The sequence below is a fragment of the Arachis ipaensis genome, chromosome B8 (genome assembly GCF_059453495.1).
Source record: "Arachis ipaensis isolate K30076 ecotype BB chromosome B8, ASM5945349v1, whole genome shotgun sequence".
NCBI lineage: Eukaryota > Viridiplantae > Streptophyta > Magnoliopsida > Fabales > Fabaceae > Arachis > Arachis ipaensis.
The window spans coordinates 20,112,209-20,184,297 of NC_142443.1; the positions used below are offsets into that span (position 1 = coordinate 20,112,209).

The 72,089-nt window shown below is 36.5% G+C and overlaps 2 protein-coding genes and 1 non-coding gene across 4 annotated transcripts; 1 reads left to right on the forward strand and 2 right to left on the reverse strand.

Annotated features, from left to right (window-relative positions):
• Positions 1-14,606: 14,606 nt before the first annotated feature.
• LOC110265250 (zinc finger BED domain-containing protein RICESLEEPER 2-like) lies at positions 14,607-15,381 on the reverse strand. The gene is made up of 2 exons (XM_021108153.2): positions 14,754-15,381; positions 14,607-14,668 (listed from the first exon to the last, which is right to left on the reverse strand). The coding sequence occupies exons 1-2, from the start codon at positions 15,379-15,381 to the stop codon at positions 14,607-14,609; spliced, it is 690 nt and encodes a 229-aa protein (XP_020963812.1).
• Positions 15,382-27,327: 11,946 nt separating this feature from the next.
• On the forward strand, positions 27,328-31,038 carry LOC107610647 (G-type lectin S-receptor-like serine/threonine-protein kinase At4g27290). Of its 2 annotated transcripts, XM_088497608.1 has the most exons (8): positions 27,328-28,695; positions 28,802-28,930; positions 29,018-29,148; positions 29,235-29,445; positions 29,746-29,983; positions 30,104-30,254; positions 30,338-30,643; positions 30,833-31,038. In XM_088497608.1, exons 1-7 carry the CDS (start codon positions 27,423-27,425, stop codon positions 30,641-30,643), a joined length of 2,439 nt encoding a protein of 812 aa, XP_088353734.1. In that variant the 5' UTR covers positions 27,328-27,422; the 3' UTR covers positions 30,833-31,038. The 2 variants fall into 2 exon arrangements, with proteins under 2 accessions (XP_088353734.1, XP_016168157.2); XM_016312671.3 differs by lacking the exon at positions 30,833-31,038 and having other exon boundaries at positions 30,338-30,774.
• A 27,052-nt stretch (positions 31,039-58,090) lies between these two features.
• LOC148547385 (small nucleolar RNA R71) lies at positions 58,091-58,198 on the reverse strand. Its single transcript, XR_015897394.1, has one exon. It is a non-coding gene; the product is annotated as a small nucleolar RNA R71 (small nucleolar RNA).
• Positions 58,199-72,089: the final 13,891 nt, after the last annotated feature.

The following is a 72,089-nucleotide window of genomic DNA, read 5'->3' on the forward strand; positions in this document are numbered from 1 at the left end:
GGACCGAAAAGGGTGGCAGTGTCTGAGTTTTAGAGGAGATGTTGCCAAAATTTTATAAAATTGGAAGTTTTATTTGAAGTAATTAATTAAAAAGATTTGGTTTTAGACATTATATGTTTTAAGATTGATTTATCTATCAGAGAAAGAATTGTGTTTTGAATTGGGATTATTAATGGACAGAATGGAAAGAAGGATGATGAGGATTTTCTTTGAAATATGGTTTTTGAATGAATTTGGAAATGAGATTTAGATTGATGAATGATTATGATGTTGAGAATGTTGAGAATGTTAAGATATGATCTTTGAATTATTTATATGGCTTATGAATTTGAATTATCTGAGATACGAGGTTCCCTGGATAAAGTACCATGGCTAGCCACCACGTGTACCAGGTTAAAAACTCGATACTCTGTTGACCCTACGACGTAAGTGTGACCGGGCACTATATAAATTCCCGGGAATGTAACCCCCCATTGAGCAATATTGATTATTTGAGAAAAAACTATGCATAGACTCTTGGGGATGCACGTCAGCGGACAGTCTAAGTTCAATTCAAACTTATCGGGTTGGCTGGATAACCGACAGATGAGCCTCATCAGCCATAGGACAGGCATGCATCATATGCATTTGTATGTTTTGTTTGGGTTTGAACTGGTTTTGGTTTGCTTAATTGCTAAACTGTTTTTAACTGCTACTTGAACTATTTGCTGTAACTGCTACCTAAACCTGTGCTTTCCTTGTCTGTCTTGCCTGTGTTTGTCTTGGCGTGCTACATTTGAGAATAAACTTTGGTGCTGAATTAATGATTGTGTTGTTTACTTGTGTGGTTGATTTCTGATTGAGATTTTCTTATAAGAAAGGAAAGGTTTCTGATTTCTGAAAGATTAAACATTGTTTCTTTGAAAAGATTTTGAACGATTACTTGTTGGTTTTTAAAAGATTCATAAGGCAATGATAATCACTGAGCTTGAAAACAGTTTTCTTATTAAATATCTTCTTATGACAACTTTGAAACTCCGTGGTGAGACCATGTGGTTAGGTTTTCACCCCCCTACAGCTTTACCTTTTTAGGAACCGGATGAAGCATTATGAAGAGTTATATTGTGTTTGGTTTATATGTTGTTGTATTAATTAGATTATTTTCTTCCCTCGTCTTTGTTATTACAAGTTTGTAAGAGGGATAGGAGTTGTATGTTTTATATGTATATTATATTATGAGATATTATGTAAGAAGTCTTGTATATGAATCTATGCCTGCTTGTATTTCTCATAAGATAAAGTATTTATTTCCAGTTTTCAAAGAAATCAGTGATATGGTGTCGAGTCACAGGCTCCTATTTTATTATTTAGTATATAAAGTAGTCGTAATACTTCTAGCTATCAGAGTGGCGCAGCCGGAAGCGTTACATTCTGGTAGTGAGGGTATTACACAAGGGAAGTTAAACGGATTGCTCGAATTGTTGATTATGATGAAGGCGAGATACATGATGTCAGGGGGAATAATGAGGGATTCGAAAATATATTTCAAAATGAAAACAATATTTTAAACAGAGAGAATCCTCATATAATTCCCCGTGGTCAAAATACAGATGATGTTCTAGCCCGATTACGTGCTAATCATAGTGGTGAACGTTATCAAGTCACAAGGATTGTGGAAGATGTACTCAATCAAGTCGGTTTAAACGTTGGGTTTATGAACCGACCCCATTTTGTGTCTGCTTTCCCTCAAGTTTTTCAAATGGCTGAAGTGTCAAGAGGGGTGAAGAGTCCAAAAATAATTACAAAATTTGCAGGGAAAGTTGGAGAATCGACTACTGAACATGTCGCTCGATATTTGGTTGAGATTGGGAACCTAGCCAATGATGAGAATTTGAAAATAAAGTTTTTTCCTTCTTCGTTAATGAAGAATACGTTTACTTGGTTCTCAAATCTCAGGCCAAATTCGATAACGACGTGGAATCAGTTAGAAACTGCATTTCATGCTCAATTTTACCAAGGGAAGCTGAATATAGTAGTTACTGATCTAGTTGCTTTAAAATGAGAAGATGGTGAAACAATTGATGATTATATGATACGTTTCAAAAATGCTAGAAGTAGATGTTATGTGTCATTACCTGAGAGTGAAGTGGTGAAAATAGCAGTTATGGGGTTAGGATTCTATATGCGTCAAAAACTACTTAATGTGTATATACCTGACTCAGCCTATTTGGCTTAAAGGGTTCGTCAGGTCAAACTTATGAAAAAGAAAAAAGAGAAATATAAGAATGAACAAAGGTTAAAGAGTAAACCTTTTACTCGAAAAGAGAAAGTTGCTTATATGGCAATGGAATCCTCGGAAGAGGAGTTCGATTTTGAGGTGGAGGTTGATTTGGCTGAACTTAAGAAGGGTCGTCCATATGTTTGTTCTTTACTCAAAAAGCTCCCTAGTAATGAAAAGTCGAATGATTTAAAACTAAAGAGTGGAAAGAAATATAGTTTTGATATCTCGAAATCTGATCAGATTTTCGATGTGTTGCTTAAAGATGAACTGTTAGTTTTGCCTGAGGGTAGAACTTTACTTTCGGTGAAAGATTTAAAAGGGAAGCCTTATTGTAAATTTCACCAGGCAACTAATCATTCAACTAACAGTTGTGTTCGTTTCAAGGACCTAATACAGGAGGCCATTATGGAATGACGTTTGAAATTTGATGATGGGAAGAAAGAGATGAAAGTTGATGCTGATCCTTTCGATGCTGAGGCCAATTTTGCTGAACCATATTTTGGAGTAAATATGGTTGAAATGTCTTATGATTTTGACATGGCTCTAGGAGATTTCGAGTCACAAGTCCGATCTGTATACCCTGGAGTAGGGGATGGATTATTGGAGTTCCTTATACAGCAAAAACTTAAAGATCGAGACGTATCTCTGTATCCTCGATGCAATAATGCTATGTTCGATGCTGAAGCTACAACAATTTTTGAGAAAGAGAGGATGAAGAAAAAATTGGCTCATAGAGAGGAACATGCTTGTCAAAAGTAACCAATTAGATGAGTGGAAGGACAAAGTTCCAAGGCTCCTCAGTAGAATGTTGTCGCACCGATGAGCCATTCACAGGCTATAGGAGTTCAATAGATTCGAAATTGTCAAGAATTTCAGAGTTGAGATGCCCAATACCGACGGAACCCACAGTGGGGACATCGGGGACCTCCTCGAGATCAATATCCTTACCACTGTGGTCGAGCCAGAGGGTACTCAAGGGGTAGAGGAAGACGAGATCAACTGCAAAATAAGAAAACTCATTCTGGTAAAGGCAAGGGGGCAACGCCCTCGGTACACTCTCGAATAGTCTTTCCCTGATGGAGAAACATGCCCAAAGGGTATTCCTTCCCCTGCGAAGTTGGATAAAGGCAAGGCGATAGCTAATACTCCAGGTGCTGACAAAGAAAAGGATGTTGATTTAGATGAAGAGTATTTCGAAGAGGGAGATGATGAAATGGTTAGAACTATTTCAATTATTCCAACTGAATACTTGGGTGAGTATGAAGGCAACCCTGAAGAAGATTATGATATGGATGTTGAAGAAGATTTTTCTTTCATCCGATATGAGGATGAACCAGGGTATTTTCTGAGGCCTTCTAAAAAACAAAAATCTCATCTTCACCTACTTTATATCACTACCACTTTGAGTGAAATTAAAGTAAATAAAGTTTTAATTGATGGTGGAGCAGCAATAAGTCTTTTACCGGAGAGGATGCTGATGAAAGTTGGTAAGCATCCTGATGATTTAGTTCCCACCAACATTGCTGTAACAGACTTTAGTGGTGCTTCTACTCCTGCGAAAGGTCTGGTTACCTTGGGGGTGAAGGTGGGGTCTTTGGAGCGAAACACTATTTTTGTGGTGGTGCCTTCGAGGGCAAGCTATAATGCTTTACTGGGCCGGGACTGGATTCATGGAGTTGGAGCTGTACCATCTACTGTGCATCAGAATGTCCTCCTTTCGACAAAAGATGGAAAGCCTAAAATTGTTAAGGATGATTCGAATTTGTATGTCGAACAGCTACATGTCAATTTTAGGATATATAGTCCAAAATTGAAGCCTTTAAATGTTGACAGGGTGTTAAATTCTTACAACTGTGAGGGCTGCTATTTGTCTTCAGAAAGCCTGACGGTGAAACTGCGCTATCCACACCTCTCTGTGGCCCCAACTGGTTGGGATTGTTCGTCTTAGAATGGATTCGAGACGTTGTTCGATGGAGCATGCTCAAGATGTCTCGGATTACTTGGTAATTTTAAATGATTATATAAGTAATTTCCCTTCGGTAGAGAATAAAGGTGGTTCTTCTGATGAAGTTGAATCATTTAGGAACATAATTTCTTCTTTTAGCAGCAAAAATTCGATATCTTCAATCAAATTTAGTCATGGTTTAAGTTTTTCTTCATTATGTAATTCAAATGATATTATTAGTCACACTGCTGATGAAATAGCAGAAGTTCATTGTATTGAAAATGAAGCTGTTGTTAACCCAGCATATGATCAAGTTCATTCTATTCCTAATGAATCTGTTGATTTTTCTTCCGAGTGCATCTATGATTTAGAGCCTTTGGATTTTGAAAAACAGTCGGTAAAAGATGAAGATCACCTAAAAGGGTTTGAATCTCAAGATCCCTTAGAAGAAATTAATCTGGGATCTGTTGATGATTTTCGAATCACTTATATTTGTAAAGATCTTGCGGAAACTTTTCCATCTTTTACATGAATTTAAATATGATTTTGCTTGGTATTATCATGAGATTCCTGGTATCGATCGTTCTTTCGTAGAGCATCGATTAGCATTGAATCCAAATGCTCGACCTGTGAAGCAAACTCCTCGATGTTTTGCTCCAGAAATCAATCAAAAGATTAAGGAAGAAATAGAACGGTTAATTAAAGAAAAATTTATTCAAACCACACGTTATGTTGAATGGGTTTCGAATATTGTTCCTGTAATGAAGAAAAATGAAAAATTAAGGGTGTGTATTGATTTTAGAGACCTGAATAGTGCCACCCCAAAGGATGAGTATTTCATGCCAATAGCAGATATGTTGGTCAATTCTGCAGCAAAAAACGAAATTTTAAGTTTTATGAACAGTTATTCAGGATATAACCAAATCTTCATTGCAGAAGATGACGTGTTCAAAACTGCTTTCCGTTGTCCCGGGGCATTAGGCACTTATGAGTGGGTGGTTATGCCTTTTGGTTTGAAAAACGCTGGTGTAACTTACCAACGTGCAATGAATGCCATATTCCATGAGTATATCGGGAGATTTATGGAGGTATATATTGATGATGTTATTGTCAAGTCAAATTCAGTGAATCAACACATTGATCACTTAAGAAAGATGTTTGTTACTATGCAAAAAAATGGATTGAAAATGAATCCTTTAAAATGTACCTTTGGTGTATCGGCAGAAAACTTTCTAGGTTTTGTTGTCACAAAAAGGGGATTACAATCGATAAGAGTAAGGCTGATGCAATATTAGTATTGTCTTCTCCTAAATGGAACAAAGAAGTGCAATCATTCCTAGGAAAAGTAAATTATCTTCGAAGGTTTATTTCGAATCTTTCTGGTCGAACTCGAGTATTTGCACCTTTAGTAAAACTAAAGAATGATTCGCAGTTCGAATGGACACATGAGCATCAACAGGCATTCGAGTCGATAAAGACTTATTTATCTAAGACTCCAATAATGGCAAATGTCCGTCCACATGAGCCCTTGAAACTGTACATTAAAGCATCTACAAACATAATTGGGTGTATGTTAGCCCAAGATGATGAGAATGGATATGAACGGGCAATTTATTACCTTAGTCGAGTTTTGACTGATATCGAGGTAAGGTATTCCTCAATAGAAAGATTGTGTTTATCTCTATACTATGCATGTATGAAATTAAAGTGTTACATGGTAGCTAAACTTGTAAAAGTTGTTGCACAAACTGATCTTGTCAAATACATGTTGAGTTTTCCAATATTACGGGGTCGTTTGGGAAAATGAATGCTAGCTTTGACAGAGTTTGATTTGCAGTATGTCCCAGCAAAAGCTGTGAAAGGCCAAGTTATTACAGATTTTGGGTGTGTTTGGGAAATTTGTTGGAAGGGAAGAAGCACGTTTAGACTTCTTGAAAGCTTCAACTTTTGGTTTGGCAAAATTTTTTTTCATAAACGCAGAAGTGATTTTGCTACCAAAACCACGTTTACAGGAAGCAACTATTTTTAGCTTCTGCATTTTTTTAACGGGCTTTTAGCCATGGATACTAACCGTTTATTTACCTTTTACCAACTTTATCCTTTATGTATGTTATTGTATTATCTTTAGAATTCTTGTTATTTCTATTTATATGAGCTCTATTTTTTATTATTTATTATTTTTATTTTTTTCAACTGTTTGTTTGATATTATATACTTTTATAATTATGATTTTTGTGCATTATGTTTGTTATTATCTTTTTATAATATAATTTATTGATTCTATTAGGTAAAGTAAATTAAACAAAAAATTAACGATAAATAATAATAATAGTAAAAATTTATAGCATACAAAAAAAGAATACTAAAAATACTAAAAATATATCATATAAAATGATCATAAAGAACTTTCAGATATGTTTCAATTACTACAAAGTAAATATTTAATTTTTTTGATTATTTTTAGTACTCTCTTTTATAATTGTAATTCTCATATACTATGTTTTAGTGTAATTGCTTATAATATAGATTATGATTTCATTAAAAAAGATAAATTAAATAAAAAATTAATCATAGATAATAATAAAATCATAAACGTTGGATTCCAAATTAATATTAAAAATAAGATTATTAAGAGTGCTAGAATAAGAGTACGATGTAAAAAAAATACTAAAGTAACATTCTTACGTTAATACTTAAAAAATGTAACATATTTGATTAAATATTCTTTTACATATGTATATCTAAAATTTATATTTTTTATTTTTATTTAAAAAAATATTTTGTCTATTTTTATATGTTATTTTTATTTTAGTAAGTAAATATTAATTTGATTATAAAATTAACTAATAAGATCTATTTAAATATCTAAATTAAAATGATAGGATAATATAAAAAAAAAATTTTAAGTTGATGTCTATTTTAGTAATTTTTTATCTAAAAGTGATTTTGAATGGTATAAGCCAAACTAACATTTTCTACTATAATCCATTTTGATAAAAAAATTACCAAACATAAATCACTTTAATACAAACTTACTTTTTATCAAAATTAAGTTTGCAAAATCAATTCTATGCAAATTTCCGTTTGTAAACTGTAATCCAAACACACACTTTATAGTTGATAACTTGAACAATCCGAATGGCTAGGGGGCAAATATACTCGACGTTAAAGTTGATTATTGGAAGTTATATTTTGATGGAGTGAAGCACAAAGATGGTCCAGGGATAGGAATTCTCATTGTGTCACCAAAAGGAATCCCATCAAAATTTTTGTTCGAGCTAAAGTATCCTTACTCGGATAATATGGTAGAATATGAGGCTTTGATTTTAGGTCTAAAAATTTTAATTGGGAAAGGTGCTTTGGAGGTCCAGATCCTAGGGGATTCTCAATTGGTCTTGAAACAATTATCAAAGGAGTTTAAGTGTAACAATGAGAGGTTGAAAAAATATTTGGCAACAGTTTGGGAGTTGTTAACTTCTTTTCGAAAAGTTTCACTGGTCTATATCCCAAGGATCCAGAATGGAATTGCTAACGAGTTGACTCAAATTGCTTCGAGGTACAGGATAGGCCCAGAAACATTATAAAAGTTGACAAATATCCGCCAAATATTGGTACCTATGGATGAAAGAGATGTTCTAAGTGTGGATGATTGGGAAGATAATGATTGGAGAAAACCCATTGCTAAGTATTTAAAGAATCCTAGCACTAAAGTTGATAGAAAGATAAAATTGTGAGCAATGAATTTTGTCTTGATGGCTGATGAGTTGTATAAGAAAGGAATCGATGGGAGTCTTTCGAGATGTCTAAGTCAAGATGATAAAGACATTGCTTTAGGAGAAGTCTATAAAGGCATGTGGTGCTCATCAGGCTGGGATGAAAATGAAATGGGTACTATATCGAAATCATGTCTATTGGCCCTCCCTGATCAAGGATTGTATCGAACACAAAGGCGTGTCAAGAATGTCAAAGGCATGGGTCGATACAACAGATCCCAGCGTCTGAGTTGCATTCGATTATTAAGCCATGGCCATTTAGAGGTTGGGCTCTGGATTTAATTGGATTGATTCACCCCCTTCATTGAAACATCATAAATTTATTCTGGTAGCAATAGATTATTTTACAAAGTGGGTCGAAGCAATTCCTTTGATCGAAGCTGGGCAAAATAAAATAATAGATTTTATTAAGGACCATATAATCCATCAATTTGGAATTTCTCAAACGTTGAGTACTGACCAAGGGACTATGTTTACTGGCCAGCGAATCAAGAATTTTATAGCTTCAAGGAATATTAATATGGTTACTTCAACTCCTTATTATGCACAAGCCAATGGCCAAGTTGAGACAGCAAATAAAATCCTGATTAGTTTGATCAAAAAATAACTCGGAAGTAGACCCCGAACTTGGCATGAAACTTTAAGCCAAGTACTGTGGGCTTATCGAAATTCACCAAGGGGATCAACAAGTACCTCACCTTATAAATTAGTATATGGCCATGATGCAGTGCTTCCATTAGAAATCAATCTTAATACTTTAAGAGTGTCAAAGCAAGACGATTTTCCAGTCGATGATTATTGGAATGCAATGTTCGGTGAGCTGAACGAGTTAGACTCGGAGCGAATTTTGGCGCTCGAAAACTTGATTCGGCAAAAAGAAAATGTTGTCCAAAATTACAATCGTCGAGTAAAAGGAAAATGTTTCAGTATAGGTGAGTTGGTTTTGAAAGTTATTTTGCCAATGGAAAAGAAATTGAGAATTCTTGGCAAATGATCCCATACTTGGAAAGGTCCTTTCCAAGTAACTGGATTATTTTCCAGAAACGCATATCGAGTCAAAGATATCGAATCTAAAAATGTAATTAATTCCATAAACGGGAAGTATTTAAAGCCATATCATTGTTTGTTAACTTAGAATTGAGATGCATAAGTCTGGGGATGAAAACAAAAGGAAACCATTACAAGCATTGAACCTTAAGGAGGAGAAAGGTAAGGCGCCAAAAGCTTTGCTAAGTCTGAACGTAATTTAATCCTTTCACTATCCATCGCCGAAAGTGCTTCGATTTGCTCATATTCTTTGTATTGGGCCTTGCCAAGTTGCTTCTCACATTCTTCTTTTTTTCCCTCAATGGAATGGATTTCTTGTACGAGCTTCTGGTTCTTGTGTTGGATAGTAGCTAGAGGTGTTGCTATATCAGCTTTTCTCTTTCGAATTTTGGCAATTTTCTCATTGATTTGAGCCAATTTTGTTTCAAGATGTCTTTTTTCTTTGTCATAATAAGCTTGAGCGAAAAAGGCTTGAGAGATTCTTAAGTCAAACTTTTCACGGGAAGCTTTTATAGACTGGAAAGCTGCAATGTAGCTATTTGATTCAGACCGAATTTTAGCTACTTTATCTTTAACCTCTTGTAGCTTATCTTGAGCAGATACACACCTATTAGCAACTTTTATGAATTGGCTAATGATAGCAGAATGTTGGGATGGAACCTGAAGTTCAAGAGATGAACCTAGGATATCAGACAGAATTGAGTTCAGGGTTGCATTATTTGTCCATTCAGAAGGTGGATGGTCCAGAAGCTTGAGAAGGGCCAAAAGTTGTTCTCGAGCATCAATACTTGGCTTAGGTGGGAAATTAGATGTAGAGGGACCTATAAGTGCAGTGGTAGAAATGGGCACCTTATCCTCCTGAACAACTTGATTCAGGATGGTAACTAGTGTAATCAAGTCAGCATCTTTAGATTCAGAGACTATGCCAGATATCCAGATCCTAAACTAGGAGGAGTTAGAAGATCAGCATCCTTGGGTGGATTGAAAATTCTTTGTGGTGAAGGGATGGTTATTAGAGCTTGAGATGGAGAATCTGAATCGGGGGCAATAGTTTCAGAGACTCGAGAAGAAGAGTCAGAATCAGGAGCCACCTGAAATCCAGTAGAGATTTCAACTTGGTTTAGTGGAGAAGAATGTTCGATACTTAAGATCTGTGTTGGAGAATGGTGAGCATGTTCTTCTGTTAAATCAACTATTTGGGTCTCAATTGAGATTGGAGGAGCTACCTGGAGAGGTTCAGCAGATGCAATAGTTTGAATTGATGAATGAGATGCTTGCTGCCCTAAATCTTGTTGATGTTGTTGAAATGGTTGGTCAAGCGTAAGAGATGAAGTGATCGATTGAGCAGTAGTGATAGGCTGAAATACAACATACATTAGTCGAGGTTTACTCTGATTGGAGTAATATATTCGAAGACAATATAATATTACCGGAATAGGTCTTATTCTTCAAACCAACTGAGAGCCTGAATCCGAATCAATTGTATCATCCGACTTTGAGGATGTAGCAAAGAGATTTTGAATGGATGGTTCATTATCATCAGAAGAGCTCTCGCTTGATGGTTGCAACTGTAACTAAAGAAAGATTGAAATCAAGAGGAATGCAAGCAAATGTGGTTTTTGAAGAATTTTGGTCAAAATGTATATATATAAATAAAGTACAGTTATCCTTCTAGAAGTCTTCGAAGGAGTCCGTCGACCTTTCTTCGGTAGTTGTCGTGAAGAGGCTGTGGCCTCAGCTTTCCTTTTCAGAGGCCTCTTGGGAGAGCCCTCAGCAGTAGGAACCGCTCGAATAACAGAACTCTTGATTTCTTTTATGTTACGACTGTACTTAGAATAATAAGTAGCCCACAAGTCAAAGCAAGATTTTGTAATGAATGAGCTACGATCATAAACAAGATAATTATAGCCCTCTCTTTGTTGTTGATTCTTCGAGAGACAGACATCAAGCTCTTCCTTCGAAGCCAAAGTGACATGGTAAAAGGGTTTGCTGTTCTTGGGGAGTGGAGTTGGGATAGCCTGGGAGAAGCCTAGTTGTCTGGCTGTATAGTGAGCAGCGTACAGAGTGGCTTTGAAACGTTCCTTTTTATGTTGAGGTAGCCCTGTTGGATTCACTTGCACAGCTAGTAGAGTTGCCCAACTCCTATTGGCAAGTTCATTCTCCTTGGTGTCATTGGGGAAAAGAAGACGTTCGAGCCAGGCAGGACCACAATTTCGACACAAAAAAGGGGCGAAATTGAGGTCCTCGTTATGGAAATTTTTACAAGAGTGAAAAAGGAAAAAAATAGCCCAAAATCGGTTCTCATCTGATTGAGCTTCTGGAAAATTTGGTTTGAAATTAGCTAATCGAAAGCCCTCGATATGTTGTTTGTCTGAAACGCCACCTCCGGGCTTTATCATATATTTTTTGAAAGTGGCATTAAGCCAGAGTTGGAGAAGCCAGAGAAGACCTCCCGTGCTAATCAAGTAATTGCTTCGAAGACAGTTGACAAACTGGACAAGCTCTTCGAAAATATGCCCTAGAAGTAACTTGGCCAAATTGAGGTTGTTCCCTTCATGAAGGAGGGCAGTAAGTGGAAGGAAAAGCTTCTGCATTTGAACACTTCGAGAGTAAAAGATTATTGCATTCAACCAATAGAATAAAAGGCCACATGTTCATCATCTATAACAGGGTCATTTTCTGCGCCCATATGGTGAGCAATGAAGTCACTGTAGGAAGTCATAGAAGCAATGCTGTACTGCCGTTTAGGTTGCATATCAGAAGTAAAATCTGGAGGGCTAATTGAGAGCCCTGTAATGGCAGCTACATCGAGGAGTGACATACCAATCATCCCACAAGGAAGGTAGAAATTGTTGGTAATCCTATTCTAGAAATGGGTTACGGCCCCAATCATCCAAGGATGTGTTGAAGGAGAAAAGTGAGAAAGCCGTAGAAGATCTTGAATCCCAAGAGCCCCCCAGGTAGTGTTCTTCACTAGTGCAAAACGCTCATGCCAGGCCATAAAGTCAGTTCCACGAGGGGTGAGTTTAGGGTTATTCCTAAAGGGTTTTTGATTGGTAAAAAAGGAGATATCAAGATCTTGATTAATCAACAAGTCTTCCCCTTGAGCGTTTGGGAAGTAAGGAAGTCGCTTGTTCGCCCTTTCTAAACTCTCGATGGGACCAACAAAACAATGGGTGTCATCACCCACAGTGAAGGGGATAAGGATTCTGGGGTCATCAAGTTGGAGTAATGGGTCATCAATGATTTCATCATTGGCCTGGTTCAGCATGTGTAAGGCTGGAGGAGCCGGTGGTGGCACCATAGGATGCTTGCCCTTGTCCTGAGCAACAACGTGAGATGAAGTAGCAACCATTGATGAGAAAAGAAAAATGAAGGGTGAAAAATAGAGGCAACTCAAGAAGGAAGAATGCAAAAGATATTGAGAGAATAAGAATTCGAGAAAGTTAAGCAAAGATGGAAGTTTTGAATTTAAAGGGGGTTTTGGCTTAGCCATTATGCAGAAAGAATTCAAAGAGAAAAGATGTAACTTTGCGAAGAAGGCGAAGTGGTGGAGAGAGAGATTGTGAATCGTGGCAGACGTGTCAAACGGGTCAAAATTAATGGAGAAGGTAAATGGCAATTATGATCAGTTAAAGTGATTAAAGACTGGATTAGGATTAAGTATTTCATCTTCCAAGAAATGACTTCGAAAGCAAACACATTAATCTTAGGGGGCAATTTGTTAGTCAAAATAATTATTTTTGAAAGGTTAAGCTGATTCGAAATGTTGGTAAAGTGTCGGAAGGAAAGCAGAGGCCAAAAAGATACACGTACAAGCGTTAAGTGGAAGTTATTTGACACGGATTCGATTTCGATACTTTAATAAATCGAGTAGTTACTCGAATGAGGAATTGAGCATTTTCTCAAATGAAGAATCAAGCGGTTACACGAATGGGGAAGTTGAAGGCTTTCTCTAAATTAAAAATTTGTTGGTAACGCTTATGGGTAAAAGAGCGGGAACGGTTACCCAGAAATCCGCACACAAGGAAGCATCGTGCAATTAATGGTCGGTTATGGAAGTGAGTTATAAATATTAGTGAGTCTTAGGAAATCAAGGTTGGAACTTTTTTCCAAACATACACTCAAGCACACTCACATCCCAGCAAATTTATGAGTCTGCCTTCGAGTTCGATTTCTGTAGGGTTCCTTCCATTGTCTTCACTTTTCAACTTTACAATTTCTGCAAGTTTTATCTTTTCCTGTTCAATTTATCTTCAGAGCATATTTTAATTTCATTGTTAAATTTACATTTCAGTACCCTTATTTTTTCATGTCAAAAGTCCTTTGACCCAGTTGAAGGCATTTTAATCGCTTTATTTAAAATTCAATCCAAGCCATTTCAATTTCAGCCAGTTTTACTTTTCAAAATCTTTATCTTACGCTTTTTTTAGCTTTTGCACCTTCTAAAATCATTTCATTTCTTAATGCTCGTCTAATGCAAGGACCTTTGATGCACTTATAGAAAAACTAGTACCTGCAAAAGAGGAGTAGGTTTCGCTCCCAGACCATTAGAATCGAACCACCATCGATTTGTTAAAAATCGACAAAACATATGATGATTATTTTTTTCTTCCTGTGATTTATTTGCAGTGAGGAGAATGTATATTTACTTTGCAAGAAGTTGTACACTGATGGAATAGCCAATGCTGAAGGATATGATATTTTTGCTGTTTTCATTTCCAATGAAAAGAAGCAGGCATGTACCATGTCATATACATTATTATTTATTCTTAGTCTTAGGGGAGATTTGTAATTTGCTTGCTAGTTTTCTTGTTCAAGGTGATTCACCTTACCTAGTAACTTTAATTTTTTTCCACACAAATGAAAAGTGGAGGAAATATCCGACTCCACTCGACCCTCTCATTCGTTCCAATAAAGCCAAAGGATAAAAGGTAAATTTAACTAACTACTACTCTCACCTTCACTCTGGCTCATTCCTCTGCATTTTTGTCTTCATGCATTTTTTTTTATTCAATTCATTTCACGTGCTTAAATGATAATGGGGGATGAGGATTATGGATAAAGTTTTGAATTTTGTGCTAATGGGTAATTGAGTCAATTGCAAATTTGAAGAAATGTGAGCTGAAAAGTGAAGAAGATAGAAGTAAAGGAGACTACTTTCAGCTTTAGGTTCTAATTTTTTCTTTATATATGTGTGTGTTAGTTGTTTCTAGGGGTGGAAATGGGGCGGGTAGGGGTGGGATTTTTCCCTATCCGACCCCGCCTCGCCGTCCTGTTACTCATATACTACCCGCCCCATCACTACCCGCAGGTAGTAAATTACAGAACCTGAACCTGCCCCTGTGGGTACCCGCCCCACCCTACCCGCCCTTATAAAAATTAAATATTTTAATTTTTACCTATTCATATATAAATTAAGACAACTTAAAATTCATAGATAAATTAAAATACAAACATAAAATTCATACAATGTTATTAGCTTAAATAACTTGAAATTAAAAAAATAGTATTAGATCACTACAAATTTAACATCATAATAAAGAAATTACAATATTAGATATAAAAGAATCTTCAACCCTTATTCTTGATCATTTTCAACATCTTCATCATCATTAAAAGTTTGCAAATCAAGATTTAAACCTGAAAATCAAAAGAGATAACAATTAGCAAATTAATTGGTACTATTCAAAAAATTAGCATAAATGAAGATTAAACAATATATCACCTTTACTTCCCAAAGGTGCCCACAACCAACTTTGGCCACACATCAAAGCTTCAATTATGTCTTGTTTGAGCTTTGCACGATGAGGAAAAATTACACGACCACTTGTACTAAAAGCATATTCAGAGGCAACAGTGGATACCGGAATAGCATATATATCCTTAGCTATTTTTGCAAGAACTTTAAATTTCATCTGATTGTTCTTCCACCATTTCAAAACATTAAAGTTATGATCATTTGGAGGATGAATTTCCTCCTCAAGATAATGATCAAACTCAATATTTATATATGAACTCCTTGTCATTTTTCTTCTTTTAAGATACACCATATAATCATCACCCCTAAATAAACTTGTATTTCCACCTTCATTAACTTCTTTTGTACCAACACCAACACCGACATGTGACACATCAGAACTCATTTTTTGAGTGTATTCATTGACCAACTCATTACACAACTGATGAATTCTATCAACTTTCTTGGAGCATTCTGTTGGATCTGGATATATTTTTTCAAATTGAAACTCAACCCCAACCATCTTGTACCTAGGGTCTAAAATAACAGCAACATCCATAATGCCATGAATTTCATCCCAATACTTTTCAAATTTCTTGTTCATGTTAGATGCCATATTAGCAATTAACGGATTAGTAGAAATTTTTCATTCATCCAATGACACTTTTATTTTACAAACCAGAGTAAAATAAAGATTATTAGTTAGAAATTTAGACTCAAAAAACAGTTGAGTAACATCATAAAACAACTTCAATCTATCACATATTTACTTTGCAAGTTCCCACTCCTCATTACTTGGCACAGTTTTATATTGGGGTTCCTTTTGCCTTAACCTAGGAAAGACAGCTTTATACAACAAAGCAGTTTCTAACATTAAATAAGTTGAGTTCCATCTAGTTGCGCAATCAAGAACTAATTTCCTAGTAAATGAGATCGCTGTTTTAGCACACCAACTCACAAAAGTTTCATTCCTTTTCTGTGTTGCAGTCTAATACAATACTCTACTACGAATCTTTTCTATACTTTTCTTAACAATACTTAAGCCATCCTTCATAATCAAATTCAATATATGAGCACAACAACACATATGTAACAATTTACCCCCCAACATCAAGCATGAAGAATCTAAATGCCCCAACAGTCCATCTATCATAGCATCATTAGTAGAACAGTTATCCAATGTAACAGTGGACAATTTTCTATCAATGTTACATTCTAACAATATTTTCATCAACGTTTCAGTGAGAACTTCACTTGCATGGGGACAAGGAACATAACAAAAGCTGAAAAGATTAACAAACATGCATGCATTTTTAGATTAACGAAACTCAACATATGAAAACAACACAATGTATAAAAGTTTATAAAAATTCTTAAGGTACCTCAATAGGCGCATATGCAACTTCCACGAACTATCAATATAGTGAGCCGTGACAACTATGTATCCTTTTTCTTGGTTAAAAGTCCACATGTCACTAGTTATTGCAACTCTACTATCATTTTCATCTAGTTGAAGAGTTAACTTCCGCTTCTCATCCCCATACATCTTCAAGATGTCTTTTCTGACGGTGTTTCGACTAGGCATTTTAAATGTTGGTTGCATTGAAGCAAAAGCTCGCCTCAATCCATGGTGGTCCACACAACTCATATGATACTCATGCAAAATAATCATTTCAGCGATACATTTCCTTGTAAATGAAGGATCAAACACAAAGCCATCTTCATTCACCTTTTGCTTTTGTGATTATTTTGACAATGATTCAACAATTGATGATTGCCTAGAGTTTGCCACTTTTATTCTTTTACAATATCGATCCACATGATTTCTCAATGACTTGGTACCATTCCTCGGATTTACACTAAGCACACTCTTGCAAAACTTGCATTTCGCCTTCTATTCACCTTCAACTTTCAAACGATCAAAATACTCCTAATAAGCACTCTTAACATGAGTCTTATTGTCACCTTCATTAAGAGTTGATCCTTCTGAAGTTGAGACATTATCCGTTGCTTGTGGAGTTTCTGAAGTTAGATTAGCATTATTTTGAACTTCAATTTCATTATCATTAGGAGCAACACTGTTGCTTTGTGTGTCTTCTCTAGCATTACTAGCCATGAAGTAATTTGAAAACACCTATATCAATAAAATTAAAATTAATGAGGGTATAAAATTAGCATAAATTATATCATAAATACATAAAAATCAGAATACACAATTGCAAAATCAGAATAAAATCAAAATTAAAAATGCATAAAAATGATAATTCAAAGCATAAATGCACAAAATAATAAATACATCTACTGATTTTTTAATATTTCTTTGTTCCTAATATAATAAGCTCACACACTAACCTCCTGTTACTGGTGTAATTATACTAGGCAAAATTTCCATTGCACAAGTATATTCTAAACCATTAAATTTCCATTGCACAAGCATATATTGAAATGTGATTGGAGGAGAAATTGGAATGTGATTTGATGATCATCCAAATTACCTGATGATGCATGACTTCGTCAATTCATAGAATCAACAATTCCATATTAACAATATTTTAAACAAAACAAATTATATCTAGAAGAATGTCAATTATTATGTAATTATCAAAACACAAAAGAAGAAAACAAGCTTTATTTTGGTATTGAAAGAATTAATTAATTTACTAAACCATACAAGAATTTTGGGAACCTTAAAAACAAAATTAATTTAAGTGTTGACACTCCTTGTTGAAAGTCCCTATTCAAGCAAATTAAAATTTTGTTTATCTTATTTCTACGAGTACAGAGTGCTTATAATGTTATAAATCAATACTTAATATGTGTAAATCAATATATGCTTGTGCAATGGAAATTTAATGGTTTAGAATATCTTTCAAAGAAAAAATGCACAAAAATCAGAAGTTTTAGGCAAAATTTAGCCAAATTTATTCAACCAAAAACTGCAAAATACCAAAACATATAAAAAAATAGTTTTAGGCTTATTATGCCTTATGCCAAGCTGCAAAATAAGACTGAGAAAATAGCCTCTGTGAGCTTTAAAAATGTCCATATATAAACTCTTTTCTACATGATTAACACTATTACACTAAGCGTATTGCTCTGGTCTTTATTCTTAACAAAAGAAACAGAATAGTTTGTGATTCTCTCCATAATTAGAAAACCATGAGCATATTTCCTTTCATAAACCAAATCATTCTGCTCCTTCAAGGGTCTATTCAGTACTCAATGACAATTGTAAAATCAGAATAAAATCAAAATTCAGAATAAATAAGAATGATAAATCAAAACCAAATATGCACTTCTTCTTGTTCTTATGCATATAACCAATCAACAAAGAAGCCAAAACAGCTTCAATTTTTCAAGCTTTATTCCAACTAAGTCTGATAAATTGAACCAACAAACATATTGTTCCCTAAATCAAGCTGTTTCAACCCACCAAACTTAGTAACAAACTCAGAAAACTTCCCAAAGAATCTGTTATCACCCAAATCAAGAAACTGAAGACTCTTACAAGAAGAAGAGTTAGGCAATGCAGGTTCTGAAACATTCTCATAGAAGGAGTTTCCATAAACCCTAAGAGAAACAAGTCTATCACATAATTTCCAAATTAAAGCAGGAATCTGCCCAGTCAAAAGATTTCATGCATTGAATTTTAAATGATCTTTTGAGCATCAAAATTAATTTTAGTTTTTGCTTAACTATTTTAACATAAAACATAAATCATAAAAATTAACTTAAAAAGAAAAACTGAAGAAGCACAGAAGCAGTAAGTAGTAAGCGAGGAGTGCTTAGTGCTTACCAGTCACCAGAGAGATGACGAGGGATGAAGGAGGGACAACAAAGACCAGAGACCACAGATTGGAGAGGCGAGTCGGCGAGGACAGTGACGGCGAGAAGCGGGAGCGACGCCGACGTGGGGATCTGGTGAGGATCTGAGCCCTAATTCCTAGGGTTGGTGAGCGACGGCGGCTGTGACAACGCTGACCGGCTTACAGCGACGGAACAAACTGTGACAGCAAGTCGGCAACTGACTGGTGGTCTGGTGTAGCTGAACCGAGGCTATGGTCCTTGGAGAAGAGATGAAAAAGTGACAAAGTGAGTTTGCCTAGGGTTGGGAACTAAAAGGGAGTGACAGTAAGAACTAACCCTAATTTCTAAAATTTTATTTATATATATATATATATGCACTCCAGGGCGGGTAGGGTGCGGGTTTAGCCTGAACCCGACCCCGCCCCGCCCCGTTCATCAACCCTCCACGATTCAGACTCGCCCCGCTCTAGGTCGGGTTTAAACCCGCCCCGACCGGGTAGGGGCGGGGTGGGTACCCGCGGGTACGGGTACTACTGCCATCCCTAGTTGTTTCAGATACAATTAGCATAGAAATTAAACTGTCATTTCTTACAATAATAGTAATTTTGAAGGTGAAAATGGTGCTGGGGCATGCAGGTTAAAATCTGAAATGGGAAGGTAATAGAAGTGGTGGCTTCAGAGAAAGGATTTTATACTGTTGGAAAATGATCTCTGCAAAGTCACACTTTGGTTGATCTTCTGCAACAGCTAAGTCGAGGTTTCGTTAATGTATGTATTTTTCATGCTGCACTATTTTTTTGTGTTGGTTGTTTTCTGGTTACTAATCATGAACTTGTTGCTGTAATGGAACATATTCATGTTTTAAGTTTTTACATTTTCTATATTCTGTGTTGGTTGTTCTGTAAATTTTAAACAAGCACAATTTTGAAATTCAAGTTTTCTTTTGAAATCCTTTTAAATAATTTTCTGATTGGTGCAGGCATATGAATCTTTAATGAAAGCTTTCTCTAAACATAACAAGGTAATATTTATACCAATTGATTTTATTTTTACTTTTAAATAAAAAAGTGTTTTTCTTTTTCTTTTTCTAACAATTTTATCTCGTTCAGTTTGGCAATCTTCCATATAGATTCTGAGCAAATACTTGGCTTGTCCCTCCATTTGTTGCCGAGTCACTTTCAAACTTTCCTGCCCTTCCTGATGAGGACAAAAGCTGGGGTGGTAATGGTGGTGGCCAAGGTAGAAATGGTGAATATGAGCTTAGACAATGGGCTTTAGATTTTGTAGTATTGGCTTCTCTTCCTGCAAAACTGAAGAGGAGAGAGTGGTCAGAGATAAAAAAGCTTTCCTGCTGCACAGTTGATTTGTTGATACCTCGATATTCATAGCCATCAAGGCAATACAACATGTCATGGAATCCAATATAAAGAACGAATCAAATTCTCCAATTTCAATTCTACATGAAGAGCGCGTAGAAGACTTGTCAGTTGTTGTCAAATGCGATATTCGCAACGGAAATAGAAAGTATGATTCTATATCTAATGAATCCAGTTTGCATAAGGAGGATGTTCAGAAGAATTTGCTCAAAGGTTTGACTGCAGATGAAAGTGTAATTGTTCATGTAAGTTGTAATCCTATCTAAGAAATTTGCAAAAGAATCAGAATGAACTTTGCTTACTTTCAGTTTTGCACTAAACTTGTACAATGATTATTGATTAATGAAAGAGTCTATAAAAATTTTATTTTGTGAATATTTGAATTTAATAAAATATTTTATGTTGAGTAATTAATTTTAGTATAGTTATATTGTGTATAATATAAAATAAAAAATAGTATAATATAACTAAAAAAATATTACTAAAGATTTTTTGTAATATTTTTTAAGTGTTACAAAAAATATCTACGGTAATATTTTTCTAAGTGTTACAAAAAATATCTATGATAACATTTTTCTAAATGTTACATAAAATATCTATTATAATATTTTTTAAGTGTTACAAAAAATATCTATAGTAACATTTTTTAAGTGTTATAAAAACTATCTTTTGTAACATTTTTACTAAATATTATTAAATCTTTGAAAAAATGTTAGTAAAATTCTTTAATGACATAGAGTATATTTAATATTTGTTAAAATATTACTAATATATATAAGTAACATTTTAATACGATTTAGTAATATTTTTTAAATATTAGTAAAAATTAATTATGTAGTAATGATATATATTTATAAATAGTAAAATATTTATCAATATACATTCACTCTTTTAAGTATCTGGTTAAGAATGACCAGATTAATTTACATCTATCTCATCACTATTGCCAGATTAATTTACATCACGACAGATAGAGCCTACTAGCAAGTAGTAACACGGTAAGTGCTTGTACCTCGATGGTTTTCACAGTTTAAGTATTTATTGATTTTGCCTTTAATAATATTAAGAAATTGAAAATTTTTAAAATAAATTGTATTTCAATATTTAATTTTTATTATAAATTCAAAAATTAATAACATTCTTATAATAAATATTAAAATTTTATCAAATGAAAAAAAGAAAAGGATATAAGATTCGCGTTATATTTTAATACTTCTTGTATAATGAACATTTTATGCGTTAGCTTTCTTTGTCAAAAGCGCTTTTCGAATATGCGCTTTCTAATCAAGATACCAAACAATAATAGGTACTACATGAAAAGTAACGACATGTAAATAAATAGTTTTGAAAGAGTGGTATATTGATAATAAATTTTAGAAATTGTGGCATATTATTAAAAAGTCAAAAGAGATAAAGTGAGTGGAAAAAAAAAAAGAAAATTCTTTAATTTAAAAAAAAAAAGACAGATTTTATTTTAATTATAATAAAAAATATTACATGATATATTTTAGTTGACAAATTAGTAATTAGTGATAATATATGAGATGGTGGAGTAAGTGGAGGAAGAAGAAATGTAAAAAAGAAAAGAGGAGAAAGGAGAGACCTTGATTTTGAAGAGATATTTTAATTTTGTTCTTGCTGAGGTTTGGGCGCTGTATAACTTATCTATCGGTGAATACTTGTAAGCTCTCCGTCAAGATGAGTTATACGTCGGTAAGGAGAGAACAAAAGGGTGGATATCTGCAAAAGACACTCCGACGCTCAAGTCAGTAAGTGTTTAAGAGGTATAAGAATAATTTTATGAATATAGAATGTAAGATATGAAATAGAAGTTATCACGTATTGTGTGTCTATAATAATTCTATGAATAATAGAATGTAAGACATGAAATAGAACTTATAGAACTTATCATGTGTTGTGTGTCTATCTTGAGATATAGAAAAATTGATGAAAGATATTCATGTTATGACCGTTTAGTCGTTAAGATGGAAATAATGGTCATTAAGTCGGTAATGAAGATGTCAGTTATAAGCAAAGAATGAATGATAGTTAACGCCAAGTTATAACTCATAATGCACAATAAAGACCGAGTTATAAGATGACGAATCACAGCCCCCAAGCTTTGTTTGCCGATCATATGATCCAGGCTTAAGCTTAAAATAAAATGAGTTATAATTCGATTAAAATATAAGTGAATGATATGGTGAGCCCCCAAGCTTAGTCGGGTTATTATGTCGGCACTTATTCAAAAAATAATTGAGTGATAAAAGTCTTCAATCAAGATAGTTGTATGAGGGATATTTTTCCGCTTAAGAACAATTTTAGCATTTGATTGTATGTGAACTAAAAAATTCAAAAATAGATATCCATTGACGGAATTGATTATATGATCCGAGGATATAATGGTTAATTGTCTTAGAAAATTTTCCGGCCCACAACAGCTTATTGATGAATTTCTCGCTCGCTCAAAACAATTAGTTATTGAATATTTACAATTTATAGTGAAGGTTATACGACATGAATAAGATAAATTGAGAAAATGAATACCTTGAAATGTGAAAGAGTTCAAAGTAAAAGAGTTCAAAGCAAAAGAGTTCAAAGTAAAAAAAATATGCCTTGAAAGTTGATAATTGTAGAGAAGAAGACAACATATATGAATGTCATACATGTCAAATGTGAATATCTGAATTTTGTTTTGTAGGACATGCTTTAATTTGATAATAAAACAACAAAATAATAGTTATTGAATGATACATTTAGTATAATATTTTTAGCAGTTACATATGACGAGGGATATTTCTCGTGTAACAATAATAAATTTTGAATGTTTGCACGTATTTTTGCTTAACTTTTTGTATTAAATCAATAACAACATAAAATTAATAAAATGAATAGTGCAATAGTGATATATTGCTAGAGAATAATATATAATCAATCAAATGAGACATAGAGCTATTAGGATTATTTTTGAACAATTCAATTTTGAATTTAAGTTCATGCAAAAGTATATTTAAATTTATAAATGTGGTAAGAAAAATAAATGAAGTATTGATAATAAAATAAATAATAAAAATTGAAATAGTATTAATGAAAAATTTTATTATGAGTTTTGAAAGAATTCAATTACATTCCAGACTTGGACTCATTTAATTGTATAGATGATAATAATAAAAATAAATAAATATAATTTATGAAAAAAAATTAGCATGATCGTGTGAAAATTATAATGCCATATAGAAATGATATGTTTGGAATTTGTTCATGAGTGATTAATGAATTCATATATAAATTGAAATTAATAAACATGCTTTTAATTTGATGTTGTAGTTTATCAAATGTTAAGAATGATTTTTAAATTTTTTTTTATAGATATGCAGACCTTGATTTTGGAGTATAGAGAGCAAATTTAATAAAACTTGAATAATAATAATTATTCAGGAATGTTTTGAGTATAAAGAAGTTTTTGCGCAACTGGAGTATAGAGAGCAAAACATGTTCGACAAGTGTGATACATGGATAAGAATAGCTAATGCAAAGAATAAATCATGGTACGTTTGGATTTAAAATGACAATGATATATAGGGAGAGGTTTTATCAACGCTCTCATGATAATAGATAAGAAAAAAGTAAGAGATGAGGCTACTGTGTAGTAGATGATCCCAAGAGCTAAAAACAAAATTATAAGTGATTATATAGTAGGTTTTGTACTCTTTCCGCTTTTGGTCAAGAATAAAAAAGATAGAACATTGCAAGTAATTAAAGAACATGAAATTAAAGAAATTTTGTATGTGACATTGATAAACTACTATTTCATAGTTTATTTTGTATTAAATTGAGTGGATTTTGTCAACTATTTTCATACTTATTCATATAATTTGCATGTTTTTAAGCTTCCTTCCTAATTTTGTGCTACGATTGAAAACATGCTTCTTAGGCCTTAAAATCGCTAATTTTTAATCCTCTTTTATTACCATTCGATACCGTGATACGTGTGTTAAGTGATTTCAGAGTTAATAGGGCAGGAATGGCTTAGATGATGGAAAGGAAGCATGCAAAAGTGGAAGGAACACAAGAATTTAGAGATTTGAGAAGCTGGTCTCCACGCGTACGCATGGCTGATGCGTACGCGTGACCAAGCCATAACCAAATGACGTGCACGCGTGGCTGACGCCTACGCGTGGCCAGTGCAGAGTCCAAGCGACGCGTACACGTGGCTGACGCGTACGCGTGATGAGCGTCATGTGCCTCAGTAAAATAAATTCGCTGGGGGCGATTTCTGAGCTGCTTTTGACCCAGTTTCAGGCCCAAAAATGAAGACAAGAGGCTACAGAGTGGAGATGGAAAGATCATTGGAATCATTCATTCATACACACATTTTTAAGTTTAGTTAGATGTAGAGTTCTAGAGAGAGAGGCTCTCCCCTCTCTCTAGCTTTTAGGGTTTCTTTTAGTTTTATTTCTTTTCAAATTCAGATTTCCATCTTGCTTTAATTTAGTTTCTTTTCTACCTTTTATTGTTCTAGTATCTTAGTTTATCTTCTATTGTTGATTTCTTTATTTTTCCAATTTAGTTTATGAACTCTTTTTGTTAGATTTAATTTCCCTTTAATGCAATTTGAAGTATTTCATATTTATGGCTTCTTTCTTTAATTGTTAGTTATTGATTCCTTGCATGTATTAGTCTTATATTTTACTATCTCTTATTAATTTTCTATGTTTTTATTTTGTACCTTCCAAGTGTTTGATGAAATGCTTTGTCAGATTTAATTTTAAAATAGATTTTTGTGTTCTTGACTTAGGTTGATGGTTTGGAGACTCTTAGATTGTCAAGGTCTCTTGTTGATTGGTAATTGAAGATTGCCGGTTGGCTTGAACTTCACTAAATCTAGTCTCTCACTATGAGTGTGAACTTAAGTTGATTGTATGCACTTGACTTTCCTCCATTGGTTAGAAGTTAACCAAGTGAAGGCAATTTACATTTACCACCACAATTGACGACGATAATGAGGATAGGATTTCTCATTCTCTTTCCTTGCTAAGAGCTTTCTTAGTTATTAGTTTATTTCTTGCCATTTTACTTTCTTGTTTCTCATTACAAAAATCCCAAAATTATACTTTCCCATAACCAATAATAAACTACACTTCCCTGCAATTCCTTTGAGAGATGACCCGAGATTTAAATAGTTCAGTTAATTTTATTGGGTTTGCTTAAGTGACAAACAGTTTAAACATTGATTGAGGTTCAATTGTCGGTCTAGATCTATACTTGCAACGCGATTGTTTTAGTAAAAATTCTTTACCGACATTTATCCTCCGTCAGACATACATTGATTTATTTAAATTTTTAGGAGTTTGAAGTGCATATTTTTAGGTTTCGAATTATTGATAGAAAGTATAAAAAATTAAAGATTAGTGTCAGTCATTTCATTATTCTAAATGAATTGTTTGTAAAATCCTCAATGAATATTATTTGGCCTTATGAAAGTGAGTTTTGAATAGAGATTGAGAAATAAAAACAATTAGAATAGATAAATTACTAAAATATGTAAATATTATTTAAAAATTAATTCAAGTATTTGAATAAATTCAAATTCTTTGAATCTATTCGGTGGAGCAGGAAATTAGTTTACCGGCTCCACGGTGGGTGCTAATTGTTCTTGTAGAGGTTTGGCCGCTGTATAGCTCATCCATCGGTGAATACTTGTAAGCTTTCCGTCAAGATGAGTTATACGTCGGTAAAGAGAAAATAAGTGTTTAAGAGGTATAAGAATAATTCTATGAATATAGAATGTAAGACATGAAATAGAAGTTATCATGTGTTGTGTGTCTATAATAATTCTATGAATATAGAATGTAAAACATGAAATAGAACTTATAGAACTTATCATGTGTTGTATGTCTATCTTGAGATATAAATATTGGTGCCTTTTATAGACATAAAATTGATTAATGATATTCATGTTATGATCGTTTGGTCATTAAGATGGAAATGATGGTTATTAAGTCGTAATGAATGTGTCGGTTACAAGCAAAGAATGAATGATAGTTAACGCCAAGTTATAACTTATAATGCACAATAAAGATCGAGTTATAAGGTGATGGATTAAATTTAATTGTAAACAAAGAGTGTCATATGACGTATTTTTTTGTGAAATTAGTAATATATAATGCACCTGTAATAATATATAAGAGAGATAGAGTGTGCAAAGGAGAAAGAAAGATAAAAAAAAAAAAAGAGAAAAAGAGAGAGCTACTTAATTTTGGAAGAAAAATTTTTATTTCAATTAAAATGAGAGAGTGTCATGTGACACATTTTGGTAATAGATTTTAGAAATTGTGGTATGCTAATTAAAAAGCCAAGAGAGATTGTGAAGAAAGGAGAGAGAATTCTTTAATTTTACAAAAAAAAAATATTTTATTTTAATTGAAATGAGATAGAGTATAATGTGACATATTTTAACTTATAAATTAATAATATATAACAAATTTTAATTATAATTATAATTAAAAAATATTATGTGATATATTTTAATTGTCAAATTAAAAATTAATGATAATATATAAGATAAATATAGTGAATTGAGAAATAAGAACATAGAAAAAGAGAGAGAATGAAGAAAAGACTTCTTTAATTTTAAATTTTTTTAACTTAATTATAATAAGATAAAGAGAATATATTATTATTTTTATTTCTAAAATTTCTTGACCAAAAAAATTTACTTTGTATTCATAAAAAATGATTAAACTAATATTTTTATAAATAAAAATTTAAAATACTAATAAAAGTATCCATAAATAAAATTTAAGTTTGAATATTTTTATCACATATAGAGGTTATTTTTTGTGGATACACAACAAATTTAATTTATTTATAAATAAATTTGTCAATATTTTAAATTTTTATGAATAAAAAATTTAATAATTTACTCAATTTTTTTTTAAAAATATTTTATAAACTTATGGATACAGATCGAAATGTCTAATGACTTCATAAAATTATTCAAAAGCATTGTTCAATTCATTAACATCTATAGAAACATGCATTATCGGGCTTTTTTATTTTTTATGTTTTTAAAAAATAATATAATATATAGATCTCATACAAAGAAACATGAGGAGAAACTTAAATTTTTTGAGAAATTGAAGTAACAGGGTAACACTTATCACTATCAGTTTTTTCTCACGCGCAATTAAGTATGTATTATATAGCATTAGGTGGTATTCATGATAAATAAGGTACTAACTGGCAAGTATTTAGTCTTATATTATTGACTAATAATAACTTAATTGGGCCGTATGAAGTGAACAATTGACAAATTCCTGTTACCTAACACAAAATAATAAGAAGAAAAAGTAAACCAGTAAGCAACTTTCAACTTTGACAGAGAAGGCAATTCAATGAAACCTTAGTACAAGTTATTAAGACATTTTCTACATTTTCTGCTTACAGAGAGACACTCAGATTCACACTGTAAATGGAAGACTTCACAATAATGATTCTCTTATGCTTATTTTTGATGAACCATATGGTGGCTTCCACTGCAAGGGACACTATTGATTCACTGCAATCTATCAGTGATGGTGAGAAAATAGTTTCAGCTGATGAAATCTTTGTATTGGGATTCTTCAGCCCTGGAACTTCCAAGAACCGTTATGTTGGAATCTGGTATAACAAAGATCCAACAAAGGCAATAGTGTGGGTTGCAAACAGAGAAAAACCCCTCACTGGTTCCTCAGGGGTTCTGAAGCTCAACAACACGGGAATTCTAGTCCTTCTTGATCATAACAGCAGTCTTATTTGGTCCTCCAACGCAACAAGATCCATCCTGAATCCGGTTGCAAAGCTTTTGAATTCAGGAAATCTTGTTGTGCAAGAAACAAGCAACAATGGTGCTAAGGAAGAAGATTTCGTATGGCAAAGTTTTGATTATCCAGGCGACACGGTCTTGCCTGAACAGAAGTTAGGAATAAATCTGAAAACAGGACAGAATCGATATCTAACCTCATGGAGCAGCTCGGATGATCCGTTTCCAGGTAGATATACTTTACAAATCGATATCAAGGGATATCCTCAAGTATTCATTAAAGAAGGTGCAAACAAAAGATTTCGTGCCGGATCATGGAATGGAGTTCAATTCAGTGGAACGCCACAAGTGAAAGGAAACCCAATCTTTAGATATAAATATGTTTCTAACGAGGAAGAGATATATTTTATGTATGAACTTATCAATAATTCAAACCCTCATAAAGTGGTTCTAACGCCGGAGGGAATCAACCAGAGAAGCCAGTGGAGTACGGACACATCGACTTGGATCAACTTGGCAAGGTTACCGGCTGATGATTGTGACTACTATGAAACATGTGGAGCTTATTCTAGTTGTAATGTTAACAACTATCCAATTTGTAGTTGTTTGGATGGATTTGTGCAAGATAATAATAAGAAGGAGCAAGGTTTATCAGATGGTTGTGTAAGAAGAACATCATTGGATTGTTATGGAGATGGGTTCTTGAAGTATTCAGGGCTGAAATTGCCAGATACAGAAAGATCATGGTATAGTAGAAATATCAGCATTGAAGATTGTAAGATGATGTGCTTGAAGAATTGTTCATGTATGGCTTATGCAGCTTTGGATATAAGTGAAGGCGCAAGTGGTTGTTTGATGTGGTTTGGTAATTTAAATGATATTAAAGCCCTGAATCCAAATTCTCTTGAAGATATTTACTTAAGAATGGCTGCTACAGAACTAGGTATAAGTATTTTCTATTTTTTTTAATTATTCTTTTTTTCAATTTTCTGCTATTTATTAATTAATTGTTTATTTTCGTTTAACGGGTGCATTTTTTCTTCTTATAGAGGAAAATAAATCACACAAATCAAATGTCCGAAAGAAAAAGACTATCATCATAATTTGTGCGTTATCTTCTAGTGTTCTAATCATATGCTTGGCCTTCATCGTCTTTAGATGGAAGATACGAAGGAAAGGTAGTTAAGTAACTCTTATATTATTTAAGTGATGTGGAAAACAGAGCATGTATTGCATTTACATATTACATGATGCTAATTATGTAGATGTAACAAGTGACCAACAAGAGGAAGATCCACAATTGCCTTTGTTTGATATGTCCACAATTTCTTCTGCAACAAATAATTTTTCAACCGATAGCATTTTGGGAAAAGGTGGCTTTGGTTCGGTATATAAGGTAGTGAAACCATTTGCCTTTTGTTTTACACAAAAAAAACACTATATATGAAAATGTTACATTATATATATTGTTACAACTTTCAGGGTGTATTAAAGGATGGAAAAGAAATAGCGGTTAAGAGACTCTTACAGAATTCAAGTCAAGGAATCCAAGAGTTCAAAAATGAAGTTATGCATATTGCCAAACTTCAGCACAGAAATTTAGTGAAACTCCTAGGATGTTGCGTTTATGCAGAAGAAAGATTGCTAGTCTATGAATTTATGCCCAACAAAAGCTTGGACTACTTCATATTTGGTTTGATTTCAGAAATCCTTTATGATCATTCAATTAAGTTGCAAGTGTACTCTCTATCTTGGTGAATGAGAATTTTTTGTTTGAAAAACATATAATAATGAATAGACTACAATATATTATTTTTCTTTTCAACACTTATTATCTTTTATCTACAGAAATTATATATGCAAAAAGATTTCCACTAGAGGTTTCGTATTAAATTATGAGATAATGTGTTAATCCATGCACTATTCAATTACTTCTCAACTTAAGTTTACACTCTTACCACAAGAAAGATATAATTGACTACCTTTTGAACAGATGAGAAGAAGAGCATGTTACTAGATTGGACTAGGCGCTTTGACATTATCAATGGGATTGCTCGAGGTCTTCTTTATCTTCATCAAGATTCAAGACATAGAATAGTTCATAGAGATCTTAAAGCTGCTAATATTTTATTAGACCGTGAAATGAATCCAAAAATTTCAGACTTTGGACTAGCTAGAAGTTTTGGAGGGAACGAAACAAAAGCAAACACAAGACATGTTGTTGGAACTTAGTAAGTCTCTTATGCTTTGCTGATTGTTAATATGGGTATCTATGATGGCTTGGCTATATGTTTGATTTTTTTTTTTCCTTTTTCTTTCTTTTTCTTTTTCCTTTGGTTGGATGTGCACAGCGGATATTTATCACCAGAGTACATAATTGATGGAGTTTACTCAACAAAATCCGATGTATTCAGTTTTGGTGTATTGGTGTTAGAAATAGTGAGTGGAAATAGAAATAGAGGATTCATTCATCAAGATCATCAATTTAATCTTCTAGGACATGTAAGTGTGTAACTGAATTCTAATAATAATTTGTTATATATGTTTCTAATCTTAACCACAAGCTTTGCAAAAAATATATGCAGGCATGGAAACTATTTATGGAAGACAAAGGGTACGAAATAATTCATGCTCCAATAAGAGATACATCAAATTTATCTTCAATGTTAAGATCAATTCACGTGGGACTACTTTGTGTGCAAAAAAGTCCAGATGAGAGGCCAAACATGTCATATGTTGTTCAAATGTTGACTAGTGAATCCACACTACCTCTACCTAAAATGCCTGGGTTCTTTTTAGAAAGAGAAATGGTTGATGAAGGTTCTTCTTCAAGTAATAACAGAACATGCTCAATCAATGATGTCACAAATAGCATAGTGGAGGCTAGATAGGTAAAAAATTTCATATGCGGATCAAGAGATTTTTGTATATATACTCTAGAAGTTAAGAACATCTTAGACGTCAATTATATTTTAAAAGTTTTATATAGTTATTTTATTATATATATGATTATTTGTATAAACTTACTACTGTACAAGTTAATCTAGTATACCACTATGAAAATTGTTTCTTTCAAACAGAGTTATTGCAACAAACGGTCAACCAGCTCTCACGTGCTCAAAGCAAATGTGAGTTCTGAAAATCAGATGATCAAGCAACATGTCAAGAGCGTAGCAGGTTGTAGCAGGAAGCTGGAAATCGAAGTGTTGAAATATATATAGTCTTCATGCACTTCTAAATTTGTGTATAATTATTAAGAGAAATATAAACAATCTACGTATAATCACTTCTACTCCACTTCAGCACTTGTCTATTAGTGAAACACATTTGGAGATCGAAATTTGTAGGTATGATTATCAATAAATAAACTCTGGCTATGCTACACCTGCGGTACATAATCGGTCCTAAGCTCAGATAAAGGAGGAGGGTTGTGTAGGCATTCGACAACCAACATAAAACTTAGTCGAATCTTCATGACATGGATTAAAGACGTTATTGCGCTAAAGCTAAATCGTTGCCTGGAAGCAACGCACTGCATGGCTCACGTTCAGTGTCAAATGAGTAGGAGCCGCTGCATCGGTGCTTGAATGTAGTGTTAAATGAGTAAGAGTTCTCGCATTTTCGTGAACGGACGAGGGTAAATAAGCTAGTTCACAAATTATATGGCTGGAGTTAGGACTTGTATAATTATATGGATGGAGTTAGGCAATTCAGAATCGTGGAGGGAGATACAGCCACAAAAGCAGACCCAACCCAAAGAATTCTACCCATTCCTAATAGATCCATACTCCTGGCTTGGTTTCCACCCACTCCAACGCAGACCCTCTTCCTCCATTAACAACATATGAGAGCTCCATGAACGTTGAAGAAGATGATGTTCTCGTGGACTCACTGCATGCTACCGTGGACGATGCTTTTTCCGGTCACGTCTTGTAATACCCTACTGCACAGAGCTTTACGTTTAAGTTGTAAAACAGAGGTGATGAGGTATTACGACGTTCAAAATAAAATATACATACATAATATAACTAAAGGAATATAATATTTGAGGAGCCTTAAAGGGTGGTTAAGCAAAAAATCGCGAAAAGAAAAGCGCATTACACTCGAAGACGTAAAATTGGAGAAAAGATAAGGGTAAGACATGAGTATATACAAAGAGTCAAATACCAAAATACAGAATATCAGGCTCCAGACGCAACCTGTTAAGCTAAGGCTGGCCGGAATATAAATACATAAGCATAAGTATATATCCCAAAATAACCCAACATGCATAAAGAAGGCACTTAGTTCTCCAAAAAGTCTCTAAGAGGATTAAACATCATATATATATATAGGAGAATCTATGAACAGAAGATACATAACAGACAACCCCAAAATATAACTTCCCAACTTCGCTTGCCATAGGAACCTCCAGACGCTCACCAAGGCACATCTCGACCTGCATCTGAAAACAACAACATATATATGGAATGAGAACCGGAGGTTTTCAGCATGGTGATGGTGCCCACATACATAATATATAAGGTCCCAAAAAGCCAGAGGCAATCCTAGAACTCTGACACCCAGATTTAAATCTTAAAATTTATAAATTGAAAACCATAAACATGGTAAGTTATCTAAGGTTCTTATTACTAATTCCTTTCTAACTTAAGTCCTAATGTCCGCCTTCCTCCAATCCTCCAAAACTCCTGTACACAGACAAGCAAACACAAGTAGGATACAGATACAGCAGGTAGCAGATATAGCAGGTAACATAATAATCACATAGGCAAGTCCAATTAATGCACAATCAAACAAAACACACATATGCATATGATGTATGCCTACCCTATGGCTGATGAGTCTCATCTGTTGATTATACAGCCAACCCGACATGTCCGGTAGCTAACCCGGACATCGTCCTCTTGAAAACTGGTGAGCGGTAAACCACCTCGATTCTCCCTATCTGCGGGCAGTAAACCACCTCGATCCCCACAGACATTTTCAATTAGAAAATAGCACACACGTGGGCGGTAAATAACCACGATCCCCACAAAACAATTTTCTTTAAAATCTGGTGCGCGGTAAATAACCACGATCCCCATAAAACATTTCCATATCAAATTCATCCTCATCATCACTCAATTCATTCAACAATTATCATCATCACACCTCCCATTCCGTTCATCAATAATTCATACTCAAAACATAATTCTCTTCTTAACTAAATAAAACTCAAAACATAATGCATTTCCTTTCTTTATAAATTGAAGTCAAATAATATAATTCTTTTATCCATACTTGTCTAAATAATACTTCAAACCAAATTTTTTATTTTTTATAAAAATTTTGGCAGCATTTCCTTTATAATTCGGACTTTGCCACTCTCCTTGGGTCCCAACCAAACTACTTCTGAAACCATTTTTAAATCATTTCCAATAAGCAAACCAATTCCAATATCGAAATCATTTCTAACTTATCCTATGGTCATCTAGCCTATATTTTCACAAAACATTATATATTATCTACAAGAAACCAAAACCATACCTTGGCCGATTTCTCCCTAAGTTTGGAAGACTTCAAAAACCTCTCCTTTCACAAGCTCCAAGCTTCCAAACATCAATTCCTCAAACTTAATCACTCGGATTTCGTTTCAAACTGCCCAATTGAACTCCAAATCAATAAGAACACAATCTAATTCACACAATATCACTATAATCATCATAGGTTTCACTAATTCAATAATTCACAATGTTTCAACAGTTCCTTACCTTACCCATGGATGAAATGGACAAAGGCCAACACTATCCACGACCTAATTCGACCCTAGAACATCAATACCACATCATCTCTCAAAATCAAAACTTTAAATTTTAAAATTAGGGGAGAGTGGCTAGGTAAGAAATTGATAGATTCTTACCAAATTGATCTATTGGTTTTGTCAAGAATTCCAAGATGAACGCATAGCCACTGATGGCTCGTCAATTGGAGCTCCAGATTGAAAGTTACGTGGAATTGAATTTTTGAAGGAGGGTTTCGTTTGTTTTCTCCTTCTTCCTCGGTGTGAAACCCATTTTGTGAAAGAAAGGAGGCTGAATGCCTCGTTTATATAATGGGCCTTGGCCAAGTTTGGGCTCGATTCAACCGGTTTGGCCTGTTGGCCTGTTTTTGGGACAAAATCTTTAAAATTAGTATTAAAATTTGTATTTTAATTATTTCTTCCATTCTAAACTATAAAATTTAATTTTTTAATTTCTTTAAATAATAATTAATTTATTGGCTAATTATTTATTAATTTCGTGAGTTTTACACGTCTCGTTACTGCCTCTGTGCCAAGTATATGAAAAAAGTGTGGAAAAAGCATGGAATTCCTCCAAAATTTTACACGTCTCCTAGCTCATAGAATTTTGAATCAAATTTTCCAAGATTTTCTTTATTGTTAAGAACAAAACATTTGCATCCAAAAACATGGAAATACTTAAGATTAGGAGGGTTCCTTTCCAAAGCTCATATGGAGTTTTCTTTAAACCTTTCCGAATGATGGTTCTATTCAAAATATAACAAGCTGTATTTATAGCTTCAGCCCAAAAAAATTTTGGTACATCATTTTCACAAAGAATTGCCCTAGTCATTTCTTGAAGGCTTCTATTCCTTCTTTAAACTACCCCATTTTGTTGAGGAGTTCTAGGACATGAAAAGTTATGTGCAATACCAAAATTATCACAGAATTTTTTAAAATCTTGATTTTCAAATTCTTTTTCATGATCACTTCTTAAGTGGGCTATTTTCAAATCCTTTTCATTTTGAATCTTTTTACAAAGTGTGGAAAAAGCATGGAATGCATCATTCTTATGAGCTAGGAAGAGAACCCAACCGAATCTAGAGTAGTCATCCACCACCACCAAACCATAATGTTTACCTCCTAAACTTTGAGTTCTTGTTGGACCGAAAAGATCAATATACAACATTTCCAATAGCCTCTTGGAGGAAATTCCATCTTTAGATTTAAAAGAGGATTTTACTTGTTTGCCTAGTTGACAAGCATCACAAGTAATATCCTTATCAAATTTAATGTTAGAAATTCCTCTCACCAAGTTCTTCTTAACAAGCTTAGAAATTTGGTACATATTTGCATGACCTAATTTCTTATGCCAAAGCCATTTTTCAGATTCAAGTGAAGTAAAACATGTCACTTTTTTTATCTTTTAAATCCTCAAGAGTTAATCCATACACATTATCACACCTTTTAGCTTCAAACAAGATTTCACCAGATTTTTCACAAATAACTAAGCAATCCAATTTTCTAAAAATAACTTCATAACCAAGGTCACATAATTGGCTAATGCTTAGTAAATTGTGTTTCAAACCATCAACAAGCAAAACATCATTTATGAAAAAAGAGAAAATTTTACCAACTTTTTCTATGGCCACTATTTTTTCTTTTCCATTATCACCGAAAGTGACAAAATCTCTATCATACTCATCAAGCTTGATGAGGAACGTTGCCTTTCCGATCATATGCCTAGAGCACCCACTATCCATATACCAGATGTTGTCTTTTCGCTTGGATGCTAGGCAAACCTACAAAATAAGCTCAAGTGACCTTAGGTATCCAAATCTTTTTGGATCCTTTGATGTCAAACCATCTTCTTTGTCCCAAGCCATTATAATCACACACAATCTTGTAAACCTTGTTTCCAATCATTCTTTTACTAAAGAAGCACTGAATAGGAGAATGTCCATTCTGATTGCATAATCTACAAAATCTTTGAGTTGCTGTTTTTCTAAAGCTTGTTGGGTTTTGAAACCTTACATCATTTGAAGATGATGCCATGTTTGTAAAAGAAGGTTTTTCAACAGATTTTGCAAATTTATGAAAACCCAGCCCAGCTTTATCATAAAGAGGTTTTTGACTAGCCAAAAGTTGATTTAAGTTTTCAGAACTTTGAGCAAAGGTGGCTAAGTCCTATTTAAGTCTTTTTACCTCTTTAAGCAACTTCTCATTTTCTTCAAAACAGTTAAGATATGCAACTACAGAATGCTGTTTTTCACAAGCTTTTATTTCAGCTTTCAACCGCTTGTTTTCCTCAACAAGATCAACAGCGGTTTCAGCCTCTCTCAACTTTTCTTTCAGAAAACCATTTTCTGCCTTCAGTATTTCTATTTGAGACTCAAGATCTTGATTTTCTCTTAGGAAACATTTAATCTTTTCAGAAATATGATCAATCATAAGATGAAGGTCTTCAGTGTCAGGGTTATGAAAAACTACCTGCTCTACGTGATCGACCATAAGGCAGGTTTGAGACTTAGTTTCAGATTCTTCATCTTCATCAGAGTCGTTTTCCAAGTCTTCCCAAGAAGACATGAGTCCTTTATTCTTTCTCCTTTTCGGCTTATCCTCCTTCTTCAGCTTAGGGCAATCGGATTTGAAGTGTCCAGCCTCTTTGCAGTTGTAGCAGATCACTTTGCTGAGATCCTTCTTTGCCTTTCTTGAGCTGCTTCCTCTGTTTTTCTCCTTCAGTTTCACCATTTTCCTGAATTTCTTAGCAAACAAAACAAAATCATTTTCAGATGAGTTATCACTGGATTCATCATCCAAAGTTTCAGAAACAAATTTGAGAGTAATTCCTTTCCTTTTTGTATCTTTTTTCAAATAAGTGTTTTCAAAAGCAAGAAAATTTCCTCTCAAATCATCATATGTCATATTATCAATGTTGCTACTTTCAGCTATCACTATTGCTTTTGTTTCCCACTTTTTTGTGAGACATCTCAAAATTTTTCTCACAAGCACAGATTCAGGATATGTGATTCCCATAGCATCCAAGCCAGTGACGATGACGTTGAATCTTTCGAACAACTCATCTATCATTTCTTCTTCCTTCATTGAGAATATTTCATACTCTTTGTTCAGCATGTCTATTCTGGTCTTCTTCACTAGGGTTGTGCCTTCATGAGTAATTTGAAGTTTGTCCCAGATTTTCTTTGCTGTTGTGCATCTTGATACCCATCGGTATTCCTCGAAACTGATCGCACAGTTGATGGTAATCAGTGGCTAAGAGAAGGGAGGGTTGAATCTTAGCCCCTTTTTGCTGGGTATTACTTTCTACCCTTTTAAAATAGCTTCAGGAGATTTTTCTGCTTTTTTTTGTCTCATAACCAGTCAAGAGATATTTTCTTTTTGTCTCGTAACCAGTCAGGAGATGTTTTTCAATTTTGTCTCCTACTTAACAGAAATAGAAATAGAGTAGAAGAGAGAGAGAGAGAATCACACCAAGAAGTATCCTGGTTTAGCTGCTAAATACAGTGCAGCCTACATCCAGTCTCCATCACAACAGTGACGGAATTTCACTATAATCATTTGATTACATACACCAATTCTCCCTAGGAACTACCCATTCCTATCTGGGACAAGTCCATAATCTATACCCAAAACTGAACTTGACTTGGTCACCTACCAAGCTTTCAACTGCTAAGTGCTAACCCAACTTGCAAGGAGATTCCCATAGAATCATGATACACAACACATAGATGTACAAAGGATCTCTAAGACATCTATGGCTTTTTCTTTAATTTTGTACACTCTGTCTTTTTTCTCTCACTGGCTTTTTTTTACAAACCTCACTCTGTTTATCTTTTTCACCATGAGACTCAGACAGACAAAACTAAAGAAAAGAAAACAAAATGAAACACATTGAAGGAGAAGAACTTCTGTTAGCTTGGGTAGCTTTGAGAACTCTGTACTTTCTCTCCTTGTCTCAACCCTTGGCCGTTCACCCTTATTATAGAAGGGAAAGCTTCTAAGGTTGAAACCGGTTGAACCAAGCCACTTTCTTCTTCTTCAATAATCAAAACCGGTTTGGACAGAGAGAAGAGAGAGAGAGAAACTGAAAGCAAAATCAACATGCAATTACCTCTCTCTCATCATTCTCCTCAAGCTTCATCAATCTGAGCCTTCCATTTTGACTTGGTCCCCAAGAAGGATTTCTGACCCTTGATGAACTCTTGATCCTTGACAGTTCCTTCTGTCGTTCCATATTTGCTCCTTCCTCAATGTAGCTCCAATAGCTACCTTCTGTGATGGATGAACAAAAGTGGAAATGAGCTTCACCTTAGAGATCTTCTTCTCTGACCGAAATGGATTGCTACTACTTTAGGCATGGAGATCTTGAAGCTTCTTCACCACATCTTGCCTTAAGTGGAAAAGATCTCAGACACGCCATGCCTTAGATCTTCTTTTTGCAAGGGCCATTATCACCTTAGCCGCTTGCTTCTTCTTAGCCTCTTTCCTTCTACTAGCTTCACTGCTTTTCTGATTGCTTCTTCTTTCTTTCTTCCTGTATGACATGACCGAAGAAGAGAGAGAGGAGAGAGAAGAGAGAAAAGGCTTTCAATGGAAATAATGAATGAAATTAAAATGAATTAATTTCCACTTCCATTCCCCTATGCATAATAACGTGTGAGGCATTGAAAGCTATCAAATCAATTTTGATTTTTCTCTTTCCTGTTACCAATGTAATTAAATCAAATTAATTAAATTTAAATTCCATCAAAAGTGGGAGTAGGTAACCAAACTCATCATGCTCCATTTCCTTTCTTTCCTTTTTTCAATTTCGGGCCAACACTTTGTTGGATCAAAAGAAAATAGTTTTGGGCTTCACATTAGTTCCCTGGCCCAATAAACATAATAATAATTCAGCCACAATGCTTGACTAATTGTTGTACCAAAGGATGAATAATTTCTCAACATTTTGGGCTTTATGTTGCTTATGCCCAATGATCAAAATTCTGCACACAAATAGAAATTATTAAACAAATAATTTGAAGCCAAAATCAAATTAATAATTTCTAATTAATATTTTTAACAATGTTTAATCATCACAATAATTTGAAGTTTTCCAAACTCAACACTTTTGTTACAAGAACAAAAAAATCGTAGTCATATAAGTTTTTTCTGTATGTCGAGTCAAATGCCAACACATCACTGAAGCATTTGTAGTTATGCTGCATGTGACCATTTGACCAAAACAGGTGACTAAGGTGCTTCTCAGCGCAATACGAGTACTGTACAACTGCCATAGGATCCAACTCAGCCTTGCCCTTCAAGATACGTAGCTTATTGCTGTGGACCTTAAACCAAATTAAAAAAAAAACGTTATTCATTAAACTAATAAATTCTATTGCTTCATCTACTTCAACTATTTTATCTTCTCAAAAAAATATAAAGGTTTAATTTTTTTATTTTGTTTATAATTTTAATTGCTCTTTTGTTTTTTTTTAATTTTTAGAATAAATAAAAAATAGGACAATAAATAATTATGCTTCACAATTTTAATTCTTACATTAGAAAATTCAGACATCATTCTGATTATCTACAATTTGAATGATTTTATTTTCTCCAACTTATCAAGAGGATGCAAACTAATATAAATTATTTAAATTAAATTCATGTCATTTGATAAAAAAAGGCAAATTTTTTTTTTAATAAAAAAGGAGTTATTTTAAGCAAATAAATATATACTTACTCATTAAGTAAATGAGAGGATGGAGGAAGAAAATTTATTAAGTTCAGAAAAAAATATGCCATCTATTTTTTAATGAAAGAGTAGTTATATGACATATTTTAGTTGTTAAGTCACAACAACAACAACAATATAATAATAGTAATAATAATTGAGTCCTTTTTTTTTGGTATTCTAATTAAATCTAATTTTATCCTGTCTACACTTTTCTATCATCTTTGGTTTTTAACTTGTATACAAAAATTACATATATTTTTTGCCCAACTTTTGTTTAAAGATCTAATTCTTTTTTTGTGTACACCCATTTCAAACCCATGATTTTTTATCTCAAAATTTTCTAAATGCCCCAGGGATAAACCAAAGACAATTACCGCGCTTAACCCTAAACCCATTTTAACTAAGCATCCATCAACTCATTCTAAAGACCCACATGCCTTAAGATTATCGAACGGTCAACTAAAAGTCATCCTTGGTCATCTAATACTATTATTAGCGAAGAGAGAAAAAAAAAGGAAGAGGGACTTAGTGAGTCACGTGACTCACCCCCCTCCCGAACTCCAGTTATTTCTTTCTCCCAAAACCCTTTCCTTTCTTTTCAATTTTATTTCTTCTCTCTTCTTCTTCTTCTTTGTCCTTTCCATCTTCTCATCTCTTCTTCTTGAAATCATACACTATCATTAAACCCACTTCTTTCATTTTACTTCCTTCTCCTTCTCTTCTCTAACTTATTCATTCAAATTTCATTTATCACAACCTTATATCATGGAGTTTCAACTTAATTAGTGAGGAAAGTATTCAACTTTTGAGTTCCGATTATTATTGAGACTTTAAGGTAATTCTTTGACTCAATAATTAGCTATATCTCAAATTTTTATCATCCCTATACTTGTGGGTATAGCAAAATCTGAAATTAGGGTTATTAGGGTTAGAAAATTTGGGGCTTCTATCAAATTCAGTAAGATTATGTTAATCGACAATATTAGTAGCTACAAATATTATTATTGTCATATTTCTAGAGTTGTAGAGTTATTGGACATCATTTGGTAGCTCGTTAACGCACTCAAAGTTCTTCCGGTTCTTTGGAATCAAGTTGTGAGTGGATATTATGTCTATAATTATTTTTGGAGTTTGAAAAGATTTGATTATATTAATTTTTGAATTTTGAAATAAATATTGATTTGTGAAACTTATAATTTTATAAAAATACACACGAGACGATATTTATATATTTTGTAAAGCATACATATTTTCTTATTTGACTCTATTGAATTTTAATTAAATTTTAGTATGCATTCTTATGTATATTTGATTTACTATGAAAATTTAGTAATATGTTATAATTATTAGAGATTTGTTCTAAATGATTTGGTTTGGTTTGGTTGGGAGACTCTGACTAGAAAACCGTAGTTAACGACGGTTATGATGTTAACTTAGATACATCTAACTCAGACCTCAACTAGCAGGGGTGTTGCTAACCCAACGTGTAGGCCACACGTTGGATCTGCTATGCCGTACGGGCACACTAGAGGAAAGAGCTACCCTTAGAGTTGGAGCCGCCCTAGGTTTGTAATATTTAATTTGATTTTACTTCTGGAATGAGAACTCCCATTTCAGTTCATCCGCTTAACTACTTATCTATTTGTTTGCATAATTAATTAATATGAATTTCTCATCTTTGAAAGGAAATATAATTTTCAAGGTAAACTCTATATTGTCTCGTGTGGTTATAGATGTAATGTTTGCTCACTGAGTTGCAAAACTCACCCTATTATATTTCCATATTTTTCTGATACATGAGTCATTTCAGGTTCTATTTCACCTGCCCCTCAGTAGATCTTAGTCACTTTGGTGAGACCTTCTTCTTTCTAAGGGCTAACTAATTATGTAATGGAACCTTTGCTCAAAATTTAGATTATGTCAATGCTCCATATGTCACAGGTAGGATCCTCGTGTGGGTTATGTTATTTTGAATATCGAACTATTTAGATAGTAGTTATAATTTGGTTATGTAACACTTATAGATTTGACTATATACTCTAGTTATCAACTTAATATATATGATGCGTATTTTGGACATGTTTGGTGGTGGATATGATTGAAATATATTGTTGTTGGTTTCATTGGAAATGGATGTTTATTATTGATACAAGAAGATAATATTTATGTTGGTAAGGTCCTAGGAATAGAGGAGATTCTGTTCGTTTTTCTGAAAATTTAGTCGTTTGGCTTGCTGAGGAACTTGTCCCTTGAGCGCCAGTCATGACTTGGTTCGAGTTATGACAAAGTGGTATTAGAGCCTGGTTTTCCTGTGTAATATGGAGCAAGTGTCCTTTAGTAAGATCACAATTGTGCAAATGGAAGCTGGCCCATTTTCACAAAGTATGATGTTACTAGAGGCCTATAGGAAGTTGTGCTCAATCTTTTGGTCTCATAATTCTTTCTGTCTATCCTATTGTCTTTGAACTCCATATATATATGTCATTGGTAATCCAATCGCTTTATTTACTCAATAGGTGGAAGATGCCACCTAAGAAAAGACGTGGTGGAGCTGTTAATGCTCCTGATACTACTGAATCCAATAGGACAGTTTTTCCGCCACTTGGAGCCCTTCGACAAAGACCAAGGAGCCAAAGAATAGCTGATAGACGCGGAGAAAGGATACCCTATGAGGGAGTTCAAGAAAACCCTACAGTAGGAGTGGCTCAAGCAGACTTGACAGCTGAATTGAGGGGAATGAATCAAACTCTTAATGCGATGTTACAGGTCCTAACAAATCAAAATAGGGGTGAAGCGAGACTTCCTAATGCACCACATCCTCAGCCTCATAGGGTTCATCAATTGTTTGGGGATCAAGAGCTGCCAATTGAGAAGTATTTGAAGTTGAATTCGTCCACTTTCAATGGAGATTTATTGGATGAAGATCCACAACAATATCTAGAGGATGCAAAGAAAGCTATTCGAGCTCTCAAGTACACCAAAGAATGGGCAGTTGAGTTAGTATCCTACAACTTGCGTAGTTCGGCAAGATATTGGTATGAGTCTCTTCTTGAGAGAAAAGAAGCAGCTGAATTACCTCCTCCTTCCTGGGAAGAGTTCACTGAAGAGTTTCTCGCTCGGTTTTATCCAGCTAACAAGCAAGCAGAGGATGCAATTGCCTTTGAAAGATTAAGGCAAGAGAATATGACTGTGACCGAGTATGCTAAGGAATTTACTAGACTTTAGTTCTCCATACTTGGTAAATTCAGAAGAGATGAAAGTACGTCGATTCATTCGTGGGTTGGCAGAACCTATGTTCACTATTCTTATGCCTGAAGTCGGACGCATGTCTTTTAAGGATGTCCTAAACTCTGCTTATGGAATTGAAGCTGGGATAGTGGAGAGAAATACTTTTAAGAATGTTGGTAAGAAGCCTAAGATGAAGGGACAATTTTCTGGTGGAGTGACGAAGAGAATTATTGTACGGTTTGGAATCAATCATCAAAACAAGCATTACTTTGTTGGTAGCATAGTCCAAACCGACAATTAATTCTCAAAATCAAATAATAATGTCACAATAAAAAATAACCGAGAGTATTTAACTCCCGGGTCATCATCCTTAGGAGTTACAATTAAGTGTACAATTATTGGCTATGAAGGAGAGAGCATGGGGATTGGGGAATGAAAGCAAGCAAGGGAATGTAAATAGCAAGGAATTGAAACAAGCATGCAAGGAATTTAAAGGTAAGCAATTAAAGGACTCTTAGTAAGAATTGGGGAGTTTAGGATTCCTATCCTAGTTATGGACCACAAACATGGCAATTGTATGGAATCAATCCAAATCAATCAATCCTCCTTGAGAATTGGTCAAAAAACCATAATTGATCTCAATCCATAAGTCCTAGTCAACTCGCTAATTACTTAGTGAAAGACTAGCGTCAATGGAAACCAAACCAATTAACTATTCTCACACAATGCGGAATGGACATCCACAACTCAATTACATCCAAACATCCAATTTTTCAACCAAGGAATTAAACGTGCAAAAAATTAAACATCAAAGCAATAAAAGTCAAAGCAATTAAATGCAAGGAAAAGAAATGGCAAGAAAGTAACTTAACATGCAAGAAAGTAAATGAAAGCAAGTAAAAGTCAAAGTAATAAAACTTCAAAAGCAAGAAACCTCTTGACAAGTAATTGAAGGCTAAGGCTATCTATCCTAGCCATTGACCACAAACATATGATGATTATGAAGAGTTAATCCTACTTAGTCAACCTTACATCGAAGATAAGTCAAATAGGCATAGTTAATTTCAATCCCTAAGTCCTATGTCAACACTAAGGGGTCACATAGAGTCAAGGGAGACCAAATCAACTAACTACTCTAATATATCAAACAAGAATGGACATCAATGACTCAAAGAACACCAAAGTCAACAATTCCAAGCCAAGAGTGGAGAAAAACTAAGTAAAAACTAAGCCAAGCATTTTATCAAACACTTGGTGTGCATGAGAATAAAATAATATTAAATTGTAATAAAATAAATTCTAAAACTACCAAAGTAAGAAAGTAACAATAACAACTAGAGAAAGCAATAAATGACATAAAAACATAAAATTGCATTAATTAGAATTAAAATGACAAAAAGTGTTCATAAAACATAAAAGTGACAAAATAAAGGAAATAACAAGAGAAATGAAGAAGAACAAGATGCAATAACAATAAATGACAAGGAAAAGTAAATGAAAACAATAATTAAAAGTAGAAATTACAGGAAATTAAACTAAAGAACCCTAATTCTAGAGAGAGGGGGGAGCTTCTCTCTCTAGAGAACAACCTACATAATGCTAATCTAACCCTAATTTCTTCCCTCCTTCACATGAAGTAAGGCCTTCCTTCATATAGCACTCAATCAGCTTCAGAAAGCCCCAAAAATGGACCCTAGAGGCCCAGAAATCGCCCCAGTGATTTGCAATAAATGAGTCACGCGCTGGGTCGTGTGCGGACGCACAGGTGTGTGCGTACGCACACATGCTGATTTTCTTCTTGTGCGTACGCAAGGTTGTCGTGCATACGCACACATGGTTTTGTGGCTTTTGTGCATACGCACAGGGGGTTGTGCGCACGCACACTCCAATGTGTGCTTCTCTTTTGTTTTCTTCATGCTTTCTCCCTTTGTACATGCTTTCTTCCACTTTTGCCTTGCCAAACTTGCCTTTAGCACCTAAAATCACTCATCAAACATGTCATGGCATCGAATGACATAAAAGTGGGATTAAAATAATTAATTTAAGTACAAAAACGTATGTTTTCACATTTAGGCACAATCTAGAGAGAAAACACAAAAGCATGCTATTTGGATGAATAAATGTGGGTTTATATGATAAAATCCACTCAAATCAAAGCAAAGTATATCATCAAATATGGACTCATCATGGAGCTAGTTCAGGGGGATTTCAGTCTCATCATGGTCAGACTAATCAGCAAGGTTATTCGGGTTATTGAGCTCGTCCTCAAAAATCTTTTGATGGAGTTGCTTCTTCTGCATCTGTTCGTATGAGTGTTTTTAGTCCAAGACCTTTTGTTGGGGGCACCCCTCAATCTTGCGGACATGGTTCTAATCAGACAAGACCAACTAAATTTTACTGCCAGTAGTGTGGTATCTACCATTCCGGTATATGTTTCAAGGCTACTGGTGCATGTTTTGGTTGTGGTCAATCTGGTCATCTTAGGAGGGATTGTCCAATTTCTAGAGGAGGCTTTGCTCCAGGTATTGCACGTCCTACAATATCAATGCTATCATCTTCAGCTATGTCTATTAGAAATTCTTCTGGTCCTAGTGGCAGAGGAGCAGGTGGTAGGGGTCAAACTTATAATAGAGGAGGCAGTCAAAGAAGAAGAGGTCAGGCACGTGTGTACGCTTTAACACGTCAAGATGCTCAAGCTTCTAATGCTGTGGTGGAAGGTACTTTACAAGTTTGTTCTTTAGATGCTCGAGTGTTATTTGATATGGGTTCTTATTATTCATATGTATCTCCACATCTTGCATCTCATTTCGATAAACAACCTAAACTGTTATCCCACCCATTTCATGTTGGCACTCCACTTGGAGTCTCCACGGTGGTTCGAGTCGTGTTTCGATCTTGTGTTGTTAGAATTAATAAGGTTGAAACCTTAGCTGATTTGATCTTTTTAGAACCAATGGAAGATATTGATGTCATCTTAGGCATTGATTGGTTAGCAGCTTGTCATGCTGATGTGGGCTGTACTCCAAAACTATGAAGTTTGACATACCGGGTATCTCACCTTTTATTTTTAAGGGTGATGATTGTCCCACTTTAGCTAGCATCATTTCATCTATGAGTGCTATGCAATTGATGGATAAGGGAAACTAAGAATTTCTGGCAGTTGTTAGAGATGTTGATGCCGAAGTACCTAGTCTTGATCAGGTTCCTATTATTAGAGAATTCCCTGATGTGTTCCTTGATGAGCTACCAGGGATGCCGCCTGTTCATACCCTGAGTCGAGCTATCCGACCCGGGATGTTTAGTAACAAGGCAACCGACCTCTTCAGGTCAGACAATCCGACCTCTTCCCAAAGAGCTCGGCCAAATCGACAGGAAAGCCCAGTAAAGGGCCCAAATAGAGGAACACGACCCAAATCCAAAGGCAATCCAAGCCTATAGAGATAAAGGTGGTTCCCTTGAAGATAAGCTGACTTCACCTAAAGATAAGATAAGATAAGATAAGATAACTAACTTATCTTATCTAGAAAGGTCAGCCCACACTACTATAAATACACTGGAGCACCCAGGTATAACTCATACTCTGATTCTACTCAAAACCTGCTTAATACCCTTGCTAACTTAAGCATCGAAGTCCCTTGAAGGTACCCCCACCCTCCAGTGACAGAGGATCAGCAGTGCAGTCAGTCCAACAAGTCGGACACAACAGCTCCGGCCGCCACCCACCGGCCGGACACGTCATCTCCGACCAGTACAGAAGATCTCGTCCGAGATCGACCTACAGTTTCAGGTAACCCTCGGAACATCGGCGCCATTGCCGGGGAACTTGGAAGTCATCCCATCATCATGGCGGATGATCATGATAACGACCACGATTCAAATCTAGAGGATAGAACGCCGCACAAAAATGCGGGCAATACGTTGAAAGATACCCCGGAATCTAACGGGGACAAAAACTCATCAAATCCGGGAGTGATAGAAGCGCTTCAAGATCGTTTAAAGAAACTTGAAAAAGAAACCTAGCATCAACGAGAAGTCGAAAAAGATCTGCAAAGAGAGGTAAGGCGACGCCGAGAATTAGAAGATAAACTTCTGAAACTCGAAGCTGATCTCAAAGCCAAAGCTACTCGACCCACCCTTGAGGACAACTCTCGCAAAGATCAGGATCCAGTCACTAGGGAGATCATGAAGACCAAAATCCCCAATGACTTCAAACTTCCAGATATGACCTTATACGATGGCACTACAGATCCCAACCATCACCTCAGCAATTTCAGAAGTAGAATGTACCTCACCGACGCCTCAGATGCAGTTCGCTGCAAAGCTTTCCCAACAACTCTCACAAAGACAGCAATTAGATGGTTCGAAAACCTACCTCCGAAGTTCATCTCAAGCTTTGATGACTTAGCCAAAAAGTTCCTGGCCAGATTCTCCATCCAAAAAGATAAGGCTAAGCATGCCCCCAATCTATTAGGAATCAAGCAAGGAGATCGGAAAAGTCTTCGCAACTACATGGAAATATTCAACAAAACATGCCTAGACATACAAAGTCTACCAACAGAAGCCGCCATCATGGGCCTCATCAATGGCCTACAAGAGGGACCTTTTAGCCAATCCATATCAAAGAAGTACCCCACATCTCTGGATGAAGTGCAGGAACGAGCGGAAAAATACATCAACATGGAAGAAAATTCTCGACTAGGAGAAACCTCAAAATCCGGATTCGCCTACCGAGACAAAGACAAAGAGTCCAAAAAGAAGGAAGATCGACAAGAGAAAAAAATTAGAAAATACCATAATTACACCCCTCTTAGGGTGTCCCTGGTGGATGTTTACAAAGAAGTCTGCCACACAGAAAAAATACCCCCAGCTCGACCACTCAAGGGAAAAGAGGACGAGGAAACTGAAATGAATATTGTGAATACCATCGAGTCCGTGGGCACTCCACCAACGAATGCTTTGACTTAAAAAATGTCATAGAAAAATTAGTGAAAGAAGGAAAATTAGATCGGTTTCTGGCCACCAGGGACGATGAGCAAAGAAAAAGAAGAAGAGACGAGGAGATTGGACGAACCGAGCGATCACCTCGTACACCAGAAAGACATGTCCATATGATACACGGAGGATTCGCAGTAGGAGGAATCTCCAAATCATCTCGCAAAAGATATCTCAAAGAAGTATATCATGTCGGAGGGAAGGAAGAAGTACCCGACATCCCTGTAATTACGTTTACCAAGGAAGATGCGTCCGCAATCATCTCAAGACACGACGATCCCATGGTCATCACCATTATACTAGCAAATGCAAATCTCCACCGCACACTAATAGACCAAGGGAGCTCCGCCGATATCTTATTCAAAACCGCCTTCGACAAGCTCGGCCTAGAAGATAAAGAACTTAAAGCATATCCAAACAGCATGTTCGGCCTGGGAGACACTCTAGTGCAACCACTGGGATACGTCCCGCTACACACAACCTTCGAAAAAGGAAACCAATCCAGAACACTTAAAATAGATTACATCGTGGTCGACGTGAGTTCAGCCTACAATGCCCTAATTGGTCGGACGACATTAAATCAACTCGGTGAAAAAGTTTCAACTCCACATCTATGCATGAAATTCCCAACTGCAGAAGGGATAGCTACGATAAAAGCAGATCAGAAGATGGCGCGCCGCTGTTATAAAAAAAGCCTAAACCTCAGAGGCAAAGGAGAAGAATTTCACACAATCGAACTTGGTGGAATCCAGAGGCGAGAAGAACTCCGTCCACAACCTGAAGGGAAAGTAGAGAAAGTCTAGATTCAAAACATCCCGGACAAAATGACCAATATTGGCACGACTCTAAAAGGAGATATAAAAGAATCACTCGTACAATTCTTACGAGACAACGTCGACCTCTTTGCGTGGAAGGCTGCAGACATGCCAGGCATAGACCATAAGCTAATGTGCCACAAGCTGGCAGTTTACCCAGGATCTCGGCCAGTACAGTAGAGGCGTAGAAAGCTCAGACCAGAACGATCCCAATTTGTGGAAGAACAGGTACAGGCTCTACTGGAGGCAGGATTCATAAGAGAAGTCAAGTACCCATTATGGCTAGCCAACGTCGTCTTGGTGAAAAAATCAAACGGAAAGTGGCGGATGTGCACCGACTACATTGATCTCAACAAAGCCTGCCCAAAAGACCCATATCCACTCCCAAGTATCGACGCTCTGGTAGATGCCTCCTCCGGATATAAATACCTCTCGTTTATGGATGCATATTCCGGATACAATCAAATCCTCATGTATCCACCCGATAAAAAAAAACCTCGTTTTTAACACCAAAAGCAAACTACTGCTACATTGTGATGCCTTTTGGTCTCAAGAACGCGGGAGCTACTTATCAAAGGCTAATGAATAAAGCCTTTTCAGATCATATCAGAAAATTCATGAAAGTCTATATGGACGACATGTTGATAAAGACACAAAGTGAAGAAACATTACTGTCCGACCTGGCCCAAGTGTTTGACACTATAAGGAAGCATGGCATGCGACTCAATCCTGCAAAATGCACCTTCGCAATAGAAGCAGGCAAGTTCTTGGGTTTTATGCTCACACAAAGAGGAATTGAGGCAAATCCGGATAAATGTCAGGCCATACTCAACATGAAGAGCCCAACTTGTGTCAAAGAGGTACAACAACTCAACGGGAGATTGGCAGCCTTGTCCAGATTCCTAGCGGGATCAGCGATAAGATTTCTTCCCTTCTATGCTACTCTAAGGAAAGGAAAAAAGTTCAAATGGACAACAGAGTGCGAACAAGCCTTCCAAGATTTCAAAAGATTTCTAGGATGGCCACCTATCCTATCTCGGCCACGAGAAGGAGAACCACTCATATTATACCTCGCGGTAAGAAGCCAGGCAATAGCCTCGGCATTAGTTCGAGAAGATGACAATGGGCAACAACCTGTATACTTCATCAGTAAAGCACTACAAGGATCCGAGCTGAACTACCAGAAAATAGAGAAATTTGCCTATGCTCTCATACTAACATCTCGACGACTTCGTCCGTACTTCCAAGCTCACACCATTAAGGTTCGGACCAATCAGCCCATAAAAGGGATATTGCAGAAAACAGATCTAGCAGGCAGAATCTTGCAATGGGCAGTCAAGTTGTCCGAATTCGACCTTCAATACGAAGCTCAGACGGCCATCAAATCACAACACCTGGCCGAGTTCATCACAGAATTTACAGACACCCCAGAAATCCCCACAGAATAGAATCTCTACGTGGATGGCTCCTCGAATAAAACTGGAAGTGGGGCAGGTGTGATAATTGAAAGTAATCAAGGAACCCAAATCGAACTCTCTCTCAAATTTAGGTTCCCTGCCTCAAACAACCAAGCTGAATATGAGGCACTACTAGCTGGTTTGAAGCTGGCTCAAGAGGTTGGAGCTCAAAAACTCATCATCTTCAGCGATTCCCAGGTGGTCACTTCACAAATAGCAGGAAACTACCAAGCCAAGGATCCCACCATGAAAAGGTACTTGGATAAAGCCAGGGAACAGCTCGGACAACTCGGGGAGTATGAGATCCATCACATACCCCGCGAACAAAATGCACGAGTTGATACACTCTCAAAACTAGCCAGCACCAAACCAGGAGGCAACAATAGAAGCCTCATCCAGGAAACACTACAGAACCCATCAATCTCGGAAGAGGAAAAAATCCTAGCCATAACAGGTTTAGATCAAGGATGGATGACTCCCATAATTAACTACCTCAAAACAGAAACACTTCCTACAGACGAGAATGAGGCAAAGAGGTTAAAACGGGAGGCACAATACTACACCATCATAAAAAATACTCTTTATAAAAGAGGAATCTCAATCCCATTGTTAAAATGTGTACCGACTTCCAACACAAAGGAAGTTCTAGAAGAAGTACACAGCGGCATCTGTGGTAATCATCTCGGAGCACAAGCACTCACCAAAAAAGTACTTCGAGCAGGATTTTATTGGCCAACTCTACAAAAGGAGGCCACAGAGTTCGTAAAGACATGTCCACCATGTCAAAAACATGCCAACTTTCACATCGCCCCACCGGAGGAGCTCATCAGCGTAACCTCACCTTGGCCATTTGCAAAATGGGGACTCGACCTTCTCGGACCCTTTCCTCAAGGATCGGGACAAGTTAAATTCCTCATAGTAGGAGTAGACTATTTCACAAAGTGGATCGAGGCAGAACCCCTAGCTAACGCCACTGCTCAAAGAAGTCGAAAATTCCTATATAGAAACATTGTCACAAGGTTCGGGGTCCCATACTCCATCACCACAGACAATGGCACCCAATTCACAGATGCAGGCTTCAGAAAACTAGTAGCTAACCTGAACATAAAGCACCAGTTCACTTCCGTCGAACATCTCCAAGCCAATGGACAAGCCGAAGCTGCCAACAAAGTCATATTGGCCGGGTTAAAACGGAGATTACAGGACGCAAAGAGAGCTTGGGCTGAGGAACTCCCACAAGTCCTATGGGCATATCGAACAATGCCACATTCCACCACAAAGGAATCACCCTTCCGATTAGCGTACGGAGTGGAGGCAATGATCCCAATAGAAATGGAAGAAGGATCACCTAGAGTAGTCCACTACAATGAAGAGGCCAACTCCCAACTACAAAGGGAAGAACTCGACCTACTTCCAGAAGTTCAGGAAAGAGCTCGAATCAGGGAAGAATCACTAAAGCATCGAATGGCTTCGAGATATAATCAACAGGTAGTGCCACGAGGTTTTGTGGAAAACGACCTCACTCTAATCCGAAATGATATCGGAACAACTCGACCCGGAGAAGGAAAGCTGGCAGCAAACTGGAAAGGACCCTACCGAGTCGTTGAAGTACTTGGGAAGGGCTACTACAGACTGTTCGAACTCGATAGACGAGAGCTTCCTAGATCGTGGCACGCCTGCAACCTAAGAAGGTACTATAGTTAGGAATGATAAAGGATCTTGGTATAAGGTACACTCTTTTTCCTGAAAAGGTTTTTTAATGAGGTACCAAGCTAAGACCTACAAACTATCCAACTTAAAGGGATGAAAAACTCCCGCATGTATATATTTGCACTTTCTTTTGAATAAAATATATTTTAGATATTCTACAAATTCTCAAGACGCATTAATCTGAAACATTCATCGTCCGATTATAAAGCAACAGATCGGCAGAAAGTGAAAAACAAATTCACTGCACGATCACGATAAAGACTAACAGAGATAAAAATGCGATTCATCTAAAGGTCGAACAAACAAAGATGAAAACCACCTTCTACAAATCGGCAAAGATGAAAATAGAATAATGCAAGAAGTTATCGAAAGTGATCCGAAAAAAGAACCTGACGAGGTCTTATGGATTTCTAAATAATAACTTAAAGACTGGCTGACGCTAAGAAGTCAGACCAAGTCAACCCAAGTTATAAGTAAACCCTGGAAAGAGGTCTGGCCAACCCTATTAAAGAGGATTACTTTAACTTAGAAGGGCCCGACATGACGAAGTCGGCCCAAAACATAAAGTTATAGAAGTGATCCCTGAAAGAGACCTGAACAAGGTCCAAGAAAGAGGATTACAAAAATAACTTAGAAGGGCCCGACATGACAAAGTCAGCCCAAAATATAAAGTTATAGAAGTGATCCCTGAAAGAGACCTGAACAAGGTCCAAGAAAGAGGATTACAAAAATAACTTAGAAGGGCCCGACATGATGAAGTTGGCCCAAAACATAAAGTTATAGAAGTGATCCCTGAAAGAGACCTGAACAAGGTCCAAGAAAGAGGATTTCAAAAATAACTTAGAAGAATCCGACATGACGAAGTCGGCCCAAAACATAAAGTTATAGAAGTGATCCCTGAAAGATACCTGAACAAGGTCCAAGAAAGAGGATTACAAAAATAACTTAGAAGGGCCCGACATGACGAAGTCGGCCCAAAACATAAAGTTATAGAAGTGATCCCTGAAAGAGACCTGAACAAGGTCCAAGAAAGAGGATTACAAAAATAACTTAGAAGAATCCGACATGACGAAGTCGGCCCAAAAACATAAGGTCATAAACGTAATCCCTGAAAGAGACTTGAACAAAAGTCCAAGAAAGAGGATTACGAAGTAACTTGATCCGACATGACGAAGTCGACCCACATAAAGTGCGAAAACTACAAAAAGTAATACTTGGCAGAGACCTCGCAAAGGGTCCAAGCAAAATAGGATTTTTGTTGCCTCAAAGGAATCAAAGCCACAACCACAAAAGCAAGCCAAAGAAGTCGAATAGCAAGGCTCCAACATTCTCAAAACCCAGAAAGATGTCAAGTTAAGTGCAGATAAGCATGATATAAAAATACAAAGTTATAACAAGCTTCAGAGGCCACCAAAATCTGCCCCAAAAGCTTGGAAGCTACCTTTGTTTTTCAAAATAAGGTTGCTAAACAAGCAACTAAGAAGTGTCAACAGTTAGCAAAACACCATTTACAAAATAAAGAAGTTCAAAAGCCCACAAGCCGGGCTATCTACACAAACACTTATAAAAACTATTTATCCGAAGGCTTCTCGACAGTATCAACACGGGGTGAAGGAGGGCGAGTCTGAAGGGGCACCGCATCCACCGTCCCGTCATCTCGATTTAATTTCTGGCACTCAGGCTCTGGTTCCGGATGGCTAACCCCAATAGGAGGAGCTGAAGAGGTCGGCACAATAGTAGCTTTGGCAACTGGCACAGGCAGAGATTCAACATTGTCATCATCAAGGTCGTCAGGGACAATCTTGCCCTCCTTCACGACATTATCCAGGCTGAAGAGAGTAAGGTCAACCTCGGGAGCTAGAACTCGAACTTGTTCCTTCAGGTTCTCATAAGCAGCATTTACGCTGCCCACAAGATGACCCTGGAGCTCGGCATAGTCAACCCGGGCAGACTCCAACTCTTCTCTGAGACGCATTACCTCACGGTAGGAAGTGACATAGCTGTCCTTATACCTCAATGCCGTGTCTTCAGCCAACCTCACAGAAGCCTCCAAAGCAATAGAACTTGCTTTCTCGCCCTCCAATTTCTTCTCCAGCCTGGCCACCTTTACTTGAAGCTCCTCCTTCAGACCTTTCATTCTATCAAACTTGCTTAGCCTCTTCCATAAAGGCCTTAGTAGCATGAAGGGGAAGATCTTGGATAGTACGGTACATAGCAGCTCCCACATGTGCCAATTTTATGCCGCTCCGAGTAATGAAGTCTAAATGTCGAAGAAGAGAGACGTCATCAGTAGGGATGGTACCATAGGGACCAATCTGCTTATCAACAAATTCAATCGCATCAAAATCAGGGGTGTCAAGGTTAAAAGGCTCAGTTGTCTTCTGTTTTTTGCTCGGAGGAACACCAGAAGCAGCCACAGAAGTTTGTGGAGGATCGACCAAACAAACCCGGGGAGTAGGGATTACCTTCCTCGCCCCCGGAGAGCTCGGTACGTGATGAGCGGATAATTTATACGCTTTTTGACATTGTTTTTAGTATGTTTTTAGTAGGATCTAGTTACTTTTAGGGATGTTTTCATTAGTTTTTATGTTAAATTCACATTTCTGGACTTTACTATGAGTTTGTGTGTTTTTCTGTGATTTCAGGTATTTTCTGGCTGAAATTGAGGGACTTGAGCAAAAATCAGATTCAGAGGTTGAAGAAGAACTGCTGATGCTGTTGGATTCTGACCTCCCTGCACTCAAAGTGGATTTTCTGGAGCTACAGAACTCGAATTGGCGGGCTTCCAATTGCGTTGGAAAGTAGACTTCCAGGGCTTTCCAGCAATATATAATAGTCCATAATTTGGCCAAGAATAAACGACGTAAACTGGCGTTCAACGCCAGCTTTCTGCCCAAATCTGGCGTCCAGCGCCAGAAAAGGAGCCAAAACTAGAGTTGAACGCCCAAACTGGCACAAAAACTGGCGTTCAACTCCAAGAAGGACCTCTACACGTGTAACACTCAAAGCTCAGCCCAAGCACACACCAAATGGGCCCCGGAAGTGGATTTATGCATCAATTACTTACTCATGTAAACCCTAGTAGCTAGTTTATTATAAATAGGACCTTTTACTATTGTATTAGACATCTTTGGATTATCTTTTGATCTATTGATCACGTTTTGGGGGCTGGCCATCTCGGCCATGCCTGGACCTTTCACTTATGTATTTTCAACGGTAGAGTTTCTACACTCCATAGATTAAGGTGTGGAGCTCTGCTGTTCCTCAAAGATTAATACAAAGTACTACTGTTTTCTATTCAATTCATCTTGTTTCGCTTCCAAGCTATTCATTCGTACTTCAATCTGAATGTGATGAACGTGACAATCATCATCATTCCCTATGAACGCGTGCCTGACAACCACTTCCGTTCTACATTAGATTGAATGAGTATCTCTTAGATCTCCTAACCAGAATCTTCGTGGCGTAAGCTAGAATGATGGCGGCATTCAAGAGAATCCGGAAGGTCTAAACCTTGTCTGTGGTATTCCGAGTAGGATTCAATGAATGAATGACTGTGACGAGCTCCAAACTCGCGATTGCAGGGCGTTAGTGACAGACGCAAAAGGATAGTAAATCCTATTCCAGCATGATCGAGAATCGACAGATGAATAGCCGTGCCGTGACAGGGTGCGTTGATCATTTTCACTGAGAGGATAAGATGAAGCCATTGACAAGGGTGATGCCTCCAGACGATTAGCCGTGCTGTGACAGGGCATTGGATCATTTTCCCGAGAGATGACCGAAAGTAGCCGTTGACAATGGTGATGTATCACATAAAGCCAGCCATGGAAAGGAGTAAGACTGATTGGATGAAGATAGCAAGAAAGCAGAGGTTCAGAGGAACGAAAAGCATCTCCATTCGCTTATCTGAAATTCCTACCAATGATTTACATAAGTACCTCTATCCCTATTCTATTATTTATTATTCGAAAACACCATTATCAATTTATATTTGCCTAACTGAGATTTGCAAGGTGACCATAGCTTGCTTCATACCGACAATCTCCGTGAGATTCGACCCTTACTCACGTAAGGTATTACTTGGACGACCCAGTGCACTTGCTGGTCAGTTACACGGAGTTGTGAACCGTGGTCTTGGCATCATGTTTTTGGCGCCATTACCAGGGAAAGAAAGAGCGATGAATTTTACATACTTAAAGTGAAATCACGATTCCGCGTACCAAGTTTTTGGCGCCGTTGCCGGGGATTGTTTGAGTGTGGACAACTAACGGTTCATCCTGTTGCTCAGATTAGGTAATTTTCTTTTTTGTTTTCTTTTCAAAAATTTTTCAAAAATATTTCTAAAATTTTCTCATCTGTTTTCAAAAAAATTTATTCAAAATTTTTAAGAATGAATTCTAGTGTTTCATGAAGCATGTTGAAGCCTGGCTGGCTGTAAAGCCATGTCTAATTCCTTTGGGAATGAGTATGTCAGGCGTGTCATGTCTGAATTACATGCTGAAGCTTGGCTGGCCATTGGCCATGTCTAGTGTTTTGGACCGGAGTTTTCATTGAAAGCTTGGCTGGCTCATGAGCCATGTCTAATTCCTGGACTGAAGCTTTAGACTAAGAATACAAGATTCCTGGAATTCATGTTAAAAATTTTGGAATCCTTATTTTTTCTTTTTCATATAATTTTCGAAAAAAAATCCAAAAAAATTTAGAAAATCATAAAAATCAAAAACATTTTTTGTGTTTCTTGTTTGAGTCATGAGTCATGTCATAAGTTTGGTGTCATTTGCATGTGCATCTTGCATTTTTCGAAAATTTCATGCATTCATAGTGTTCTTCATGATCTTCAAGTTGTTCTTGGTAAGTCTTCTTGTTTGATCTTGATGATTTTTTGTTTTGTGTCTTTTCATGTTTATAATATGCATTCTTGAATTCTTAGTATCTAAGCATTAAAGAATTCTAAGTTTGGTGTCTTGCATGTTTTCTTTGCATTAAAATTTTTTTCAAAATTGTGTCTATGATGTTCAACTTGACATTCATAGTGTTCTTGGTATTCATCTTGACATTCATAGCATTCTTGCATGCATCACATGTTTTGATCTAAAAATTTCATGCATTGCATCTCTTTAGTGTTTTTCCCTCTCATCATAAAAATTTCAAAAAATCAAAAAAATATCTTTCCCATTTTTTCTCATCAAATTCGAAAATTTGGATTGACTTTTTCAAAAAATTTTAAAATCAAATTGTTTCTCATGAGTCAAATCAAAATTTCAATTTGAAAATCTTATCTTTTTCAAAATCTTTTTCAAAAATCAAATCTTTTTCAAAATTCTTAGTTATTTTCGAAAATTCCAAAAATATTTTTCAAAAATATTTTTCTTATTTTTATACCAAATTTTCGAAAATAACAATAACAATTAATGTTTTGATTCAAAAATTTCAAGTTTGTTACTTGCTTGTTAAGAAAGATTCAAACTTTGAGTTCTAGAATCATATCTTGTGATTTCTTATGAATCAAGTCATTAATTGTGATTTTAAAAATCAAATCTTTTTTTTTCAAAAACTAAGTTCTATCATATCTTTTCAAAAATATCTTCTCATCTTATCTTTTTCAAAAATCTAATTTCAAAATATCTTTTCCAACTTCCTAACTTCTTATCTTTTCAAAATTTGTTTCAACTAACTAACTAACTTTTTGTTTGTTTCTTAACTTTTTCAAAACCACCTAACTAACTCTCTCTCTCTCTAATTTTCGAAAATATATCCCCTCTTTTTCAAAAATTTCTTTTTTATTAACTAATTATTTTTATTTTTGATTTTAAAAAAAATTTCGAAAAAAAAATACTAACCTTTTTCAAAAACTATTTTCGAAAATCACTAACTCTTTTTCAAAAATTATTTTCGAAAATTCTCCCTCTCCCATCTTATTCTATTTATTTATTCATTTACTAACATCTCATCTCACATCTCTGCCCTCCTCACAGTTGTGTTTCTTTCTTTACATCACATTCTTTGTCTCCCTCTTTCCTTCCACTCACAAAGGGACCCCTATACTGTGGTATAAAGGATCCATATTATTATTATTATTATTTTTGTGCCTTCTTCTTTGTCATATGAGCAGGAGCAAGGATAAGAACATTCTTGTGAAAGCAGATCCAGAACCTGAAAGGACTCTGAAGAGAAAATTAAGAGAAGCTAAATTACAACAATCCAGAAATAACCTTTCAGAAATTTTCGAACAGGAAGAGGGGATGGCAGCCGAAAATAATAATAATGTAAGGAAGATGCTTGGTGACTTTACTGCACCTAATTCCAATTTACATGGAAGAAGCATCTCCATTCCTGCCATTGGAGCAAACAACTTTGAGCTGAAACCTCAATTAGTTTCTCTGATGCAGCAGAACTGCAAGTTTCATGGACTTCCATCTGAAGATCCTTTTCAGTTCTTAACTGAATTCTTGCAGATATGTGATACTGTTAAGACTAATGGAGTAGATCCTGAAAGCTACAGGCTCATGCTTTTCCCTTTTGCTGTAAGAGACAGAGCTAGATTATGGTTGGATTCTCAACCCAAAGACAGCCTGAACTCTTGGGATAAGCTGGTCACGGCTTTCTTAGCCAAGTACTTTCCTCCTCAAAAGCTGAGCAAGCTTAGAGCTGATGTTCAAACCTTCAGACAGAAAGAAGGTGAATCCCTCTATGAAGCTTGGGAAAGATACAAACAGTTGACCAAAAAGTGTCCTTCTGACATGCTTTCAGAATGGACCATCTTGGATATATTCTATGATGGTTTATCTGAGCTATCAAAAATGTCACTGGACACTTCTGCAGGTGGATCCATTCACCTAAAGAAAACGCCTGCAGAAGCTCAAGAACTCATTGACATGGTTGCAAATAACCAATTCATGTACACTTCTAAAAGGAATCCTGTGAATAATGGGACGCCTATGAAGAAGGGAGTTCTTGAAGTTGATACTCTGAATGCCATATTGGCTCAGAATAAAATATTGACTCAGCAAGTCAATATGATCTCTCAGAGTCTGCATGGAATGCAAGCTGCATCCAACAGTACTCAAGAGGCTTCTTATGAATAAGAAGCTTATGATCCTGAGAACCCTGCAATAGCAGAGGTGAATTACTTAGGTGAACCTTATGGAAACACCTATAACTCATCATGGAGAAATCATCCAAATTTCTCATGGAAGGATCAAAAGCCTCAACAAGGCTTTAATAATGGTGGAAGAAACAGGTTTAACAATAATAAACCTTTTCCATCATCCACTCAGCAACAGACAGAGAACTCTGAACAAAATGCTTCTAATTTAGCAAATCTAGCCTCTGATCTATCCAAGGCCACTGTGAGCTTCATGAATGAAACAAGGTCTTTCATTAGAAATTTGGAAGCACAAGTGGGCCAGCTGAGTAAAAGAATCACTGAAATCCCTCCTAGTACTCTCCCAAGCAATACAGAAGAGAATCCAAAAGGAGAGTGCAAGGCCATTGACATAAGCACCATGGCCGAACCTGTAAGGGAAGGAGAGGACGTGAATCCCAAAGAGGAAGACCTCCTGGGATGTCCAGTGATCAATAAGGAGCTTCCCTCTGAGGAACCAAAGGAATCTGAGGCTCATCTAGAGACCATAGAGATTCCATTGAACCTCCTTATGCCCTTCATGAGCTCTGATGAGTATTCCTCTTCTGAAGAGAATGAGGATGTTACTGAAGAGCAAACTGCCAAGTTCTTGGTGCAATCATGAAGCTAAATGCCAAATTATTTGGCATTGATACTTGGGAAGTTGAACCTCCCTTGTTCATCAATGAACTAAGTGATCTGGATCAACTGACATTGCCTCAGAAGAGACAGAATCCTGAAAAGTTCATAATACCTTGTACCATAGGCACCATGATCTTTAAGGCTCTGTGTGACCTTGGTTCAGGGATAAACCTCATGCCCCTCTCTGTAATAGAGAAACTGGGAATCTATGGGGTGCAAGCTGCTAGAATCTCATTAGAGATGGCAGACAATTCAAGAAAACAGGCTTATGGACAAGTAGAGGACGTGTTAGTAAAGGTTGAAGGCCTTTACATCCCTGCTGATTTCATAGTCCTGGATACTGGAAAGGAAGAGGATGAATCCATCATCCTAGGAAGACCTTTCCTGGCCACAGCAAGAGCTGTGATTGATGTTGACAGAGGTAAAATAGTCCTTCAATGGAATGAGGACTCCCTTGTGTTTAAAACTCAAGGATCTACCTCTGCAACCATGAAGAGGAAGCAGAAAAAGCTTCTCTCAAAGCAGAGTCAACCAGAGCCCCCACAGTCAAACTCTAAGTTTGGTGTTGGAGAGTTTCAACAATGCTCTGAACATCTGTGAGGCTCCATGAGAGCCCACTGTCAAGCTATTGACATTAAAGAAGCGCTTGTTGGGAGGCAACCCAATTTTTATTTATCTAACTATATTTTTCTTAGTTATATGTCTTTGTAGGTTCATGATCATGTGGAGTCACAAAATAAATATAAAAATTGAAAACGAAATCAAAAACAGCAGAAGAAAAATCACACCCTGGAGGAGCATCTGTCTGGCGTTCAGCGCCAGAACAGAGCATGGTTCTGGCGTTCAACGCCAGAAATGGCACACAAATGGGCGTTGAACGCCCAAAATGGCCACCAACCTGGCGCTGAACGCCCATAGTTGTGTGCAAAGGCATTTTTACATGCCTAATGGGTGCAGGGATGTAAACCCTTGAACACCTCAGGATCTGTGGACCCCACAGGATCCACTCAGGATCTGTGGACCCCACAGGATCCCCACCTACCTCCACTCACTTCTTCTCACCACTCTCTTTCACACAACCCCATAAACACTCTTCCCCAAAAACCCTTCACCAATCACCTCAAACTCTCTTCCCCATCACCTCTTCACCACTCACATCCATCCACTCTTCCCCATAAACCTACCTCATAAACTCCACCTACCTTCAAATTCAAAACCAATTTCCCACCCAAACCCACCCATATGTCCGAACCTTAACCCCCTCTCCCTCTCCTCCATTTTTTCTTCTTCTTCATCTATACTTTCTTTTATTGCTCGAGGGCGAGCAAAATTCTAAGTTTGGTGTGGTAAAAGCATAAGCTTTTTGTTTTTTCATTACCATTGATGGCACCTAAGACCGGAGAATCCTCTAGAAAGGAGAAAGGGAAGACAAAAGCTTCCACATCCGAGTCATGGGAGATGGAAAGGTTCATCTCCAAAGCCCATCAAGACCACTTCTATGATGTTGTGGCCAAGAAGAAGGTAATCCCTGAGGTACCTTTCAAACTCAAAAGAAATGAGTATCCGGAGATCCGACATGAAATTCAAAGAAGAGGTTGGGAAGTTCTAACAAATCCCATCCAACAAGTCGGCATCGTAATGGTTCAAGAGTTCTATGCCAATGCATGGATCACCAAGAACCATGATCAAAGTAAGAACCCGGATCCAAAGAACTATGTTACAATGGTTCGGGGGAAATACTTAGATTTTAGTTCGGAGAATGTGAGGTTGGCGTTTAACTTGCCTATGATGCAAGGAGATGAACGCCCCTACACTAGAAGGGTCAACTTTAATCAAAGGTTGGACCAAGTCCTTATGGACATATATGTAGAAGGAGCTCAATGGAAGATTGACTCCAAAGGCAAGCCGGTTCAACTAAGAAGATTGGACCTCAAGCCTGTGGCTAGAGGATGGTTGGAGTTCATTCAATGCTCAATCATTCCCACTAGCAACCGGTCTGAAGTTACTATAGACCGGGCCATCATGATCCATAGCATCATGATTGGAGAAGAGGTGGAAGTTCATGAGATTATATCTCAAGAACTCTACAAGGTGGCTGACAAATCCTCCACTATGGCAAGGTTAGCCTTTCCTCACCTCATTTGCCACCTATGCAATTCGGCTGGGATTGACATAGAGGGAGATATCCTCATTAAAGAGGACAAACCCATCACTAAGAAAAAGATGGAGCAAGCAAGAGAGCCCAGTCATGGAGCTCAAGAGGCGCAAGAAGCTCATTTCCATGAGATCCCTGAGATGCCTCAAATGCACTTTCCTCCACAAAATTATTGGGAGAAAATCAACATCTCCCTAGGAGAATTGAGTTCCAATATGGGACAACTAAGGGTGGAACATCAAGAGCACTCCATCATGCTCCATGAAATCAGAGAAGATCAAAAAGCAATGAGGGAGGAGCAACAAAGACAAGGAAGAGATATAGAAGAGCTCAAGGACATCATTGGTTCCTGAAGAAGGAAACGCCACCATCACTAAGGTGGACTCATTCCTTGTTCTTACTTTATCTGTTTTTCGTTTTCTATGTTATGTGTTCATCTGTGTTTGTGTCTTCATTACATGATCATTAGTAGTTAGTAACTATGTCTTAAAGTTATGAATGTCCTATGAATCCATCACCTCTCTTAAATGAAAAATATTTTAATTCAAAAGAACAAGAAGTACATGAGTTTCAAATTTATCCTTGAACTTAGTTTAATTATATTGATGTGGTGACAATGCTTCTTGTTTTCTGAATGTATGCTTGAACAGTGCATATGTCTTTTGAAGTTGTTGTTTAAGAATGTTAAATATGTTGGCTCTTGAAAGAATGATGACTAGGAGACATGTTATTTGATAATCTGAAAAATCATAAAAATGATTCTTGAAGCAAGAAAAAGCAGCAAAGAACAAAGCTTGTAGAAAAAAAAATAAAAAATAAAAAAAATATAGGCGAAAAAAAATAGAAAGAAAAAGAAAAAGCAAGCAGAAAAAGCCAATAACCCTTAAAACCAAAAGGCAAGGGCAAATAAAAAGGATCCCAAGGCTTTGAGCATCAGTGGATAGGAGGGCCTAAAGGAATAAAATCCTGGTCTAAGTGGCTAACCCAAGCTGTCCCTAACCATGTGCTTGTGGCGTGTAGGTGTCAAGTGAAAACTTGAGACTGAGCGGTTAAAGTCAGGGTCCAAAGCAAAAAAAAAAGAGTGTGCTTAAGAACCCTGGACACCTCTAATTGGGGACTTTAGCAAAGCTGAGTCACAATCTGAAAAGGTTCACCCAATTATGTGTCTGTGGCATTTATGTATCCGGTGGTAATACTGGAAAACAAAGTGCTTAGGGCCACGGCCAAGACTCATAAAGAAGCTGTGTTCAAGAATCATCATACTGAACTAGGAGAGTCAATAACACTATTCGAAATCTGAAGTTCCTATAGATGCCAATCATTCTGAACCTCAATGGATAAAGTGAGATGCCAAAACTATTCAAGAGGCAAAAAGCTATAAGTCCCGCTCATATGATTGAAGCTCTGTTTCATTGATAGTTTGGAATTTGTAGTATATTCTCTTCTTTTTTTCCTATTTGATTTTCAGTTGCTTGGGGACAATCAACAATTTAAGTTTGGTGTTGTGATGAGCGGATAATTTATACGCTTTTTGACATTGTTTTTAGTATGTTTTTAATAGGATCTAGTTACTTTTAGGGATGTTTTCATTAGTTTTTATGTTAAATTCACATTTCTGGACTTTACTATGAGTTTGTGTGTTTTTCTGTGATTTCAGGTATTTTCTGGCTAAAATTGAGGGACTTGAGCAAAAATCAGATTCAGAGGTTGAAGAAGGACTGCTGATGCTGTTGGATTCTGACCTCCCTGCACTCAAAGTGGATTTTCTGGAGCTACAGAACTCGAATTGGCGCGCTTCCAATTGCGTTGGAAAGTAGACTTCCAGGGCTTTCCAGAAATATATAATAGTCTATACTTTGACCAAGAATAGACGACGTAAACTGGCGTTCAACGCCAGCTTTCTGCCCAAATCTGGCGTCCAGCGCCAGAAAAAGAGCCAAAACCAGAGTTGAACGCCCAAACTGGCACAAAAGCTGGCGTTCAACTCCAAGAAGGACCTCTACACGTGTAACACTCAAAGCTCAGCCCAAGCACACACCAAATGGGTCCCGGAAGTGGATTTATGCATCAATTACTTACTCATGTAAACCCTAGTAGCTAGTTTATTATAAATAGGACCTTTTACTATTGTATTAGATATCTTTAGATTATCTTTTGATCTATTGATCACGTTTTGGGGGCTGGCCATCTCGGCCATGCCTGGACCTTTCACTTATGTATTTTCAACGGTAGAGTTTCTACACTCCATAGATTAAGGTGTGGAGCTCTGCTGTTCCTCAAAGATTAATGCAAAGTACTACTATTTTCTATTCAATTCATCTTGTTTCGCTTCCAAACTATTCATTCGTACTTCAATCTGAATGTGATGAACGTGACAATCATCATCATTCCCTATGAACGCGTGCCTGACAACCACTTCCGTTCTACATTAGATTGAATGAGTATCTCTTAGATCTCCTAACCAGAATCTTCGTGGCGTAAGCTAGAATAATGGCGGCATTCAAGAGAATCTAGAAGGTCTAAACCTTGTCTGTGGTATTCCGAGTAGGGTTCAATGAATGAATGACTGTGACGAGCTCCAAACTCGCGATTGCAGGGCGTTAGTGACAAACGCAAAAGGATAGTAAATCCTATTCCAGCATGATCGAGAACCGACAGATGAATAGCCGTGTCGTGACAGGGTGCGTTGATCATTTTCACTGAGAGGATAAGATGAAGCCATTGACAAGGGTGATGCCTCCAGATGATTAGCCGTGCCGTGACAGGGCATTGGATCATTTTCCCGAGAGATGACCGAAAGTAGCCGTTGACAATGGTGATGTATCACATAAAGCCAGCCATGGAAAGGAGTAAGAGTGATTGGATAAAGATAGCAGGAAAGCATAGGTTCAGAGGAACGAAAAGCATCTCCATTCGCTTATCTGAAATTCCTACCAATGATTTACATAAGTACCTCTATCCCTATTCTATTATTTATTATTCGAAAACACCATTATCAATTTATATCTGCCTAACTGAGATTTGCAAGGTGACCATAGCTTGCTTCATACCGACAATTTTCGTGGGATTCGACCCTTACTCACGTAAGGTATTACTTGGACGACCCAGTGTACTTGCTGGTCAGTTACACGGAGTTGTGAACCGTGGTCTTGGCATCATATTTTTGGCGCCATTACCAGGGAAAGAAAGAGCGATGAATTTTACATACTTAAAGTGTAATCACGATTCCGCGTACCAGTACGGTCGGCTTCGACTAAGCCTGGGACGATCCCTCCCCGGCCGCCCTGGCCGAGACATTTTGGGCTGCGGTAGCTTTCCTCGCCCTTTTGAAGGCCTTCATAGATTCATTATTCTTAATCATCTCTGCAAGCAAAACACAACAAGGAACCAATTCACAAATCAGAAAAGAGCTTGCAAACAATATGGGAGCAGACAAGAGAGGAAAATTAAAAAATTAACTACCCAGCTTAGTTCGGATGAGAGAGGGATTGGTTAAAAATTTCTTTGTATTGAGATAGGGAGGCTAACCCCAGTTTTCTTCCAGAACAGTCACGAAAGCTTGCTCAACCTCATCCAACATTTCTCATGTATATCTAGATACCCTCACATCCTTTTGCCATTCCAAAGGAAAGGCGGGCTCGTCATTTTCATCCACAAAAAAGGGCCGAGCTCCCTCAACAGCTCGGACCTTAAAAAAGTAATTTTTAAAGTCACAAAAAGATTCATCAAACATAGAGAAAACCCTTTTCCCTTGGGAAGCGTGGAAAGAAACCCAGGCGGCTTTCTTCTTAACTACCCCAGGCTTTGTCAAAACAAAGAGATAAAAGAAAAGGGATTGTGAAGCAGGAATACCGAATCCATGACACAACAATTGAAAGATTTTTATGAAACTCCAGGAATTGGGGTGAAGTTGGGACGGAGCAAAATTACAGGACTATAACAGGTTGGTCTCAAAATCGGTAAAAGGAAGAGTGATATTCATTTGACTAAAAAAGAAGTCGTAGACATAGAAAAAAGGGCGCTCTCCAGCAATTCGAGTAGAGAAACAGACCCTCTCCTCAGAACTCGAAGATACAAGCTCATAGTTCTTTTCATCACCAACATTACCACAGATCTTATGAAATTGCCTAAGTTGCTGACAGAACTCAGAGTCAACCAACGAAACACACAGAAGAACCATAGAATCCACTCAGTCAGCCATGCCCTCAGGGACTTGGGAAGACGTCTCAACAATATTTTTGCGAGAAGACATGAGGCCAACTAATCCTACAACAAGAAAAGAAGATCGGATTACTAAAAAACATCTCGGACGAAGGATAAAACAACTCGGCCAGTATGATTCAGATGACACAAACACCAAAAGGAAAACCCCAGAACCCACACAGAAGGTCCAGGGGCATCCTTTGGAGGCAGTGACAGAGTAAGGACCCAGGAAAAATCTACAAGGTTAGCATCTAGACGAAACCCTCGACGAAGAAAAATTCAAAAAACCCCTTTCCAGACAAACAACAAACATGAAGAGAAAGACAAAGAAAGAACGTTATCTTCTACAAAGTCTATCAGCAAAGAAAACCACAAGAGGCACAGTCTTTTTCAAAGATCATCAAACAGTTCATCAATCCAAAATTCCAAGATATGAAGACGACAGTCAAAAATAGTAAGCAAACATGCAAACAAGCAAAACCTCAATCATCAGAAGAAACGCCAGAAGCATGCATTACAACAGTAAACTCGAGCGTAACGACGCATAAAGGCTCAGACTTTCCAGCATACATTCCAAAAAACAAAGCTTTATCAAAAGACAACCAAGGGCAAAACGATAAAGAAATAGAAAGAAAAACCAACCTGAGCAAAGGAGGAAGCTTCGGAAAGAGATTGAAGACGGAGAGATGGAATCGCCCAAGAAATTGCCAAATAACGCCGCAACGCAAGAAATGCAAAGCGTAGGTGAAAACAGAAAAGTGAGAGAGTAAAGGGAGAAGTTACAAAGAGAAACGAAGAAGAGAAACCGTTTCTGTGCACAAATTTCAAAATAAAAAGCCAAGAGAAACGGGGCAATTAAAACCAATTAATGAAGGTATTAAACCCTCGCACATTCCCAAGAACAGAACGCTACTATAGAAGCGCGCACTTTCAGAGGAAAACGTTCCACATTCAAAATTCTACAAAAGAAATAAGTCGACAAATGCTCGAGTTCAGCTTCACCAGAGAAGGATCGAAGTTTAGGACTCAACCTCAGAAAGAAAGATCGAGTTCGAGCAGGGGCACTGTTCATACCCTGAGTCGAGCTATCCGACCTGGGATGTTCAGTAACAAGGCAACCGACCTCTTCAGGTCAGACAATCCGACCTCTTCCCAAAGAGCTCGGCCAAATCGACAGGAAAGCCCAGTAAAGGGCCCAAATAGAGGAACACGACCCAAATCCAAAGGCAATCCAAGCCTATAGAGATAAAGGTGGTTCCCTTGAAGATAAGCTGACTTCACCCAAAGATAAGATAAGATAAGATAAGATAACTAACTTATCTTATCTAGAAAGGTCAGCCCACACTACTATAAATACATTGGAGCACCCAGGTATAACTCATACTCTGATTCTACTCAAAACCTGCTTAATACCCTTGCTAACTTAAGCATCGAAGTCCCTTGAAGGTACCCCCACCCTCCAGTGACAGAGGATCAGCAGTGCAGTCAGTCCAACAAGTCAGACATGACAGCTCCGGCCGCCACCCACCGGCCGGACACGTCATCTCCGACCAGTACAGAAGATCTCGTCCGAGATCGACCTACAGTTTCAGGTAACCCTCGGAACACTGCCTGACCGTGAAGTTGAGTTTTCCATAGAATTAGCTCCGGGAGTCCAACATGTGTCCATTCCTCCCTATCGTATGGCTCCAACTGAGTTACGAGAATTAAAAGTTCAATTGGAAGATATGCTAGAGAAAGGATTCATTCGTCCTAGCACTTCTCCGTGGGGAGCTCCTGTTCTATTCAGAAAGAAGAAGGATGGAACGATGCGACTATGTGTGGATTATCATCAGCTCAATAAGATAACTATTCGCAACAAGTATCCATTGCCAAGGATTGATGATTTGTTTGATCAACTTCAAGGAGCTACTTGTTTCTCAAAAATCGACCTACGTTCAGGGTACTATCAATTGAAGATAAAAGAGGAAGACATTCCAAAAACTGCTTTTCGTACTCGCTATGGGTACTATGAGTTCTTAGTAATGTCCTTTGGTCTGACGAATGCGCTTGCAGCTTTCATGGACTTAATGAATCGAGTTTCAAACCTTTCTTAGATCGTTTTGTTATCGTTTTCATCGATGATATCTTTGTATTCGAAAAGTGCTACGGAGCATGAGTATCATTTGAGGATTGTGTTACAAACCTTAAGGGATCACAAGCTTTATGCTAAGTTTTCTAAATGTGAGTTTTGGCTTGATCAAGTGACATCTTTAGGGCATGTGGTATCAACAGATGGAATCATGGTCGATCCAAAGAAGGTTGAAGCCGTTCAGAAGTGGCCAAGGCCTACTACAGTGACGGAAATTCATAGCTTTCTAGGGTTGGCCGGCTACTATCGACAATTCATCAAGGACTTCTCGAGAATTTCTACACCATTAACCAAGTTAACTCAGAAGAATATAAAGTTTCAATGGTCAGAAGCTTGTGAGAAATGTTTCCAGATGCTTAAGGCTTGTCTAACCTCAGCACCTGTTCTTGTTTTACCTTTTGGGTCTGGGGGATTCTCAGTCTTTTGTGATGCATCTCGGATAGGACTGGGTTGTGTATTGATACAACATGGCCGTGTTATTGCCTATGCCTCACGACAACTCAAGAAGCATGAGCAAAATTATCCAACTCATGACCTGGAAATGGCAGCAGTCGTTTTTGCTTTGAAGATTTGGAGACACTATCTTTATGGTGAGACTTGTATCTATACAGATCATAAGAGTTTGAAGTATATATTTCAATAGAAGGATTTAAATTTGAGGCAACAAAGATGGATGGAGTTGCTAAAAGATTATGATTGTACCATTTTGTATCATCTTGGAAAGGCAAACGTTGTAGCAGATGCCCTCAGTAAGAAATCTATGGGTAGCTTGGCCCATATTACTCTTGCAAGGAGACCAATTGTTGAAGAGGTCCATCAATTGGAGGCTAGTGGAATTCAATTTGACCTTGGAGAATCAGGAGTTTTCTTAGCATATGTTCGAGCCCAATCTTCCCTGATAGAACAGATCAAGGCTGCACAACGTGATGACCCGAAACTAAGAAATCTTATAGAAGATGTTCGCAATGAGAGAAACTCAGACTTTTCTCTTGATCAAGATGTTTTGCATTGTGGTCAATGCTTATGTGTGCCAAATAACCACGACTTAAAGAAAGCTATTTTGGAGGAGGCTCACAATTCTAAGTATACCGTTCATTCAGGCTCCAATAAGATGTATCAAGATTTGAAACAATTGTTTTAGTAGGAAGGCATGAAGACAGACATAGGAGTTTTTGTTTCTCATTGCTTAACTTGCCAACAGGTTAAAGCTAAACATCAAAGACCTGCTGGGTTATTGCAACAAATTGAGATACTTGAATGGAAGTGGAAAATGATTACGATAGATTTTGTAACAGGTTTACCTTGTAGTTTAAAGGTTTTGATTCAATTTGGGTAATTGAGGATAGAATGACAAAGTCAGCCCACTTTCTTCCGGTGAAAACAACTTTTAGTGCAGCTTGATATGCTCAACTTTATGTTGATGAGATAGTTAAATTACATGGAATTCCAGTGTCCATTATTTCAGATCACGGACCTCAATTCACCTCTCATTTTTGGAAATCTTTTCAGAAAGCGTTAGGAACTCGTCTGGATCTTAGCACAACTTTTCACCCTAAAACCGATGGACAGTCGGAAAGGACGATTCAAACATTGGAAGATATGTTAAGGTGTTGTGTTCTAGATTTTGGTGAAAATTGGGACAGCTATCTACCTTTGATCGAGTTCTCTTATAATAATAGTTATCAAGCCAGCACTCAAATGGCACCATTTAAGGCCCTTTATGAGAGAAGATGCAGGTCACCTATTGGGTGGTTTGAGGTTGGTGAGGTTAGGCTTTTGGGGCCAAATTTGGTACAAGATGCAGTTGAGAAGGTTCGCATAATAAGAGAACTTTTATTTGCAACTCAGAGTAGGCATAAGGCTTATGTTGATAACAGAAGGCATAACTTAGAGTTTTCAGTGGGTGATAAGGTGTTTCTTAGAGTGTCGCCTATGAAGGAAGTGATGAGATTTGGGAAAAGAGGCAAGCTTAGTCCTCGCTACATTGGTCCATTTGAGATACTAAACAGAATAGGCGCAGTTGCTTACCGCTTGGCATTGCCGCCTGAGTTGTCTATGATTCATCCAATCTTTCACGTATCAATGTTGCACAAATACCTTCCTGACCCATCTCATGTGCTCGCACCACAAGCCATAGAGCTAAAGGAGGATTTATCCTTTGAAGAGGAACCAGTGGCTATAGTTGATCGCCAAGTAAAGAAACTACGCTCTAAAGAGATAGCATCTGTGAAAGTTGTTCGGAAGAATCATTCGGTAGAAGAAGCAACTTGGAAAGTGGAGGATGTCATGCGCGACAAATATCCGTATTTGTTAGAGTCTGAAGGTAACTATCATACTTATCACCGTATATAAGTTCAAAATTCGGGGACCGAATTTCTTAAGGGGGAGAGAATGTTATAACCGAAGAGAAAAAAAAAAAGGAAGAAGGACTTAGTGAGTCACGTGACTCACCCCCTCCCTCTCTTTTCAATTTCATTTCTTCTCTCTTCTTCTTCTTCTTCTTCATTCTTTCCATCTTCTCATCTCTTCTTCTTGAAATCGTACACTATCATTAAACCCACTTCTTTCATTTTACTTCCTTCTCATTCTCTTCTCTATCTTATTCATTCAAATTTCATTTATCACAACCCTAAATCATGGAGTTTCAACTTAATTAGTGAAGAAAGTATTCAACTTTTGAGTTTCGGTTATTATTGAGACTTCAAGGTAACTCTTTGACTTAATAATTAGCTATATCTCAAATTTTTATCATCCCTATACTTGTGGGTATAGCAAAATCCGAAATTAGGGTTAGAAAATTTGGGGCTTCTGTCAAATTGAGTAAGATTATGTTAATTGACAATATTAGTAGCTCACAAATATTATTATTGTCATATTTCTAGAGTTGTAGAGTTATTGGATATCATTTGGTAGCTCGTTGATGCGCTCAGAGTTCTTCCGGTTCTTTGAAATCAAGTTGTGAATGGATATTATGTCTATAATTATTTTTAAATATATTATTATCAATATTTATATTGAATAATTATTTTTGGAGCTTGAAAAGATTTGATTATTTTGATTTTTGAATTTTTGAAATAAATATTGATTTGTGAAACTTATAATTTTATAAAAATACACACGAGACGATATTTATATATTTTATAAAGCATACATGTTTTCTTATTTGACTCTATTGAATTTTAATTAAATTTTAGTATGCATTCTTATGTATGTTTGATTTACTATGGAAATTTAGTAATATGTTATAATTATTAGAGATTTGTTATAAATGATTTGGTTTGGATTGGTTGGGAGACTCTGACTAGAAAATCGTAGTTAACAGCGGTTATGACGTTAAATTAGATGCATCTAACTCAGACCTCAACTAGCAGGGGCATTGCTAGCCCAACTAGGCCACACGTTGGATCTGTTATACTGTACGGGCACACTAGAGGAAAGGGCTACCCTTAGAGGTGGAGCCGCCCTAGGTGTGTAATATTTGATTTGATTTGACTTCTAGAATGAGAACTTCCATTTCAGTTCATCCGCTTAACTACTTATCTATTTGTTTGCATAATTAATTAATATGAATTTCTCATCTCTGAAAGGAAATATAATTTTTAAGGTAAACTCTGTATTGTCTCGTGTGGGTTATAGATGTAACGTTTGCTCACTGAGTTGCAAAACTCACCCTATTATATTCGTATGTTTTTCAGATACAGGAGTCATTCCAAGTTCTATTTCACCTGCCTCTCAGTAGATCTTAGTCATTTTGGTGAGCCCTTCTTCTTTCCAAGGGCTAAGTAATTATGTAATGGAACCTTTACTCAAAATTTAGATTATGTCAATACTCCATATGACACAGGCAGGATCCTCGTGTGGGTTATGTTATTTTGAATATCAAACTGTTTAGATAGTAATTATAATTTGATTATGTAAGACTTATAGATTTAACTATATACGCTAGTTATCAATTTAATATATATGATGCGTATTTTAGACATGTTTGGTAGTGGATATGATTAAAATATATTATTGTTGTTGTTGTCATTGAAAATGGATGTTTATTGTTGATAAAAGAAGATAATATTTATGTTGTGTTGTGATGAGCGGATAATTTATACGCTTTTTGGCATTGTTTTTACATAGTTTTTAGTATGATTTGGATAGTTTTTAGTATATTTTTATTAGTTTTTAATTAAAAATCACATTTCTGGACTTTACTATGAGTTTGTGTATTTTTCTGTGATTTTAGGTATTTTCTGGCTGAAATTGAGGGACCTGAGCAAAAATCAGATTCAGAGGTTAAGAAGGAATGCAGATGCTGTTGGATTCTGACCTCCCTGTACTCAAAGTAGATTTTCTGGAGCTACAGAACTCTAAATGGCGCGCTTCTAATTGCGT

Coding starts and splice junctions, on each gene's coding strand:
- LOC107610647 (XM_088497608.1), top strand. CDS start 27,423: ATGGAAGACTTCACAATAATGATTCTCTTATGCTTATTTTTGATGAAC. Junction 28,931..29,017: donor ATGGAAGATACGAAGGAAAG/GTAGTTAAGTAA, acceptor CTAATTATGTAG/ATGTAACAAGTGACCAACAA. Junction 29,984..30,103: donor AGACATGTTGTTGGAACTTA/GTAAGTCTCTTA, acceptor GGATGTGCACAG/CGGATATTTATCACCAGAGT.
- LOC110265250 (XM_021108153.2), bottom strand. CDS start 15,381: ATGGCATCTAACATGAACAAGAAATTTGAAAAGTATTGGGATGAAATT. Junction 14,669..14,753: donor GGCACCTTTGGGAAGTAAAG/GTGATATATTGT, acceptor TTTGATTTTCAG/GTTTAAATCTTGATTTGCAA.